At 44.6% G+C, this 62,194-nt stretch overlaps 1 protein-coding gene across 7 annotated transcripts; it reads right to left on the bottom strand.

Moving 5' to 3' along the window:
- Positions 1 to 9,378: 9,378 nt before the first annotated feature.
- Positions 9,379 to 19,037, bottom strand: LOC123157091 (probable LRR receptor-like serine/threonine-protein kinase At1g06840). 7 transcript variants are annotated; one of them, XM_044575333.1, is made up of 21 exons: positions 18,903 to 19,037; positions 17,730 to 17,917; positions 17,380 to 17,530; positions 16,862 to 16,933; positions 16,683 to 16,754; positions 16,328 to 16,471; positions 16,177 to 16,248; positions 16,030 to 16,101; positions 15,334 to 15,408; positions 15,050 to 15,118; positions 14,665 to 14,733; positions 14,469 to 14,540; positions 14,079 to 14,165; positions 13,893 to 13,961; positions 13,303 to 13,793; positions 12,373 to 12,522; positions 11,786 to 12,069; positions 11,316 to 11,367; positions 10,463 to 10,713; positions 10,053 to 10,187; positions 9,379 to 9,933 (listed from the first exon to the last, which is right to left on the bottom strand). In XM_044575333.1, the coding sequence occupies exons 2-21, from the start codon at positions 17,827 to 17,829 to the stop codon at positions 9,565 to 9,567; spliced, it is 2,856 nt and encodes a 951-aa protein (XP_044431268.1). In that variant the 5' UTR covers positions 17,830 to 17,917; positions 18,903 to 19,037; the 3' UTR covers positions 9,379 to 9,564. The 7 variants fall into 7 exon arrangements, with proteins under 7 accessions (XP_044431268.1, XP_044431267.1, XP_044431270.1 ...); XM_044575332.1 differs by lacking the exon at positions 18,903 to 19,037 and adding an exon at positions 18,400 to 18,811; XM_044575335.1 differs by lacking the exon at positions 17,380 to 17,530 and having other exon boundaries at positions 18,903 to 18,945.
- Positions 19,038 to 62,194: the final 43,157 nt, after the last annotated feature.

Here is a 62,194-nt window from a genome sequence, read left to right as displayed (position 1 = left end):
GGCGCGCCGCGATGAGAGCATGGACGGATTGCTGACGAGCCGCCTGCTCGGCGCGATGTTCTTCGAGGAGGAGGAAGGAGCGGGCCTCAAGGATCGTGGGCAGAAGGATACGCGAGGTGAGGTGGGGGATCGCGGTGTGGTACTCGCGCCCGAGCCCGCGCAACATGTTGAACAGTTGCTGCAGCTCGGAGACGGGCTGGCCGAGGTCGCGAAGCTGATCGGCGAAGGACTTGAGGTGAGTGCAGTACTGCATCACCGTGAGGTCGCCCTGCACCACAACATGGTACTCTGCGTCGAGACACCGCCCGGGAGAGGTTGTTGTCGCGGAAGATGCCCTCAATCGCAGCCCAGAGCACGTCGGCAGTGTCGTCGGGCTGCATCACGACGTCGAGCAGCTCGGGAGAGACGGTGAAGTAGAGCCAATGAACGACACAGTGGTCGACCATGACCCATTCGGGATCACGACAGCGAGGAGCGGCAGGAGCGACGAGGTGGTCGTGAATGCCGAACATGCCGACGATGGTGAGGAAGAAGCGTCTCCACTGAGCATAGTTGCCGGCATGAAGGTCGAGGGTGACCGGAACATGATGCCGGATGTCGATCGTCTGCAAGACCGTGGACGGAAAAGCGCCGGGCGCGAGCAGCGGCGCCGGGGGAGCGGTGGACAGAGGCGCGTTCGCGGGCGGGGCGCTCGCCAGAGCAGTAGGCGGAGGCACGCTCGTGGCCGGAGCGGACGCATCATCGTCAGAGGTGTCAGGAGTGGCTAGGGGATTGGTGTCCATGGCAGCGGAAGGAGAGGACATATCAGGCGCAAACGGGTTGGTTGAGGCAGCGTCTGATACCATGTTTCAGGGAAAGAAATCGAGCACATCGATTCCATTCATCTGAGGGGTTACATACACAGGGGAGCAGCGGGCACTTGAGCCACGATGGAGATCGTGGAGTGGCCATGCTCGAGAGGTGGAGGGACGTGTGTGCGTAAGGGAAAACTGCACACACGTACGCTATACTAGCCTGATGTAGAGACTACGTACAATACTCACACACATATACATGTAGCTTAACAGTCCCCATGGTGGTGACGTCCGGCAGCGCCGCCTGCTCGCCGGTGACCGGGTTGACGAGGTGCATGTGGGCTCGCTTGTCCGCGGTGACGAGCCAGCCGGCCAGGCGGCTCTTCTCCCTCGCCGACCGGGGCGTGACTACCGTGGCAGCCCCGGACCCCGCACACGTCATATTGGGCTCCTCGGCCGGCTGGCTCGTCACCGCGGACAAGCGAGCCCACATGCACCTCGTCAACCCGGTCACCGGCGAGCAGGCGGCGCTGCCGGACGTCACCACCATGGGGACGATCCACGCCGACTGTGCCGGATTCCATTACGCTCTCGAGATCGAACGCTTCATGCGGGTCTGTCTGATCATGCGGGTCCATTACGCTCCCAAGAGAGGAGTTTCAGGACCATGGTTCACCCGAACCTATACTCGGCACCGTCTGATCTAGTACAATTTTCATGTGGATCCGGGCCCTGTCAACATTAAAAAATTCTTGATCTTGTATTGTTTTCTTTAATCCATGTCTCCAACAGGTTGCCCATAGTCCTGCATAGGCTCTTTTTTTTAAACGTGGTGGACCTGCACACTTACCAATCCAATGTAGCACATGAGCCCAAATTCTAGAGTTCAAAAACTATTATTCTGTTCATGCATGTTGGCAGCCATTTGGCTCTCGGTCATCAGTTGCTCCCGATGTGTTAAAATAATTTTCAAAATCTGTAGCAACACAAAAATCATCCAAAAATTTATGCATGCAGATTTGGATGTAAGTCACTCAAATGTGTAGAAACACAGCCAAACTTCATTTTCTTGCACAGATCACATTCATTTGAGTTTTTTTTATCAAAATTTGTCAGTTCTGTTCTGAACGTTCAGATTACTGTTAAACGTATACTGTACAGGTTGATTGGCGTGACCTTGTGGTCCACGGCATAGTTAGTTAGGAGGTTTAAGTTTTCATGTTTATCTCTCTCTCTTATCTCCTAAACCCTCCTGTAATATCTCTGATGGTTAGCCTCGACGCTGCCTCCTCCTGTACCGAACCCCCTCGATCAATATATACTCTGCGGGTCTCCATGTATGGAGATTGAGACGCTTCCATAATCTTCAACATGGTATACAGAGCAGGCCTCTTCCACGACATCTAGCTCATCCTCTTCCATCTGTTTCTTCCCCAGAACCACCACGCCGCACCCATGTCCACCTCCTCCGCTGTTCCCTCCTCTGGCCTCAACTACAACACCTCAGAACCTCTCAGCCGGACGAACTATGTCCTCTGGCGAGCCCAAGCACGATCCCAGATACTGGGCGCCGGCTTATTTGGCTACATAGATCGGACTATCGAGGAGCCTCCAAAAACAATCATCAGCAAAGATAAAGATGGCAAAGATCAGGTAGTTTCCAACCCTGCTCACAACCCTTGGCTCGTCCAAGATCAGCAAATCATAGCATACCTTCTCCGCAACCTGTCCAAAGAGGTGCTTGTTCAAGTAGCCTCGCTTGAATCATCGCATGCGATTTGGACCGCGCTAGCAAACATGTTTTCTGTGGTCTCTCTGTCTCGTGTCAATAACATCAGATCGGCCCTCATGAACGCCCAGAAAGGGTCACAGTCGGCCTCCACCTTCTTCAGGCAGATGCGTGCCCTCTCCGACGAGCTTGCGGCGGCAGGCAAACCGATCGGGGAGGACAAGCTCATCTCCTTCATCATCGCCGGGCTTGATATGGAGTATCAGCCCATCATCTCTGCACTCGACGTCCGCACCGAGCCCATCACCATCGACGCACTCTTCTTGATGGTGGCCAACTTCGATCAACGTGCTGAGATGTTCAGCAGCGCTGGTGGCTTCAAGTCATCCGCGAACGCCGCTTCCAGGGGCCGAGGCGGCTACCGCAACCAGAAGCAAGGTGGTCGCGGCGGCTACGCTGGTGGTGGCGGCCAAAACCCTAGCAGCGGCTATCCTGGCACGGGTAGCAGCGGCTACCACCAAGGCGGCGGTGGCTACAACAACCACGGCGGCGGCGGCTACAGCACCCATGGCAACGGCGGCGGCCAAAGCAGCCGCCACGGCGGCGGCGGGGGGTACTACAACAATAATGGCCCTCCGCGCCACTACTACAACAACAACCAAGGGGGCCGTTTCGTCGGGTATGAGGAGTATAAAAACAAATGTCAGATCTACAAGAAAACTAACCACATTACCAAAGAATGTAAGTGGCGTTATGCAGAGGATAATTCCAGGAAAAGGCGTGTTGCAGCTGTGGTAGATGCCTCATACGGAGTTGACTCCAACTGGTATCTTGACTCCGGTTCAAATGAGAACATCACCTCTGAACTAGAGAAGATGACCATGCACGAGAAGTATCACGGCCAAGATCAAGTTCACACCGCTGAAGACGGTCCAGGTATGATGATCAGTCATGTTGGAGAGTCTATTATTCAAACCCCACACCGTGATATTCTTGTAGATGATGTACTTCACATTCCTAATGCATCCAAAAATCTTTTGTTCGTACATCGCATTACTCTTGATAATGGTGTTTTCATTGAATTTCATCCCTTGTTATTTTTGATCAAGGATCAGGTCACGAGGAGGGTGCTTTATCGCGGTAGATGTGTGCAAGGCCTCTACCCACTGATCCCCAAAATTTCCAAGTCCAATAAGCAAGCCTATGGAGTCTTCAAAGTGTCTTCAGAACGATGGCATAATCGTTTAGGCCACCCATCTTTTTCAATTGTTTATCAGATTCTTAGCAAAAATAAGCTCGCTTTTGTTGATGAGCATGATCATGAAACGACTTGTGACTCTTGCCAGAGAGCAAAGAGTCATCAGTTACCATACCCTATATCCACAAGTGTGTCCACAAAACCTTTGCAACTTGTGTTTTCCGATGTTTGGGGACCGGCTCCCTCCTCTGTTGGTCGCCATACCTATTACGTGAGCTTCATTGATGATTTCAGCAAGTATACCTGGATATACCTTCTTAAAAAACGCTCCAATGTTTTTCAAGTTTTCCTTAACTTTCAAGCATTGGTAGAACGACAGTTTGACTGCAAAATACTTGCTATGCTGTCAGACGGGGAGGTGAGTACGAAAAACTCAACTCTTTCTTCCAACGAATAGGAATCTCACATCATGTCTCTTGCCCTCATGCTCACCAACAAAACGGTTCAGCAGAACGTAAGCACAGGCACATTGTTGATGTTGACCTCTCCCTTCTTGCTGCTGCGTCTATGCCACTAAAGTTTTGGGATGAGGCTTTTCTCACAGCAGTACACCTCATAAATATTTTGCCTAGCCATGTCATCAATCACGAAACACCCATCGAACGCCTCCTTCACACCAAACCCGACTATTCACATCTTCGAGTGTTTGGCTGCGCATGCTGGCCAAACCTCCGTCCCTATCACAACAAAAAGCTCATGTTTCGGTCCACACAATGTGTGTTTATAGGCTACAATGCACAACACAAAGGTGTCAAGTGTCTTGACGTAGCCACGGGACGTGTGTATATCTCTAGAGATGTAGTCTTTGATGAAACGGTTTTTCCCTTTGCAAAACTCCACCCAAATGCTGGTGCATTGCTCCGCAAAGAGATCCTTCTCTTGCCCTCTTCCTTATCCGGCGTTGATCATGGGGGAGAGAATAATAGTACTAATCAACTTGCCTCTAATCATCATATTTTTCCTGAGATTATTGCTGCAGAAACTAGCTCAAATGGTGAAAATCCAAGGCAAAACGGGCAATATTTTATGTGCCCCCCAGCTGGAGACATGGACGCGCACCGAGGAGGATCTGCCTCGGGATCCTCGCGGCAGGAAGCACCATCCTCTCCGGGATCCGGGCGGACAGGGCGGCCAGCACCTGGGCGCGCCTCGGGCCTCGAACGCACGCGCGGTCGCGAAAGCGACGTCGCTGCCCCGCACCAATCGGCTGGTGACACGTGGCGGGAGGACACTCGCGCGGCCGGGCCTCGCTCGCCTGATTGGCCCGCACCGGATTCGTCGGGGCCCGCCACCTCCGACCGGCCGCATGCGCCAGAGTCACCCGGCCCGCTGCAGACTCGCCCGGGGCCGCCACCTCGCCTCGATCGCTGCCGCCAGCAGGCGCGACAGGATCCCCCTCGGGATTGCTGCGGTTGCGGTCGCCAACAGCAGCGACAGAATCCTCCTCGGGATCCAGTTCGCCAACGCCTGATGCAGATGGATCCCCTGCGGCTTCGCCTCCTGTGGCTTCTCCTGTGGCGCCACGCACAAGGCTACAGAAGGGAGTAACTACTCGTTTAAATTACAAAAACTTCTCTAAGATTGGTATGTCTTGCACAACTGATGAGCCTAACAGTTTAATGTCAGCACTTGATGATCCAAGATGGAAGGCAGCCATGGAAGATGAGATCATGGCATTGCGAAAAAATAAAACATGGCACCTAGTGCCCCCACGACCAGGCAGAAATTTGATTGATTGTAAGTGGGTCTACAGAATCAAAAAAAATCTGACGGCACCATAGACAGATACAAGGCAAGACTTGTAGCAAAGGGATTCAAGCAAAGGTATGGCATAGATTATGAGGATACGTTTAGTCCCATAGTTAAAGCTGCAACAATCCGCCTTGTATTGTCAATAGCTGTGTCCAGAGGATGGAGTCTGAGACAGCTAGATGTCCAGAACGCGTTCCTTCATTGTGTTCTGGAAGAGGAAGTGTACATGAAGCAACCTCCTGGGTTTGAGGATAAAAGTGCACCATCATATGTCTGCAAGCTTGATAAAGCCTTGTATGGTTTGAAACAGGCACCCAGAGCATGGTACTCGCGATTAAGTATGAAAATCCAGTCGCTTGGTTTTGTTCCATCAAAATCTGACACCTCTCTGTTCATTTATAATAAGCATAGAACATCCATATTTGTTTTGATATACGTTGATGATATCATTGTCACTAGTTCTTCTGATGGAGCTGTGACAGCACTGCTTAAGGATTTAGGCTCTGAGTTTGCTCTGAAGGATTTGGGAGATCTGCATTTCTTCTTGGGTATTGAAGTCAAGAAACATAGCAATGGTATTCATCTGTCTCAAGCAAAGTATGCCACTGAACTGCTAAGTAGAATTGGTATGCAGAATTGTAAATCCTCACCAACACCCTTGTCTAGTTTGGAACCCTTGTCCTTGACAGAAGGAGAAGCGTTGCACCAAGAGGACATCACTGGTTACAGAAGTCTAGTTGGTGGACTTCAGTACTTGACTTTGACTCGACCTGACATCTCTTTTGCAGTTAATAACGTGTGTCAGTATCTTCATGCACCTACCACAGCACACTGGACAGCTGCAAAACGAATTCTCAGGTATATAAGCAACACTATACACTTGGGTCTCACACTCAGCAAGTCATCTTCCACACTTGTCAGTGCATTCTCAGATGCAGACTGGGCTGGTTGTTTGGATGATAGAAGGTCAACAGGTGGTTTTGCCATTTTCTATGGATCCAACTTAATATCATGGTGTGCAAGAAAGCAAGCCACTGTTTCTAGATCAAGTACAGAAGTAGAATATAAAGCACTAGCAAATGCAATAGCAGAAGTCATTTGGGTTCAATCCATGCTCAGAGAACTTGGGATAATTCAGACTCAGCCACCGTGCTTATGGTGTGATAACCTTGGTGCCACATACTTGTCTGCAAATCCAGTTTTCCATGCCAGAACAAAGCACATTGAAATAGATTTTCATTTTGTGAGAGAACGTGTTGCCAACAAACAACTTGAGATCAGATTTATACCATCCAAATATCAGCTTGCAGATGGATTCACTAAAGCTTTGCCAGTGAGAAGTTTTGAAGAGTTTAAACGTAATCTCAACTTGTCATAGTTGTGATTATGGGGGAGTGTTAAACGTATAATGTACAGGTTGATTGGCGTGACCTTGTGGTCCATGGCATAGTTAGTTAGGAGGTTTAAGTTTTCATGTTTATCTCTCTCTCTCTCTTATCTCCTAAACCCTCTTGTAATATCTCTGATGGTTAGCCTCGACGCTGCCTCCTCCTGTACCGAACCCCCTTGATCAATATATATTCTGCGGGTCTCCATGTATGGAGATTGAGACGCTTCCATAATCTTCCACAATTACTACATGTGTGAATTGTTTCGTGAATTTTTGCAAAACGAAGAAAACCTGAATTTTATGTTGGCATGCATGTCCTGGAGGCAGAATGCACTAAATAATTGTGAACAGTGCAGCTGCATGGGGACAACTTTCCTCACTTCCGAGGCAGGTCCAGTATTGCAGAAAACGAATTCAACTAATTGCGATGAATGTGAAGTATGCTCCCAGTTGGCTGAAGTCTGTTCTTGGTTCAAAAAAGAGAGAATCAAAATTACTTTACATTAGTAGGTCAAAACACAATAAAATCTTTTTCACGTCGTTTACTCCTTTGTATCCGGAGTCAACCTTTGTTGTAGTTCTTTAACATAGTTTTCTAGGTTTAGAATTTTCTGAAAATGCTACTTTTTTGTAAAGTTTCGTGATGAAATAGATTTCTATGTGGACTACATAAAAAACCAAAATATTGTATTTCTAGCAAATGTACCATTCACTACAAAGTACATTGATGAATGCCTTCTAGGAGAAAATTTTATCAGCCAAAAAATCTTGAAGGACAAATATGGGATCCCTGCCAGGGCCCCAACAATTGTCACATGCTCAGACCAACATACAGACTTTATTTTCAGACCGCCTCAACACTTAGATGCTAAATCATCAGAATTTTTGGGAGGCAGAAATTCGTCTTGGTGCTACACGTATCGAGGCTATAAACAATGTGTACAGTGTTATGTTCGGTCATGGAGACAGGCTTCACGCCATCCGAGAAGACTATATTTTATACCCCTACTGTGGGCTTTTATTAAGAACTGTAGGTTTGATAATCGCTGTTTGATGCTTCGCGTCATGCTTTACAATTCCCGCCATGCACAGATCTCCGTGAGAGCTACCAGTAGATATGTGGTGCTGAGCGTAGGTTCGACGGCACCATGGTTCCGTTCAATATTTTCGTTCGGCGGCCTGCACCCTCCTAGTCGCAGGGGCCCGGTATGGGAGGCGGTCGGGCCGCGCTCGTCGCTCACGCTCGCCGGCACCCAGATGCTCCAGTACTTCTACCGCAAGGTCGTCCTCTCGGCCTCCCCGCGCCCGGGCTGCTACGCCGCGATGCTCGTCCTGCACAGGGACTTCGGCGCCCCGGCGTTCGCGTCGGCGGAGGACCCCGTGTGGCGCCTGGCGCCCTCGCCCGACGCCGTCGACGACGCCATCCACCACGACGGCCGGTTCTACTCCGTCACGTGCTCGGGCGTCGTGCAGGCGTGGGAGCGCGACCCTCGCGGTGCCGACGGCAAGATGACCGGCACGGCGATCGCGCCGAGGCTGGCGCTGGCGGATCAGGACAAGGCGGCGGAGTCGGCAACCCCGAGGCTGACGGACAACTACTCGCTGTGCCGCCCCCGCAAGTACCTGGTGGCGGCGCGGGACGGACGGCTGATGATCGTCGTCAAGCGCTAGGAGGAGCTCTGGCTGAAGTGGACGTGCTCCTTCAAGGTGTACGTCCTCCACGACGCCGCCGGGCAGTGGGAGGAGACGGACGACATCGGCGAGGCGGCCCTGTTCGTCGGGCTGAACAACTCGCTGTGCGTGTCGACGAGGGAGCACGCCGGGCTCAAGGCCGGCCGCGTCTACTTCACCGACGACGAGCTGGAGCACGCGGCGTGGCGCACGGACGAGCGCAATCGCTATCTCTACCGCAGACGTGGCTTCCAGAAGCGGTGCATCGGGGTTTACGACCTCAAGAGCGGCAGGCTGAAGAAGGTCAGGTCGCCCGTGGAGCGGCCCAGCTTCTGGCCGCCGGCAGCCTGGTTCACGCCTTCGACGACAGTCTCAACGTAGCCACCAGCTTTTCGCAATCATCTCAATATTATTTGTTTCCATTCGTGGTTGCATATTCGTCCATAGGGCAAATCCGGTATGTGATTATTGGAACGTAGGCTCCTCTATCCGCAACCACGATGAACTCACTCCGGTGAAGACCGCCCGTTCGACGAAATGCGTTGACAAAACCATTGGTTACCACGGTATTTTGGTCCACTCCAACTGTCAAAATGGATGACTGAGGGATCACCCTTGGAGATGCCCTTAGTCGATTTCAAAGGAGAAAGTTTTTTCGCTGGCCATAAAAGCCATTAACCGGTTTTTCGTCATCACCAAAATGCCTTAAAAAATTGCCGGAAAAAATGCCTTACAATTTAATCAACTTTTGATCCAGGACCAACTCACATCAGCCAACCACAGATAATTAATACTCATACTATACAGCAAGCAAATTCCACGCAGATATGCAAATATCTTCATTTATTTACAAACAGGCTGTAGAAACGAATTTCAAACAACTACCAGCACAAATGAAACTCACACATTTTTAATACTCCTGCCTACCAGCACAAACATCATCACCAACTAATTAGGCTCTCACATTTTCTCAGCGAGGGTTGGTGCTGCGCACCACGCCGCTGAGAAGGTTGCTGCCGGAGGCGTCCGAGGACGACATGTACTGGTAGGCCATCATCAACCCCCCGGCGGACGACGACGACAGCTGCGTGCCTGTGCGGCCCGGGGTCCATGGACACCGAGACTCCGACTCCAACGGCACGCTATCCGTCTCTGGCGTCATCTGCCATATCGTCTCCAGCTCCCGCACCACCTCCACCATGGACGGCCTCGCGTCCGTCTCGTCCCGGCAGCACCGCAGCCCCAGCGCCGCGAACCTCTCCACGCACTCCCACGGGCACGGACCCATCCGTGTGTCCACCACCGACAATATCATCCCTGACTGGTTCGCCGCCACAACCTGCATATGCGTGTATGTAATGCATTATTGTCACAATTCGGTTTCAGTTTGCTAGCATCACAAAAATCACTACGGTGCAATATATTCTCTGCTCCATCGATTTGAATTTTGATGGTTACCTCTCTGACCAGGTTTTTCCCATGAGAAATGGGCTGCATCCCTGTCAGCAGTTCCAGAAAAACGACACCGAGGCTGTACACGTCGCTCTTGTCCGTCAGATTATGCGTGAGGAAATACTCCGGGTCAAGATAACCCTGCATGGTGTAAACAACGGCAACTAAATCAGCAATGCAGTGTCACCAACATGACGCCAAGAACTAGATGTTAGAAGATACTCCCTCCATATCAAATTGAACTGCAAAAACGTCTTATATTTTGGTACAGACAGACCTTCAAAAAAATATTTTGGTACAGACTAGTACGTGACACTCAAAACTGATACAGATCCTCACCTCAAGTGCAACATGCTTATTTATGCACAACTAGTTGATGCCAAGATATGCGATACCATTTGGTACAACCTACTCACCGGGGTACCCTTCACAACAGTGGACACATGACCAGGGGCGACCCCCTCCATTGCCGGCAGTGGGGCAAGCCTCGAGAGACCAAAATCAGAAACCTTTGCTACAAACTTCGAGTCCAATAAAATATTGCTAGACTTGATGTCACGATGATATATCGGAGGGTCTGCTTCCGTGTGCAAGTAGAGGATCCCTCGTGATGATCCCAGTGCAATTCGTAACCTCATGGGAAAACTTAGAGCCTCTTTAGCTTTAGCTGTTACGTAAATAAAGCACTAGTTAGAGGAACTTTACAGGACAGGCAGCACACCAAAAGCAAGGTAGAGGCATATTCTTAGCACACGTACAATAAAGCAAGAATAATTTGCAAGCAAGCAAAAAAGCATGGAGATTTCATTGGCTTGAGCCTGACTACCAAAATCCAAAACATAGATATCAAAAATTAGGTTCCTTCACACCTCACGAGTGATTGAATTTCCCTGCTGTGGTCAGTTGTGAGTTCTAGCTGAGGAAACTATTGATGGAACAGAGGCATTTATCGCCAAGATGGCATGCACTAGACTATTATGTGTGCACAATGATCACGACGGGGAAATTTCATACGTTTGTCTCGATATCATTTCTCAGCTGGATCTAACATCTAATTGTATGACTGTAAGTCTGTCACTATGTTATCTGTGGCAAGAGAAAAGGCCAAAGATTGCATATCTGTGCATGGTAGATAAATAGAAAAACACCATTGCCTGACAGGATAAACATGGAACAAAGTAATTCAATAAGATAAGCACATTTCAGAAATTATGACCAAGTGTACAATTCTGAGGTGCAGTTTAGTGGCTACAGAAATGAAGTCCTAACCTGAAAGATGATCACGTAGATTACCATTTGGCATATACTCATACACCAGCATCTGCGATACATGGTTCACAGTATGAGTTTAATCATCATAACATTGGACCAAAAATTAAGTAACATTCGGCATAAACAGCAACAGGCCAGCTTCTGCCATTAAGAGTGCCCTGAAGATGAGCTCTCGATACCAAAGTGCCAATCAACAGAAAATGAGCTTACAATGTCTATGGACAAGGAATCACTTCTGCACTAAACAATAAACAATGTGTTGAATTGATCTAGCAGAAATAGCCTAAACATGTGTTGATGTATAGAAATGGGTTGATAATGTGTGTTGATGTATATGTACTTCACCAGATACATGGGTCGCAATTGATATGGATATCAAATTTTCCACAGCCCATTCTAGAAAAAGAAAGCAGCTGAACAATAAAGCAGCATTTGATGAAATTGGTATTTCTGGTTGGAGGGACAACCTGCTCATTATCTTCATCGCAATATCCAACCAAAGAAACCAGGTTTCGGTGATGCAGCCTGGACAACAATTCTATCTCTGTGAAGAACTCCTCTGAACCCTGAAGAGATCCCTGTTGTGTACGTTTTACTGCAGCTCCTGTTCCATCAGCCAGAACCCCCCTGTATACTTTTCCATACCCTCCTTGACCAATTAGTGCCGAGTCACTAAAATTGCTTGTACAATTTGATAATTCTTCAAAAGTGAGGTCTCTTACGCCATCAATTTTCATCTGAATTCTTTTCGCTGCAAAGTCAGTAGAATTTTGTCATCGAATGACCATAACAATTTCGTCACAACAAGCTCAGATGAATATCAACTCATATAAAGAAGTCATGACGATACATACAATGCTGCAACTCTGTACTAACAAAATCAGAGACAAAAGAAGTGACAACTGTTTTAAATAAAAAAGGTGGATACCTGAAATATTACAATGTATTTGAAAAAGAGATGAATAATCTAACAACTTTAGACAATTTTAGACAAAGGAAAAACATTTGAAAAAGAGATGAAATATTACAATGTATTTTACAATGTATGGTTTACCAGTGCGTCTCTTTGAAATTTGACTTGAACGCCTTCTCAATATAATTAGAGTAACGAGGGATGAAAGAATTGCCGCTGCAGCAAATGCTGCGATGACAATACCAACAGTGGCACCTGTACTGAGACTGGACTCTGTACGACGCGGTAGTACTGAAAAGAAAGCATGGGAACATGTGAGTTCTCTCTTCAGTAGTTGCTACAACTGCTGGATACCAAGCTGGCAACACTTTTGTAGTGGTTACATTTGATAAATAGCACCGTATATGATGGATACTTCCACAACAGTGCTATCAACATCCTCTTAGATATCAAACTATTCCTTTAAGATACCAAACTATTCTTTTCTGTAGACCTAACTACATTGTACTCAATCCAATGTTTTTCCTTTGTCGTGAGCCAAACCGTTAGATGTTGTGTTACTCTCTTCTTTGCTTATTTCTACATGCATGTACATATACATATATTGGCCTTTGGCCCAGGGAATACAGCAAGGTTCCAGCACAAGGGTAAACTTGACCAATTAATTAAAAAGACATTGAGAATCAAGGCGTTGAAGCCCTATGACAAGGAGTGAACAAGAGCACACTTACGACCTCAACAAGGAAAAACTTGATAACAGGAAAAAGTTTAGGGACATGTTAAGTTGAGGGTGTTGTGTGAAAATTCGTTGCAGGTTCAGAGACATACAATGAAGCTTACTAAGTTAGGACAAGTGGGCAACGGTAATATGCTTATTTGATTGATGTGGGGTTTGGAGATCTGCATTGGGGAAGATGAAGAGAGGAGGCCTCGGCAGCTCCACTGTGCGCACGTAACTGCACGTATGATCACTAATACAAACATCTATATACGACAAGATAAACATGGTGACAAAATTGCAACGAAACGAAATATGGAGTGGAGTGAAGATAAAGTAACATATATACATACCATTTTCATACCACCCTGGGATGAAGTCGATAAGCTCATAGGGCCCAAATATATCCGAGTCTGTGATGAGCCACCCTGTGAACATGTCCCTCAGTCTCAGCACTTCACCAGAGTTAAACAACGGAGTGTTGTTAGGGAAAAGCTTAAGGTTCATCTTCAGTCTTGGGCCTTCTTCCCACATAAAAGTAGAGACTTCCAATTGATACGAAGACAATGAAAGACCAGATGATAAGTAGTGTTGAAATTCAGCTTCGTACGGAACAAAATCCCAGAATCCTGGACTCTTCAACCGGTAATCGACGTGAAGTGGAATAGCACATAAGCATGGGATTGGTGACCTTAGTATGTTTTCGTGAGGAAGGTCGGTTGAGCATGGCGGACAAAGTGTATTGTTATTTGTGGAACCTCCAGGAACAACAACTGAAATTGATTGGCAATACTGAGATATATTCAGTTGATTTTGCGATGTGCATATGGGGTTTCCAGATAACCTAAAAACATGGATGGTAAAGGAAAGAAAATATAAGGTACTGGAAATGATGAATGGATCTGAAAAATGGAAAAGATAAGTGTTCAATAGAAATGCATACAGGATGGTAACATTCGCAGGGGGTGTAAGAGGATTTGATAGATTCGTGAGAGCGTTGTTATGGAAATCCCTGCAAAATAGTTGAGGGGGGATATTAGATTACCAGTCCTGAAGAAATATGTCAATTATATACCATTCTATAAAATCAAAAAGGTGAAGCAGAAGGTTCAATTTATGATGATCTTACAATATCAGGCTTCTATTTCCACTGAAATCAATATTTCGCCAGACATCAGATGGAACAGAACCATCCAAGTTATTATTCTCCATTGACCTGAATGAAGACCAAAAAAAAAATCAGCTCAGCCTGATTCAAATGATCATTCATGGACAGTACTGTGATGCAAAACTGTTTAAACTTATGTTTGTTCAAAATTAAAGTTGTTGTCATGGCATGGACCCGGAGAAGGTACTCTGCAATCAATCATTGTCCATGCGAGACTACCCTAAGGGACAAAGGGAGTAATTCGCTACTATTCAGCAATAATGAAGTAAGAGCATCCCCCCTTTCTAGAGATCTATCCCCTATCAAATATTAAAGGCCGTAATAGCATGGAGAACGTAATATCAGACTTACAATCTTTGGAGATTAGGAAGGCCGGAGAAACTTCCAGGAATAGAACCGTTAAGACGATTGTGGGAAAGATCTCTGCACAACTTGCAAAAGTGAGTGTAAACTGAAAATAGAAGTTTCATTGGGGAAAAAGGGATCAATAAATAATACTTAAAAAACAAAATGGCATGAAATCTTTGAGAGGGCCTTATTTTTATACATTGTAGTTATGTTGCTCGCTAGTTTGCCAGATGGTATGGGACCCGTCAACTGATTCCAACTAATATCCCTGAAACAACATAACAAAGATCAGAGCAAGTGATAGCTGCCAAATTCACCTAAGGCCTTGCACAATGCTAGATGTTTAGGGAGGTGCTTAGAAAAATAAACCAGATTTTTCTGAAGCACCGGTGCCTATTTCTACAGGAGAGACACCTAATTAAGCGTCTACTCTGTACAAATAAGCACTAATGCTTAAGAAAAGCCTGGTTTATTTCTCTAAGCACCTCCCCTAAGTACCTTGCATTGTACAAGGCCTAAGCATCACGGTTGAGATTTTTTTTTCCTAAACAAATAGGTAGTGCGTAGTTCAGAATGCTACGTACAAGTAGCCAAGTTGCGGTATTCCACTGGCATCAAGAGCGGGACCTTCCAAGCTGCAGTTTCTCAAACTCCTGATATAGACCATATCAATTAGATTAATCTGAGACTGTCATACATACTGTAAAAGAAAAGCAAGTTAAGATTCTTTATTTCTTTTGCAGAACTCAACCAAATTAAGGGCCATCCTCATTGCAATAATGACGACCAATGTGAAATCATCATTATTAATATTATAATTCATTTGAGCACATAGCTAAAAAAGCAGAGAGATGGAGAACATACTTACAACTTCAGAAGTGTGGTGATATTGCCATAAGATGAAGGAATTGAACTCCCCGAGAAGTTGTTATTGTCTAGCTGGCTGGGATCATTTTGAAAAGACGCAATTAGACGTGCAGTGAATGTTTATATATATCTTTACAAGTGATATCTCAAAGACATGTAAAAAGACTAAGAAAATGAACTGGAAGTTACTCGAGTTGCTATGGGTCTTCTTTCCAGTTACTTTGAATTACTCATGGTATATAAATAACAGAAAAATGCAAAATCGACTAGCAGTTATATTGTTTCAGCAGCATACAAGCTTTCAGTGATTTACTGCTGGCAAGAAATAATGCCCTAAAGATCAGGGTAAAATCAGAAGTAATCCTAAACAACTAACAGAGCTAATGCCAGTTAAAGCAACTTCCCAGTATTACGAGAATAAGCTATCACAAGGAACAGGCCAGCAGCTACTTTTCAGTAGAAGAGAACAGTGGAGCAGACATTCTTTGTTTGTGTTGCTCCCAAAGTTGTAAGTAAACCGTAAACTATTCATTTAAGCTACAAAACAACAAATACAGGAGAACTACTGCTTATGATCTTCATTTAGGGCCGACAGATCAGTCCAATTCATAATCAAAGATTGATATCCAGCCCACCCAACCAAAATAATCAAAAACTGTATATTATTCAAACTACTGCACAATAGTGGGCTTCATACACGATGAGCAGTTTTGGTAGCTGCAATAATTCTGGAGGAAGATAGCCAGATAAGTTATTGTTATCCAACAATCTGCAAACCAATTATACTGTCAGTGGGGTATAAATGAAAACCAATATTATGGTACAGCAGAGGTCAGGTACTTACAGATGAACAAGGGAAGGTAATCTGGACAGTTCAGGTGGAATTTGACCACTCAATGAATTATTGTTCATGTGACTGGATAGTAAATGGAAATCCATTAGGATAAGGATAACTATCACTCGTTAACAGAGAGGCTAAAACATATCCTACTTACAAGTGCTCGGTTTTGTTCAGGTTAGCGAATGATTTAGGTATGGATCCGGATATATGGTTCTGATCAATCTGAATCCTATTCAAATTAGGAACGAAGCCAATTTCCTCTGGTAAAGAACCAGTCAACTGGTTCCCATTTAAGAGCCTGCAAATATAAACAATGCACACCTTGTTACAGGAGCAAAACGAACTGTGAAATCATCTCAGAGAAACAACTATTTATTGAAACACCTGCAAGCAATAACTAAGTTAACATATACAGAAAAATGATAACCTCCATGTCTAACTAGAAATATATTAAGGAAATTGATTCAGGTAGACCATGTTTCTAATCCGTGGTGTAGATTTCGACTTACAATAGTTCCAGGGAAGTAATGTTGCCAACCTCCTTAGGAATGCTCCCACCAATTGAGTTCCACATAAAATCCCTTGAAAGGAAATTAAAAGTACTCAGTCGCCCCTTGTGCATGTAGGACTGGATTAAATGAACAGGCAATCCACACGATAATTACCGAGCTCAGCTCACTGCACTTACAATATTTTCATGCGAGACAGCTGGCCAAGCTCAGGAGCTAGAGTCCCAGATAAATTTAACCGTAGAAGCTCCCTATAATCACATAATACGAGGATATCATCAAGCGAAACATATTATAATAAAATGTCACAGGAATTAGATTCATCTGGAATTAAAATAAGCATGAGACTTTTCACTTTTCAGAGGGAAAATGCTCCTCTACTCCATCTATACACATTTTGCATCTTTTTTTACTCCACTTTCAGCTCCATCAAATATGCTGATACATAATTAACATGGTTTGCAAGAAGGTAATGAACGCTGCAATATTTTTCTGGTTTATTTAAATGAAGCTGTCAACAGACCAAAACAGAATCCAGGATGGCAAAATGATCTATTAAGAAAGTCAACAAAACTATATATATGACCAAGCCCAAGTTCTCAATTCATGACAAAAAGCAAGCCAGAATAGAAGCAAAGAAGAAGGGTTGTATAAATGATATGGGCATGATTGACAAGGAGAACACTTATGCACATACAGTTGCCGCACATGAAAGTATCCATCGCTTGCTGTTACATTGTAACAGATAACACGGGACCAATTTCCGACGCACGGATCTCCACGGTTCCAGTTATCGAGACGTCCCAGTGGATCACTCAAGCTGCCTCTGATAGCTCTCAAAGCATCGACTGCAGACCAGTTGAACCAAATGTACAGCAAGTTGGTCTCATAATGCAAGAAGGATGCAGAAAAAAAAATGTAGCACCCTGGACTCGTGTGCTCCTTTGCATCTCTCCTCAAGTGGGTCATGGTTATGAGGAAAATGTAAAATGAACAAGAACACCTACCAAATTAAACAAGAGGTATGGTGGTTAAGATGGATTTTACCTTCCCATGGTGCTGTGATCTGTGCACTCGTCTGTTGCACATGGGCAAAATAGAATGCGAAGATAATGGAGCAAATATAGAACAGTCGGGACCGTAGCATGACGCCGTTGTGGAGAAAAAATCCCCGATTTGGCGGTAATATTCAGAGTTCAGGGATGCAGGCTCCTTGTGATGGCAGAGCCAATCCCCTGAAAAGAAGCAGAGGAGAACGGTTACTTGTCCAGATCCAGGAACACGAAAATAATCTTGTCAGCAAAGCCGTGACGATGTGCCCTTATAGTACTTGGGACTTTGTTGACATGTGTATCCGGGAATTCTCAAAAGTCTGAGGAACACTCTGTGAAAAGCATACAGTCATGAAGCGCTTGGTGACCGGTAACAGCAATAAACACCGAAGATAGATTCAAGTGGTTATGTGATTGGGAGCATAAACTTGATATGGCATGGGAGATTTGGTGGAAGAAAAAAGTGTCAAAATCCTGCCTCCGCCGCGTGCATATCCACTGAAGGAGGCTAACAATCATGGTCATAGCATCATAACATGAATGAAGCTAACAAATAACAATCATGGTCATGGAGGAAGCTAACAATCATGGTCATGGCACCACACCATAGCATGAAGGAAGCTACAATGACTGCGCTTTTACGGAAGAATGAACGGATTCAATACCGCGCAAGGAAGACACCGGTGGTGAGTAATCGATCTGACACAAACAATGAAGTGGCAATGACAAGCATAGAAGGAGGAGACAAAGAATGGTGTCGATGGGTCAGTTAAAAGGTGTGACCGTGTGAGCAGTAAGCAGCACGGAGTCCTCTAGACAGTAGAGAATTGGAGTACGTGTTGTACTGTTGTGCTGGAGGTTGGAGAGGGGATTGACTAATGGGGAGGAAAGGGACGGCAAGCGGAAACTTTTCCTTCCTTTCCATGTTCTTCCATTATTGAATCCAATCCAAGACCTGTTCTTCCATATCTCGATCGTGGACTGTTCCTTCTGTCGCTCGCCATTGAAAGGGAAACGAGAAAAAGAATTGAGAGATCGGGGATGTGTCTCCCCTGACCTCAGCAACGCATACAATTCGCCGTTGAATCTGGTGTCAGCGGAACTAGATTGGGCCAGCAAAACCTAGGCGAGTAAGAAGAGGAACGAGTCAGGGTGAAAGATGCCGTACTTGAACGCCACGCCCACCCTGACGGCGCCTCATCCTCGCCGGCGCCGCTGGCCATGCTTGCTGCGCCACAGCGATGTGTTCCCACGGATCCACCGGACACCAGGGCAGTCAAGGGGACTAAGGGGTGGAAAGATGCCGTCACTGACGTTTGGGTCCACCATTATGAAGAGCGATAAAATGTTGAAGCCCTCTATTTTGGTCAAATTTCGACCGTAAGTTTGTCTAACAAAGAGTTAAATACACCACAGGTGCCCTAACTTGTCCGGCGCAGTCAGTTTGATGCCTAAACTTGAAAAATACACAAAAGTGATGTCATAACTTGTTTGGACTTTCAAATACGGTACCTCTGGACGTATGCCGCCGTATCGAGTGCCCGCGTGGCATGCCAACATGTCGCTGGGCCACATGTCAGTGGTTGCAGGCGCTGTGAGCTACGCGTGTTTTTTATAGGAATGCCCCTGGATTTTAATCAATCTTGCAAAAATACCCCTTGATTTTAAGTAATAATCGCAAAAAAATACAGGAAGCGAGCGTGCAGGGAATTCGAACATGTGACATCCTCGTCTTCTGACAATCGAGCGGACCAGGTGGCCATAGTCTGGTTTGCGCTTAATTATCAGCAAGCAGTTTATATAGATGATTGCATGTATCGCTCTGCGTATGCTTTTACCGGAGTAATTTTATTTATATTTATTTCCAAGTTACCATCTTGTTTTTCTTCGAGTGAAGTTTCTGTTTAGTTCTCATGATACATAAATTTTTTCCATGTGAAAAAATAAAATAATTATCAATATGAAATTTTGTCTATTTTCATTATTGTGTACTTTGAAGAGATAAACATGAACTTTTTCTAAAATTGATGTGGAATTAAAAAGTTGAACTTATCTTGAAAACAAAGTGAGCAGTTTTTGAAATACACGTTCACGTTCATGTTCATTTTTTTATTTTCCTATTATTTTAGAAAATGTTCACCATATTTTTTGATAATGTTGAATGCCTATTAAAATAATATTATGTAATATTATTCTTAAATTTCTACAAACACGCTTAACATGCTAGTACATTTCTAGAAGTTATTATTGTCACACAATAATATTTAATACACGTTGAACAGTTTTTAAATACAATATTGTCAATTTTAAATAATTGTGCATTTTAAAAATATAATGAAGATACACAATAATTGTTCTTGCTTATGGTGCTCAATGAGGATACATAAATTTACAGAATAATTTTTAATATACATTCATCTTTTTATGTCCACATAAATTTTAGAGAAAATTCATGTTTATCTCTTCAAGGTACACAATAATGAAAATAGAATAAAGATATAAAATCAACAATAATTGCATATTGATAATTATTTTATTTTTCATATGGGAAAATTTATCTATCATGAAAATTAAACAGGAACTCAGAAAAAAGTGAAGCAGTACTTCAAAAAAGCTGTAGAAAACATGTGCAAAGCGATACGTTTTTTTTCCGACAAAAGGTGAATTTTATTGGCTCAGAATGAAGCATCAAGAGAATACAAACATAATGAGCACACACCCGGCCTCTGCATAACTAAGATGCATACAGCCAACATCAACGCACACACACGCACACAAAAAAACACGCCGATAAATAGCAAAGTCAAATAAGACCAAAGCTATACACAGACGATAAAAAAACACAAAAACGATCAGATCGGTGATCAGCAAACTAAATCGGTGACCGTATCCGCACCAACCATCCCATGACATCCCACGATCGACGAGATTCTTCAATAGCAACGCCTTCAGGAAGGGATTGGCGCTCAAGCGCCGTCGTCACCGGATCCAACCATCCAAGGTCAGAATCTAGGTTTTCACCCTGAAGAACCTGAACAAGCATATCCGAGCAATGCCTTCAAGAAGGTAACGATGTAAAAGCATCGCCATTGCTAGGTATAACCAACTCGGGTCAGGCCTAGGCTTTCACCCCGGAGCTCGAACCAGGTGCTCAAGCAGCACCACCATCGACATCATATGTGTTGTCACCACCACTTTTCCACGATCCCAGCAGCTGCATGCGATGTGCTCAGGTGCTGCACAACCATCCCTTTGCGTCAAGGCGCCGTCCATAGTTTTTATCTCCCCGCCGAAGTAAACCACCGGATCTTGAGAGAGCACCATCAGAAAGACCTTTCGGTGATCACCACGCTTCACAACAAGTCTGCCGCCGCATGTCGGGGTGGTCGCCACAATGATCGACACCACCACCGTCCCACCTAGCTGAAGAGAGCCCTGCCCATGCCCGTCAGGGTGTCATGGCCTGAACTGAAGCCTGAAAGGCATATCACCGTCTGCCGCAGGCCTGCGAAAAACCTATGATGGTCACCAAAATCCACAGTTCGACGACGGATCGGCCGACGCCGGCACGGTCAGGCCGGATCCAAGCGAAGGGCTGGCACGTCCTGGTGCTCGACTCTGCGGCTCTGTGCGTCCTTGTGCGAGGCGCCGGCAGACGTAATAGCCGAGAGCAGGCTGCTGGATCACATCCACGTACAGCACAAGGAAGCGGTGACCAGTAACCTGGTTTGCATCCATCTGAGCACGTTTTGGACATGCAAACATCACGGCTTGGATCCATCCATCTGAGCACGTTTTGGACATGCAAACCGCCCAGGTTCATCTGCTATGGCTGCTGTCACCGGGTCTTTTGACCGAGCAAGAGCATGCCGCAACCGCCGTCATCCGCAGATCCAACAGCCGCTGCCGAGGCTCCACTCCCGCCGCTGCACGCGCCGCCATCCACGGATCCGACGGCCTGCCGCCGGGGCTCCGCCTCTGGCCGATCCAATCTGCACACGGATCCACCAACCGCCGTCTTGTCGCCAGAACAGAGAGAGGCCCCGCCGCCGCCGCCATTGCGCAGACTTTGCCTGGCGCTAGCCTCCGGCGGCGGCGAGGGGGGAGGAACCGGTGACGGGGTCGAAGGTGTGGTGGATCGATCGCCGGGCCCGTTCGGAAGAGACGTAGGTTACCTAAAATGGGAGAGATTTTCACTTCCCGGCCTCTGCACCAACCAGGGATGCATACGGCCCATTTTAGTATGAGTATCAAGATAAACATGGTCCTCAAATTTTTTTAAATGAGTATCAAGACATTTATTGATGAGAGGTTCCACCACACACCAAACTTGATCCTTAATAAATGGGGGAAACCCCTGTGCATCACCTGTCAATTCTAGAAATTGAATCGTGCATATAAGTTGCTAGCTAGCAGTTAAATGTAAACCAAAATGTTGTCTCTTAATCCGCTTGTTTGTTAGGCAACCCGCAGGTCCGTGGTTCGAATTCCCTTCATGCCAACTTGTGTTTTCTTTTGTGTGTGAATTAATTAAAGTACATGCATGTTCCCGTAAAAAACAGTGTGTGTGTGTAGCGCTCGTAACGATTTTTTGCAAGAATTAACCAAAGTCCAAGGTCATTTAAAAAAACTACCATCCGCAGCACTGGCATGTGGCCCATGCCTCACGGGCAGTTGATACGGCGGCATACGTCTAGGGGCACCATATTTGAACACCTAGAAAAGTTACGACACCAGTTTTGTGTATTTTTCAAGTTTAGGCACCAAACTGATCGTGCCGGACAAGTTAGGGCACCTGTAGTGTATCTAACTCTCTAACAAAATATATAAGCTACTCCCTCGGTCTCATAATATAAGAGCTAGTGTAGCTCTCTTATATTATGGGACATAGGGAGTATATGTTACAGTAATTATCTTGTTGTATTCATATTTGAAGTAAGTTTCCAATAATACTATTTTTCCCACATATAATTTATATTTTATTAGTTAAATTTATGATCAAAATTACCCTGTAAAAATTATGGTCAAAATTGGACCAAAAATATGAGGGAGACTTTGTTTTGAGCAACCACGAGGAGCTCCGCCTTTCGTAGGAGAAGAGAATTGTCGAGTTAATAATGAGAAATGGCTAAAAATCAATACAACTGCCCCATAACCCCCCCCCCCCAACACACACCAGCCCCGGGCCTCTTGACAAACGAGCCGATGACTCTGCCTCCCAAGAGACCCAAATCGAAACCTTGCAATAGAAGACATCCTCCGGAGTCATCGCTCTGGCTTCCACACATGCATGAGGACGTGTCGCGCACGAGCTGATAACTCCACCATCCAAGTGATAAAATTTGATGCTCTACAACACAACTTCGCTCTCCAGAGCCGTCGTCCGGGTTCCACACCGATCGAGACCACGCATCCATCTAACCGATGAAGAAAACTATAGGATGCACAAAACATGGACGTTTGATAGAAGACCATCTCCAAGGTGACGCCACCAAGGAGGAGTGATGAGCACGACGATGTACGCTCCATCCATAGTCGAAGCTTGGTTTTTCACTCCAAGTTTAAAACTTTGATTTCTCGCTAATGTGGGTTGTTTTCGAGCGGGAAGGACATCCCTGCTAGTGATGAGGCTCTTATGAGACTAAAATGTCATCAATGGAACAATAGAACTGGAGGCTCAAAAGTATGAAATAGATCTGAGATTAAGGCCCTGTTCGGCCATCCTCCGCGGAGCGGAGCGCGCGGAGCAGCGTTTAATCAACTCCGCAGATTATAACTGGATTGCCGCTCCGCTCCGGCGCGGAGCCGCGGAGCGGAGGGAATCCGAACGCGGCTTAAAAGTCTCTATGAGCGAGTGCGAGTGAAGTACCATTCTTTTTCGAGTTTTCTTGTGTGGTACAATGGTAGTATATGAGCTCATGCACAAACTCACTCCGCACACACACCATTCACACCAAACACACATGCTAGACCCTAACTATACACACAAAATCGCTCTGAAGGATTTTGTTGTTGTGGCACATCCGCATGGGAGGGGTGGGGACGCTGATGAAAACGACATGAAGTTGACGACAATGCCATGCCGTCACATGTGGAGGGAAGTCTGATGGAGCTAGGGTTGCCCATTCGGGATTTGGGAGGGGGGTTGCCGGTGCGAGAGGTCAGGGGTAGAGGGGCGACCGAGGTTGCGACAACACAACAGTGGCCGAAGTGGAGGGAAGGGTGATGAAGTGCAGGGAAGCATCACCCGGCATGGGGGGTGGGAGTGGGTGGTTCGACCGAAGTAGACAAGGGCGGGAACTAGAGGAAGAAGAAATTGTGTGGGTGTGGAGAGAAAGATGAACTAGGTTATTTAGACGATGAAGAAGGCAGGGCGGACAATCCAATTGCCCGCGCCAATTGACAGATTCGGTCACATGATGAATGGGTGCTCCCACACACAAATTATTTTTCTTAAAATTTTGCTACCTCTTGAGCATGCATTGGTTTTCCCTTGAAGAGGAAAGGGTGACGCAGCAAAGTAGCGTAAGTATTTCCCTCAGTTTTGAGAACCCACGTATCAATCCAGTAGGAGGCTACGCACAAGTCACCTAGTACCTGCACAAACAATCAAGAACATTACAACCAACGCGATAAAGGGGTTGTCAATCCCTTCACGGTCACTCGCAAAAGTGAGATTTAATAGAGATAGTAAAGTAAATATTTTTTTGTATTTTTGTTGTATAGATTGGATAGTAAAGATTGAAAAATAGTAAACGACATTTAAAGAGATGCAAATATAATGGAAAAGAGACCCGGGGCCATAGGTTTCACTAGTGGCTTCTGAAGGAAATATGCCCTAGAGGCAATAATAAAGTTGTTATTTATATTTCCTTATATCATGGTAAATTTTTATTCATGCTAGAATTGTATTAACCGGAAACTTAATACATGTGTGAATATATAGACAAACAGAGTGTCACTAGTATGCCTCTACTAGACTAGCTCATTGAATCAAAAATGGTTAAGTTTCCTAGCCATAGACATGAGTTGTCATTTGATTAACGGGATCACATTATTAGAGAATGATGTGATTGACTTGACCCATTCTGTTAGCTTAGCACTTGATCATTTAGTATGTTGTTATTGCTTTCTTCATGACTTATACATGTTCCTATGACTATGAGATTATGCAACTCCCGAATACCGGAGGAATACTTTGTGTGCTACCAAACGTCAAAACGTAACTGGGTGATTATAAATGTGATCTACAGGTGTCTCTGATGGTACTTGTTGGGTTGGCATAGATCAAGATTAGGATTTGTCACTCCGATTGTCGGAGAGGTATCTCTGGGTCCTCTCAGTAATGCACATCACTATAAGCCTTGCAAGCAATGTGACTAATGAGTTAGTTGTGGGATGATGCATTACGGAACGAGTAAAGAGACTTGCCGGTAACGAGATTGAACTAGGTATTGAGATACCGATGATCGAATCCCGGGCAAGTAACATACCGATGACAAAGGGAACAACGTATGTTGTTATGCGGTTTGACCGATAAAGATCTTCGTAGAATATGTGGGAGCCAATATGAGCATCCAGGTTCCGCTATTGGTTATTGGCCAGAGACATGTCTCGGTCATGTCTACATAGTTCTCGAACCCGTAGGGTCCGCATGCTTAACGTTCGGTGACGATTGGTATTATGAGTTTTTGTGTTTTGATGTACCGAAGGTAGTTTGGAGTCCTGGATATGATCACGGACATGACGAGGAGTCCCGAAATGGTCGAGACATAAAGATCGATATATTGGATGACTATGTTTGGACTTCGGAAGGGTTCCGGGCAAGTTCGGACAAATATTGGAGTACCGGGGGGTTACCGGAACCCCCCAGGGAGTGTAATGGGCCTATTGGGCCTTAGTGGAGAAGAGGAGGGGTGGCCAGGGCAGCCGCGCGCCCCTCCCTCTCTAGTCCGAATTGGACAAGGAGGGGGGCGGTGCCCCCCTTTCCTTCCCCCTCTCTCCTCCTTCCCTCTCTCCTACTCCTACTCTTGGAAGGGTTGGAGTCCTACTCCCGCCGGGAGTAGGACTCTCCTTGGGGCGCGCCTAGGAGGGCCGGCCTCTCCCCCTCCTCCACTCCTTTATATAGGAGGAGGGGGCACCCCATAGACACAAAAAGTTGATCATTGATCTCTCTTAGTCGTGTGCGGTGCCCCCCCACCATAATCCACCTCGGTTATATCATTGCGGTGCTTAGGCGAAGCCCTGCATCGGTAGCATCATCATCACTGTCATCACGCCATCATGCTGACGAAACTCTCCCTCGACACTTTGCTGGATCGGAGTTCGTGGGACGTCACCGAGCTGAACGTGTGCAGATCGCGGAGGTGCCGTACGTTCGGTACTAGGATCGGTTGATCGTGAAGACGTACGACTACATCAACCGCATTGTCATAACGCTTCCGCTTTCGGTCTACGAGGGTACGTGGACAACACTCTTCCCTCTCGTTGCTATGCATCACCATGATCTTGTGTGTTCGTAGGAATTTTTTTGAAATTACTATGTTCCCCAACAGTGGCATCAGAGCCAGGTTTATGCGTAGATGTTATATGCACGAGTAGAACACAAGTGAGTTGTGGACGATACTAGTCATACTGCTTAGCAGCATGTCATACTTTGATTCGGCGATATTGTTGGATGAAGCGGCTCGGACCGACATTACGTGTACGCTTACGCGAGACTGGTTCTACCGACGTGCTTCGCACACAGGTGGCTGCCGGGTGTCAGTTTCTCCAACTTTAGTTGAATCGAGTGTGGCTACGCCCGGTCCTTGTGAAGGTTAAAACATCACATACTTGACGAAATATCGTTGTGGTTTTGATGGGTAGGTAAGAACGGTTCTTGCTCAGCCCGTAGCAGCCACATAAAACTTGCAACAACAAAGTAGAGGACGTCTAACTTGTTTTTGTAGGGCATGTTGTGATGTGATATGGTAAAGACATGATGCTAAATTTTATTGTATGAGATGATCATGTTTTGTAACAAAGTTATCAACAACTGGCAGGAGCCATACGGTTGTCACTTTATTGTATGAAATGCAATCGCCATATAATTGCTTTACTTTATCTCTAAGCGGTAGCGATAGTCGTAGAAGCAATAGTTGTTGAGATGACAACGACGCTACAATGGAGATCAAGGTGTTGCGTTGGTGACGATGGTGATCATGATGGTGCTTTGAGATGGAGATCAAAGGCACAAAATGATGATGGCCATATCATATCACTTATATTGATTGCATGTGATGTTTATCCTTTATGCATCTTAGTTTGCTTAGAGCGACGGTAGCATTATAAGATGATCTCTTACTAAATTTCAAGGTATAAGTGTTCTACCTAAGTATGCACCATTGCGAAAGTTTGTCGTGCCGAGACACCACGTGATGATCGGGTGTGATAAGCTCCACGTTCACATACAACGGGTGCAAGCCAGTTTTGCACACGCAAAATACTCGGGTTAAACTTGACGAGCCTAGCATATGCAGATATGGCCTCGGAACACTGAGACCGAAAGGTCGAGCGTGAATCGTATAGTAGATATGATCAACATAGTGATGTTCACCGTTGAAAACTACTCCATCTCATGTGATGATCGGACATGGTTTAGTTGATATGGATCACGTGATCACTTAGATGATTAGAGGGATGTCTATCTAAGTGGGAGTTCTTAAGTAATTTGATTAATTGAACTTTAATTCATCATGAACTTAGTACCTGATAGTATTTTGCATGTCTATATTGTTGTAGATAGATGGCCCGTGTTGTTGTTCCGTTGAATTTTAATGTGTTCCTTGAGAAAGCTAAGTTGAAAGATGATGGTAGCAATTACACGGAATGGGTCCCTAACTTGAAGATTATCCTCATTGTTGCACAGAAGAATTACGTCCTGGAAGCACCGCTAGATGCAAGGTCCGCTGCAGGAGCAACGCCGGAAGTTGTGAATGTCTGGCAGAGCAAAGCTGATGACTGCTTGATAGTTCAGTGTGATTTACGGCTTAGAACCGGGACTTCAATGACGTTTTAAACGTCATGGAGCATATGAGATGTTCCAGGAGTTGAAGTTAATATTTCAAGCAAATGCCCAGATTGAGAGACATGAAGTCTCCAATAAGTTCTACAGCTGCAAGATGGAGGAGAATAGTTCTGTCAGTGAGCATATACTCAAAATGTCTAGGTATAACAATCACTTGATTCAACTGGGAGTTAATCTTCTGGATGATAGTGTCATTGACAGAATTCTTCAATCACTGCCACCAAGCTACAAGAGCTTCGTGATGAACTATAATATGCAAGGGATGAACAAGACAGTTCCCGAGCTCTTCACTATGCTAAAGGCTGCGGAGGTAGAAATCAAGAAGGACCATCAAGTGTTGATGGTCAACAAGACCACCAATTTCAAGAAAAAGGGTAAAGGGAAGAAGGGGAACTTCAAGAAGAACGGCAAGCAAGTTGCTGCTCAAATGAAGAAACCCAAGTGTGGACCTAAGCCTGAGACTGAGTGCTTCTACTGCAAAGGGACTGGTCACTAGACGCGGAACTGCCCCAAGTATTTGGCGGATAAGAAGGATGGCAAGGTGAACAAAGGTATATGTGATATACATGTTATTGATGTGTACCAGTACTGTCTGGGTATTTGATACTGGTTCTGTTGCTAATATTTGCAACTCGAAACAGGGACTACGTATTAAGCGAAGATTGGCTAAGGACGAGGTGACGATGCACGTGGGAAATGGTTCCAAAGTCGATGTGATCGCGGTCGGCATGCTACCTCTACATCTACCTTTGAGATTAGTTTTAGACCTGAATAATTGTTATTTGGTGCCAGCGTTGAGCATGAACATTATATCTGGATCTTGTTTGATGCGAGACAGTTATTCATTTAAATCTGAGAATAATGGTTGTTCTATTTATATGAGTAATATCTTTTATGGTCATGCACCCTTGAAGAGTGGTCTATTTTTATTGAATCTCGATAGTAGTGATACACATATTCATAATATTGAAGCCAAAAGATGCAGAGTTGATAATGATAGTGCAACTTATTTGTGGCACTGCCATTTAGGTCATATTGGTGTAAAGCGCATGAAGAAACTCCATACTGATGGTCTTTTGGAATCACTTGATTATGAATCACGTGGTACTTGCGAACCATGCCTCATGGGCAAGATGACTAAAACGCCATTCTCCGGAACAATGGAGCGAGCAACAGATTTGTTGGAGATCATACATACTGATGTATGTGGTCCGATGAATGTTGAGGCTCGCGGTGGGTATCGTTATTTTCTCACCTCCACAGATGATTTAAGAAGATATGGGTATATCTACTTCATGAAACATAAGTCTGAAACATTTGAAAAGTTCAAAGAATTTCAGAGTGAAGTAGAAAATCATCGTAACAAGAAAATAAAGTTTCTACAATCTCATCGTGGAGGAGAATATTTGAGTTACGAGTTTGGTCTTCATTTTAAACAATGCGAAATAGTTTCGCAACTCATGCCACCCGGAACACCACAACGTAATGGTGTGTCCGAACGTCGTAACCGCACTTTATTAGATATGGTGCGGTCTATGATGTCTCTTACTGATTTACCGCTATCGTTTTGGGGTTATGCTTTAGAGACGGCTGCATTCACGTTAAATAGGGCACCATCTAAATCCGTTGAGACGACGCCTTATGAACTGTGGTTTGGCAAGAAACCAAAGTTGTCGTTTCTTAAAATTTGGGGGTGCGATGCTTATGTGAAAAAGCTTCAACCTGATAAGCTCAAACCCAAATCGGAGAAATGTGTCTTCATAGGATACCCAAAGGAGACTGTTGGGTACACCTTCTATCACAAATCCGAAGGCAAGACATTCGTTGCTAAGAATGGATCCTTTCTAGATAAGGAGTTTCTCTCGAAAAAAGTGAGTGGGAGGAAAGTAGAACTTGATGAGGTAACTGTACCTGCTCCCTTATTGGAAAGTAGTTCATCACAGAAACCTGTTCCTGTGACTCCTACACCAATTAGTGAGGAAGCTAATGATGATGATCATGTAATTTTAGATCAAGTTACTACCGAACCTCGTAGGACAACTAGAGTAAGATCCGCAGGAGAGTGGTACGGTAATCCTATTCTGGAGGTTATGTTACTTGACCATGACGAACCTACGAACTATGAGGAAGCGATGATGAGCCAGATTCCGCAAATGGCTTAAGGCCATGAAATCTGAGATACGATCCATGTATGAGAACAAAGTATGGACTTTGGTTGACTTGCCTGATGATCGGCAAGCCATAGATAATAAATGGATCTTCAAGAAGAAGACTGATGCTGACGGTAATGTTACTATCTAGAAAGCTCGACTTGTTGCGAAAGGTTTTTACAAGTTCAAGGAGTTGACTACGATGAGAGTTTCTCACCCATAGCGATGCTTAAGTCCGTCCAAATCATGTTAACAATTGCTGCATTTTATGATTATGAAATTTGGCAAATGGATGTAAAGACTGCATTCCTGAATGGATTTCTTGAAGAAGAGTTGTATATGATGCAACCTGAAGGTTTTATCGATCCAAAGGATGCTAACTGAAAGTGCTAGTATTCGACTAGAGGGGGGGTGAATAGGCGATTTTTATGAAAGTCTTCAAAGCAGGGGTGTTTTGAAGACAAACAATAGAATTGAACCTATTGATATGCAGCGGAAGGTAGATTACATTAGACAAGCCATAGTCAAGTAACCAATGTAATGAAAGCACGAAGACTATGAGCAGCTAGGTAGTAAGGATCGGGATGGAAGATAGTATGAAGCCAAACACACAATTGTCTTCACATAGTGAAGCCAAACAGACCAGGCAAGTAGGCAAAGACTTCACGAAGAAAAACTGTAAGTAAAGAGAGAGGAAAGGTAGAACCAGTTGCTCGGAGAGGACAAGGGATTTGTTGGACCAGTTCCAGTTGTTGTGACAACTGCACATCTGGTTAGGGAGGCTGAGATTCAACTCAGAAGACCGCGTCCTCACCTTATTCCCCTTGAGCTAAGAACACTTAGTCCTCGCCCAATCACTTTGGTAAGTCTTCAAGGGAGACTTCCAAATCTTCACAGACTTCATTCACTGGCAATCCACAATGACTCTTGGATGCTTGGAACGCGACGCCTAACCAGCTGGAGGATTCATAGTCCTCAAGTGTAATAAGTCTTCAGATCATGCGGACAGAAAGACTTCAGTGATGCCTAACACTCTTTGACTCTGGGTGTTTTGGGCTTTGTCCTCGCAAGGATTCTCTCTCAAAAGCTTCGGAGGTGGGACTCTCAAACGACAAAAGCCGTGCACTAACTCTGAGCAGCCACCAATTTAGGGTGTAGGGGGTGGGCTATTTATAGCCAGGAGGCAACCCGACCTGATTTTTCTGAAATGACCCTAGGTCACTAAGGAACTGACACGTGTCCAATGGTCAGATTTCAAACACACGCGGCAGCATAGCTTGGGCTACGAGCCACGCTGACTCATCCAGCTCTGGATAAGATTTGCTCTCATTGTCTTCGCTCGAAGACATAGGATTTGGTTGAGCATCACTTCAGTCACTCTGACTTTGTTCACTTGGACCCCACTTAACAGTGCGGTGGTTCCTATGACTCAACAAAGAAGAAAAGGAAACTATGAAACAACTATGACTTCGTACTCCATAGTCTTCACACGATGTCTTCTCGTGTCATAGTCTTCAATGTGAATGTCTTCACAGACCACCATTGTCTTCAGTGTCTTCACACATTTTAGGGGTCATCTCTGGTAGATAAACCGAATCAATATGGGACTACTACCTGTGTTATCCTGCAATTCTCACAAACACATTAGTCCCTCAACCAGGTTTGTCGTCAATACTCGAAAACCAACTAGGGGTGGCACTAGATGCACTTACAATCTCCCCCTTTTTGGTGATTGATGACAAACTGGTTGAAGTTTTTAACGGGGATAAAAGTATGTGAAAGTTTTAATGTTGTGAGTATTGTCTTCATACATAAGACGAGGCTCCCCCTGAAGATGTGCATATAGATGACTTGCGTTTGAATGCAAATGCACATGGCAGGTTTTGCTTTGTGGAGGTCATCATCAAGGTGTGAAGACAATGCATTATGCATATAAGTAAGTAGCGAAGATAATGATATGCATAATGGAAAATGGATGTCTGCAAAATGACTTCGTGCGGGATTTATCATCGCATCACAGAATGGCAGATAAAGTCGCAGACGACCATCAAGTTTAAGCGTTACAACTCAGAGAACCAAAAGTATCAAAAGACGAGAGTTGTAAAACTTGGCAAAAAATAATGCAACCACCCATAAGGACCCGCTTGAACACTATCAACTCATATGCTTCTTCCCCTTTTGTCAGTAAGGACCAAAAAGGTTTGAAGACATAGAGCATCTACTCGTTCCCAGAAGGAGCAGATGGTGGAGCAGGGTCGTTGTTGGAGTTTGGTGGTGCAGAGGGGCCTGGTGCAGTGTCGATACGTGCTGAGGTGGTAGTTGGTGAAGTAGCATCATCTTCGTCATCAATGAGTTTGGCATGAACAGTTGCCGCTAAGGAGGAGTACTCATAGTCTTCGAGTGAAGGATTCTGATACGTCCATTTTGCATCATGCTTTTATATCAATATTTATTGCATTATGGGCTGTTACTACACATTATATCTCAATACTTATGGCTATTCTCTCTTATTTTACAAGGTTTACCATGAAGATGGCGGATGCCGGCAGCTGGAATTCTGGCTGGAAAAGGAGCAAACGTTGGAAACCTATTCTGCACAGCTCCAAAAGTCCTGAAACTCCATGAAACAACTTTTTGGAATTAATAAGAATTTCTAAGCGAAAGAAATAGGCCAGGGGGCCCACACCCTGTCCAGGAGACAGGGGGGCGCCCCCTAAGGGAGTCCTGGATAAGGGGGTATTCGGACAGCCGGACTATGTACATCGTCCGAACTATAGAAGCATCAAGATACAAGACTCAAGACTTCGGCTCGTGTCCAGATGGGACTCTCCTTTGCGTGGAAGACAAGCTTGGCAATCCTGATATTATGTTTCCTTCCTTATAACCGACTCCATGTAAACCCTAGCTCTCCAGTGTCTATATAAACCGGAGAGCATGGTCCTTAGAAGGTCAATCACAATTACAATCAAACCATCATAGGCTAGCTCTTAGGGTTTAGCCTCTACGATATTGTGGTAGATCTACTCTTGTATTCCACATATCTTCAATATTAATCAAGCAGAAAGTAGGGTTTTACCTCCATCGAGAGGGCTCGAACCTGGGTAAACATTGTGTCTCTTGCTTCCTGTTACCATCAGCCTAAGACGCACAGATCAGGACCCCCTACCCGAGATCCGTCGGTTTTGACACCTACATTGGTGCTTTCATTGAGAGTTCCTCTGTGTTGCCGCTGCAAGGGCTCGATGGCTTGTCTCGTTGTCAAGGACGATATCACTTCTGGGGGAGCGCTGGCTGTAGGCCAGACTCTCCGGCTTGGCGGCTTCATTATGACCGCCCCATCGGCTGTCGCGCCGACGATGGCCTCTCGGGTCATCACGCATAACCTTCGCATTGGTTCAGAGCTTTCCGAACAGATGGATCCGATGGAGCTCTCCTCTCTTAACGAGCTCTTGGATCGCATCACCGCCTTGGGAGTTGCTACGTCTTGAGCTAGTGTTGGTTTTCCCCGAAGAGGAGAGGGTGATGCAGCAAAGTGTAGCGTAAGTATTTCCCTCAGTTTTGAGAACCAAGGTATCAATCCAGTAGGAGGCTTCTCAAAATTCCCACGCACCTACACAAACAAACTGAGAACTCGCAACCAACACAATAAAGGGGTTGTCAATCCCTTCACGGCCACTTGCAAAAGTGAGATCTAATAGAGATAGTACTATAAGATAAATATATTTTTGGTATTTTATGATATAGATGCAAGAAAAGTAAAGATGTAAATAAAAGTAGATTGAAAGCAAATATGATAAGAGATAGACCCGGGGGCCATAGGTTTCACTAGAGGCTTCTCTCGAGAGCATAAGTATTACGGTGGGTGAACAAATTACTGTCAAGCAATTGATAGAAAAGCGAATAATTATGACTTTATCTAGGCATGATCATGTATATAGGCATCACATCCAAAACAAGTAGACCGACTCCTGCCTGCATCTACTACTATTACTCCACACATCGACCGCTATCCAGCATGCATCTAGAGTATTAAGTTCATAAGAACGGAGTAACGCATTAAGCAAGATGATATGATGTAGAGGGATAAACTCATGCAATATGATATAAACCCCATCTTGTTATCCTCGATGGCAACAATACAATACGTGTCTTGCAACCCTTTCTGTCACTGGGTAAGAACACCGCAAGATTGAACCCAAAGCTAAGCACTTCTCCCATGGCAAGAAAGATCAATCTAGTAGGCCAAACCAAACCGATAATTCGAAGAGACTTGCAAAGATAACTCAATCATACATAAAAGAATCCAGAGAAGATTCAATTAATAACCATAGATAAATCTGAACATAAACTCACAATTCATCGGATCTTGACAAACACACCGCAAAAAGAGATTACATCGAATAGATCTCCACAAGAGAGGGGGAGATCATTGTATTGAGATCCAAAAAGAGAGAAGAAGTCATCTAGCTAATAACTATGGACCCGTAGGTCTGAGGTAAACTACTCACAACTCATAGGAGGGGCAAGGATGTTGATGTAGAGGCCCTCCATGGTTGATTCCCCCTCCGGCAGAGTGCCGGCGAAGGCTCCAAGATGGGATCTCGCGGATACAGAAGGTTACGGTGGTGGAAATTGTGTTTCATGGTGCCCCTAGATGTTTTCGGGGTCCGTAGGTATGTATAGGAGGAAGAAGTACGTCGGTGGACGCCCGAGGGGCCCACGAGACAGGGGGCGCGCCCTACAAGGGGGGGGGGCTCCTATCTCGTGGGGGCCTCGGAGCTTTCTTGACTTGCACCCCAAGCTCTCCGGATCAGATTTGTTCCAAAAATAACGCTCCCGAAGGTTTCATTCCGTTTGGACTCCGTTTGATATTCCTTTTCTTTGAAATACTGAAATAGGCAAAAAAATAGCAATACGGGCTAGGCCTCCGGTTAGTAGGTTAGTCCCAAAAATGATAAAAATATGTAGAATAAAGCCCATAAGCATCCAAAACAGGTAATATAATAGCATGGAACAATCAAAAATTATAGATACGTTGGAGACGTATAAGGAGTCGCTATGGACTATGACTGGATTGGGCTTAAACCCGACCAGAGGGACATTAGATCCCCGCCGGCCACCCATGAGATAGCGGTAGTGGAGGAATCACACGTGGGTCGCCCCTCAACTTTGAGGACAAATCATGTTCGGATCACCGAATTCAGTGAGCCGAACACCCACCCAAAGGACTACATCACCCAGGTCCCGGACTTAGAATCAGGCGCTGGGCCAAAGGGATTAGGTAATACTCTAGATCCCGAACTGTCAAGCTCGGTATTTCCCGTGCCCCCGGGCGTCAGATCGGATCAAAATCCGGCTTCAGCCAATGACGCCCGCTCGGACTTAATCCATCTCTCTCGTGTCCGGCAGGAGCCCCAGGAGACGGTACATCGTTACTGGGCCAGATTTCTCCTCGCTCTTAATAAGGTCAAGGACTGCCACGAGGAGGACGTAGTCTCTCTTTTCTGCAGAAACTGCACGAACAAAGGACTCCTTAATGCTATAAGTCGCCGTGACATAGAGCACCTTACATACTTGGCAACCATAGTACAAAAGTACTGTGTGATGGAAAGTGCCTGGAAAACCCAGATAGAATTTTGGGATAGTATGGCCCTCACCGGAACCTTTGTCCGAACTAAATGGCCGAACTCTCGTAAGTCGACCAACTCAATTCCCAAGAAACCAAAGCCCGCCCCAGGGCGTGGAACCGTATTGGAAGGATGGCTCAACTGGCCGTGTAAGCTTCACAGCACACCGGACGCTACACCGACCCATAGCCTTAGAGCATGTTGGATACTCCGGCAGGTAGCTAAGAGTGGCGAGGATCTCCTCGAGAGCCATAAAGGAGAACCACATCCCGCCAAAGAACACAATACGATGCTGACAGTCTTCGAGACCTTCGCCTCAAACAATAGGCGCAGTTGAGCACATCGAAGCTCCATTGAAATTTGCCATGTGGCAAAAGTAAATCCGTGGAACGACACTGCTATAACCTTCAATGCCAGTGACGAACCCCAAGTCCAGTCCGTCCGGGCGCCGGCCGCTCTGGTCCTCAGCCCAATAGTGGATGGCTTTCGGCTCACTAAAGTACTCATGGACGGCGGAAGCGGATTGAACCTAATCTATGAAGAAACCCTCAAAAAGATGGAGATTGACAAAAGCCGCATTGAACAAAGTGGCACGACCTTCAGGGGAATTATCCCTAGGTGGGAGGCTCGGTGTGAGGAAAAAATCACACTCGACGTGGTATTCGGCACCCTAGAGAATTACAGGTCCGAAGAAATCACATTCCAAGTGGCTCCTTTCAACAGCGGATACCACACCCTTCTAGGGCGGGACGCGTTTGCGAGCTTTCAAGCCATACCCCATTACGGGTACATGAAACTTAAAATGCCCGGACCCAATGGAATCATCACTCTAGCTAGTGATCCGGATGTTGCACTCCGTGCCAAAAACAAAACCGCAGCGCTAACCTTGGAAGCATTATCCGAAGCCCTAGCGGCAGAAGAATTAACCATGCTATGCGCCACCGTGGACAGGGACAACGTGATACTCGACAAGCGACCCAAGTCCACCTCATTCAAACCCGCAGATGAGATAGTCAAATTCCAAGTCCACCCAACGGACCCCATGAAGACAGCTTCCATTGGGACACAGTTGAACCCCGCTATGGACGCCGCACTACGCGACTTCTTACGCGAGAATTGGGATATCTTCGCCTGGCACCCATTGGACATGCCGGGCATCCCACGTGGATTGGCCGAACACAGCCTTAACATACTAAAGGGATACAAACCTGTTAAACAGACCCTAAGGTGATTTTCGGATCCCAAACGGCAAGCCATGGGGGAGGAGCCAGCCAAGTTACTTGAGGCCGGATTCATCAGAGATATCAAACATCCGGATTGGCTGGCGAACCTGGTAATGGTACCAAAGAAGGACAAATCCTAGCACCTGTGCATCGACTTCAAAGACCTTAACAAGGCTTGACCCAAGGATCCCTTTCCCCTCCCTCGCATCGATCAAATCATTGATGCCACAGCCGGACACGACTCACTGTGTTTCCTCGACGCATACTCTGGATACCATCAAATAAAGATGGCAGAGTCCGACCAAGCTGCAACAGCTTTCATAATGCCATACGGCCCTTCTGCTTCAACACTATGCCTTTCGGGCTTAAGAATGCCGGAGCAACCTATCAATGCATGATTCAAACATGCCTGGAAAAGAAAATTGGCAAAATAGTGGAGGCATACGTGTACGACGTAGTCGTTAAAACAAGACACGTCGAAACCCTAATTGATGACTTGAGGCTTACGTTCGACAACTTATGAACATACGACCTCAAGCTGAATTCGGAGAAATGCGTTTTCGACGTCCCCTATGGAAAACTGCTGGGCTTCATCGTTTCCAATAGAGGAATTGAAGCTAATCTGGCAAAAATCCAAGCTTTGTCAAAGTTGGCTATACCAACAGACCTCAAACAAATCCAGAAATTAGCTGGATGTGTGGCTGCTTTGAGCCGCTTTATCTCCAGGTTAGGAGAAAAGGCATTGCCTCTTTATCGCCTCCTTCGGCGTACCGAACACTTCGTGTGGACGGATGCAACCGCATCCGGACTAGATGAAATAAATACCTTATTGGCCAGTAATCCAGTCCTAACAGCGCCAACTATCGGTGAACCTATGCTGCTGTACATAACTGCAACACATCAAGTTGTAAGCGCAGCACTCGTCGTCGAATGAGAGGTTGACAGATACAAATTCCTACTACAGAAGCCGGTTTATTACGTATCCACGGTCCTCACCCCATGCAAATCCCGCTACCCACACTATCAAAAAATTGCATACACAGTCTTCATGGCATCCCGAAAGCTACAACACTACTTTCAAGAGTGTTCGATTACGGTGGCCTCCGAAGTACCACTCAACGATATAATAAATAACCGCGATGCCATGGGCCGGATTGCTAAATGGGCCATCGAACTCCTTCCGTTTGACATAACGTACAAGCCCCGGCGGGCTATCAAGTTGCAAGTATTAGCTGACTTCGTCGCCGAATGGACGGAAGCCGAACTCCCTAAAGAGTACGGCACGTACTCTAACTGGATCATGCACTTTGACGGCTCTAAAATGCTTGCCGAATTGGGAGCAGGTGTAGTCCCGACTTCTCCCACCGGGGACACGGTCCAGTACGTCCTCCAAATATTATACACAAAATCCAACAATGCAGCCGAATACGAGGCTCTGTTGCACGGTCTTCGGATGGCAGTCTCTATGGGCATTCAACGCCTAGAGGTGCGCGGGATTCAAACCTCGCAATATCACAAATAAATGGAGACTTTGATGCCAAGGATCCAAAAATGGTGGCCTATCGCAATGCTGTCCTTAAAATGTCAGCTCGGTTCGAGGGGCTCGAATTCCACCATGTGGCTCAAGAAAACAATCAAGCGGCAGATGTCCTTGCACGCATCGGCGCTAAACGCGACCCCGTCCCACCTAACATATTCCTGGAAAGGCTATTCAAGCCATCCGTGGTATGGGAAGGGGAGTCCGGCAATACCAGCACGGATCCGAATACATCCCCAGATTCCGAACTATCAGACATAGTCGGAGGTTCTACCACCGAAATAACACCGTCAGCCCATGAAATAATGGCTGTTATCGCCTCGTGGACTGAGCCTTTCTTGGCCTACCTAAATAGGCAGGCTCCCTGAAGACCGAAATGAAGCACACTGCATTGTCCGGCGCTCTAAAGCTTACAAAGTCCATGAAGGAGAACTCTATAAGAAAAGTACTACTAGAGTGCTCCAAAGGTGCATCTCCGAAGAGGAAGGGCGGTAGCTCTTGGCTGAAATCCACACCAGACTGGGCGGGCACCACGCTGCGGCTCGAGCACTAGTCAGCAAGGCCTTCCGTACAAGTTTCTATTGGCTGACGGCCCGAGCAGACGCACATGACCTCGTCCAACACTGCGTCGGTTGCCAGCTCTTCGCCAATCAGAGCCATATGCCCCCTACCGCTCTCCAAACAATCCCCATAACTTGGCCCTTCGCGGTCTAGGGGTTGGATATGGTTGGACCCCTTAAAGGGGGAAGCCATAAGAAAAAAAAATACTTATTGGTCATGGTTGACAAGTTCACCAAATGGATAGAAGCCAAACCAGTGAAAACGGCCGAATCCGGACCAGTTATAGACTTTATATCCGGGGTCGTACACCGATACGGTGTCCCCCACAGCATCATCACGATAATGGCTCGAATTTCACGGCTGATGAGGTGAATTCTTGGTGCGGCAAAATGGGCATTAAGCTCGATTATGCTTCTGTCTACCATCCTCAAACAAATGGCTAGGTCGAACGGGCAAACAGTCTTATTATGAGCGGCATCAAACCCAGACTAGTGCGATCCTTGACAGAGTCGGATACTCAATGGGTCGAGGAGCTCGACTCCGTACTCTAGGGGCTGCGGACCACCGGATACACACCTTTTTATGGTGCACAGCGCGGAAGTAGTACTACCATGCGGCATAATACATGATTCGCCACGCGTACACATGTACGAAGAGAAACAAGCCGAGTTAGATCGGCAGGATAATTTGGATGCCCTGGAGGAGGAGCGCGATGTCGCTAAGGCCCGTTCCGCATTCTATCAGCAACAGGCTCGACGATACCAAAGCAGAGAAGTGCGGGCCAAAACTTATAATATCGGCAAACTCGTTCTACGCTTACCAGAGAAGAAGAAGGACAAGCTCAAACCCAAGTGGGAAGGCTCCTTCATCATCGACAAAGTTATCACTGGAGGAGCGTACCGCTTACGTAATGCATCCGATAACAGACTCGAGCCGAACCCTTGGAATCCGGCCAGACTCCGGAGATTCTACGCCTAGCGCAGAACTCAGTGTTCGTCTCCTTAACCCTCCTTTTTCAATTATGCTCCCTCCCTTTTTCCTTTCTCGATCTCCTTCTTTTCTCACAAGTATTTCATACAGTGCGGATTCCTGGATTACTCCGGCCGCACTATGTGTGTAAACTTCACCTGGGGGCTTCCTATACAGAAGCTTAATATAAATTACTTTAAGGGTTTCTTGCCCATCACACATGCGTTTCTTCTTCCATGTGTGCCTTTTCTTCACCATTATATGCATCGATATGACTTAAGACGTGGCCAAGCTGGGTTGCCTAGCTCCTGTGTTTATGCCCTATGTTCCCTTTAATTCGGCTAGGGCATAAGGGGAGCACCTCTGCGATTGTTACTGCCGGTTGAGCCGGATGTGTACCTCAGACTGGGTGAAGCCGAAAGCTAGTTTCCTTAAGAGAATATTCGGTCGGTGAACAAAAGATGTCTTCATTTATTATAACATTAATCCCCAGAAGTTTCGTATCCTGCGCTTTGGTTCGCAGTCCGGACATGTGCCTTGACACATGCTTACGCAGGGAAAGGAACCCTTAATGGAACTATTCTCCCTGGAAGATGTTTCTTGCTAACCATGCAATATAACATAACTAGTTGGGTACTTGTCTGTTCAAGCACTTATGACCCCTACGCCCGGTCTCCACGCATACTCCGGTTTTATATAACCGAGCGGGTATTCGGACACACCCCGGACTTTAGGATCCGGGGGCTGAAGCGAAAAGGTCCGCCACGACAAATGATTTTAAATCCGGCTAGGGGCTATTTATGTCCATCTAATTACACAGTCATTTGGACTGATTATATTCATCCTCTATACCATCCAACATGCTATCTAACTTACAATCCTGTGGAGAATACTTTGCGGCTAACGCCACCTGGTCATATACCAGACTCACGGGAATTTCTTGCCCATCTGGCCCGACCGGTCCAACTTCGGCCATATGGTTCGGGTCCAGCTTGGTGTAGTGCGTCTTCACCATCGCCCATGCTTCTCTTGCACCTTACCGGCAGGCGGATATCTTCCACAATCGGAAGCGCTGCGGTGCTCCCTGAAGCATGTCCACAAGCCCCCCCCCCATGCCCTTTGGCAGGGAGCTTGATGGCCACAAAGACCGTGCAATACCCTGCATCACCTGCCGAGCTCGCTCGTGCAGTTGTGAGAGGTCCTGCAGTAAATCACCTGCAGATGCATCTCCTCCTCAGGGCAACCCGTCAACATTCCTGCAACCATAACTTTTTCAATATGCTTCCTCACCGAACTATACTATAGTTCGTTTAGGCACTTACGATAAATGCCACGGCGAAGCCTTTTGTTCTCCTTCATGGAGTCCGCCAGCTGTGCGCGGACGTCTTTCAATTCCACGTCCAGCCGAACATTGGCATCTTGGAGCATATTCTTATCATGCTTCACTTGCGTCAGGATGCGCTCACCGGCCTTTAGTTGCCTTTGGAGATGCGACTCGTCCTCCCTGCCGCCCTCCGGATTTACTCCGGGGTTGTCTACAGAACTCTCTGTTAAAATTTGTCATACTAGCCGGTTGCCAACTGGTGCATTTTCATATAATTCAGATAAATATTACCACATGAGGCCTTCTGGGATTCCTCTAGCTTGGCAACTATGGCCCTCAGTTGATTCTTGCACTCCTCTAGCTCCGGAGCCAATTGCTCATTCTTATCAATAAGAACCTGCGCATGAATTGATACTTAAAACTGTTGTTTCAACCGTTTCAAGTCTCAGGGGCTACTACTATATATATGCTCACCAAGATTTCTTACTCGTATATCTTTGGTATACTGGACTGTCGCCCGGGCGAGTCCGCTTTGAGCAGCTTGGATGTACGCGTCTCCCGAATTGAAGGCATTAAACGCCTCTTCAGAGAAGATGTTGTTGCGAAGCACGGCCCGTCGATGCCGACGATCCATGGCGCTCTCTACCTCCGAATTGGTGGCGGAGAGCATATCTGCGTCCTCTGTCGGAGGACTATGCGGCGTCGGCCCTACGTCCGCCTCCTCTCTCGAAGTTGGTCTTGGAGCCCAACTGGCGGAGGCGTGGTTGGCAAGATCTCCGGATACAGTCCGGATACTCCTCTTCCTGCCAAAATGTACGAAGGGCACTGTTATACTTCAAACGACAACAAAATTGCATGACAGTTTGTTTTCTTACCTCTGTAGAGGCGTGTCGGCTCTAATCGCTTTCCTCTTGAGCCTGCCCAATCCGGACGGCTGTGGCTGACGGGTCCCTAGGAGCTCGGCCCTGCGCTCCGAACGTCGCTTCTGTAAAAGCATGACATATCAGGGATAAGGTGTGACATTAGGAAAGAATTCTCTTCGGAGGATCGAGTTTTCGGCTTGGCTTACACGCGATGAAGGTAACAGTCCGAGATAATCGGCGGTAATAGCCACTGGGGCGCCATCACGGCTCGTCCGATAAAATATCCCGTCGACAAGCTCCACGGCCGCATCTGGGTCTGCTTCGAGTCCTGGATCCAAGGCCCTTTCGTGGTCCTCTGGCTGCGGAGAAGGGTTGGTGATTCCTTCCACGTCCCTCCTCAGTTCCTGCTTGGAAATATCGACGCAGGTAACTTTAGCAAAGAATGCCACAATAAGTGAAGTGATAAAATAAATGACGACGTACCCAGTTTGGGGGATTGTACATGGAGAATCCGTCCCGCGGTTTGATATGGAGGAATTCTTCCTCTTCTCCTTTGTACAGGTCGGACAATATCCTTGCCAAAGTGGTGGGGGAGTCCGGACCCTTACGGCCGCAGCGGGTGGCGTCGTCTGTCTCGTTGTAGTGCCACATGGGATTGCTCTGATACTGAAGCGGTTGCACTCCCCGCATTATGCATACTGCCATCACCTCGACTATCGTCAGTCCGGATTTGGCCAGTAACTTTATCCTGTTCATAAGGAAATGTACTTCCCTGGAATCCTCTTTTTGGGGGCCTCGGGGGCGCCAGCTTAAGTGTTCCCTTGGCGGGGAGTTACTAAACTTGGGGAGTCCTATCCGGACTGGATCCGGAAGGGGAGCGTCGTCAATATAAAACTACTCTGAAGCCCAGTTGTCTGGAGCCTTCTTGGGAGTACCGGACATGTATCCGGTCTCAGCAATATGCCATACTTCGGCCCCGCCCACTTGACATAGGGATTCTCCCTGGTTGCGGGGGACAAGGCAGAACAACTTCTTCCACAATCCGAAATGAGCCTCACAGCCTAGAAATAGCTCAGAAAGGGCAACATACCCTGCTATATACAGTATGGAGGCTGGGGTAAGATTGTGCAGCTGGAGGCCGTAGAACTCCAGAAGCCCACGAAGGAATGGATGAATAGGAAACCAGACGCCCCTTAACAGATGCGAAATTAAGCATATTCGCTCCTCTGGAGACAGATTGGGGGATCTCTCCGCTTGTTCTCCGCCGTTATAGGTGGCAACTCCGGCTCGAACAGGGACCATGAATGCCGGCGGGAGGAGCCCTTGAGTTTGTAACTTTATCAAACAGCTATGGGAAACTGAACACTCTCCCTAGTCTCCCGGCTTGGGACAGGGGGAGCGAGCAGAAGAGCTGCGACGACTGGCCATGCTAGAATGGTTTTTTCTGGGTGCTCTGCTGGATGCTTGCTCAAGGAGGGAGAGTGAGGTTTGGATCTAGGAATCCCCGTCTCTTCAAATAGACGGCTAGCCCGAAGGGCCGAGGATGGCAAATGCAAAAATGCCTCGACTCCTCACATTCGCTCGACACGTGGAAATGATCATTATTGATACACTGAAGCTGAGGAGTACAACATTGATGAAGATGTCGAACATTGTTCGTCACGATGGGAACCTTGGGGTATTCGGAGGAGGAACCCGCCTTGCAATGCCGAAGACAAGACTGCGCGCCAGACTCATCATCATTAAAGCCTGGTTTAGGGGCTACTGAGGGAGTCCTGGATAAGGGGGTATCCGGACAACCGGACTTTGTACATTGTCCGGACTATAGAAGCATCAAGATACAAGACTCAAGACTTCGCTCGTGTCCGGATGGGACTCTCCTTTGCATGGAAGACAAGCTTGGCAATTCTGATATTATGTTTCCTTCCTTGTAACTGACTCCATGTAAACCCTAGCTCTCCGGTGTCTATATAAACCGGAGAGCATGGTCCTTAGAAGGCCGATCACAATCACAATCATACCATCATAGGCTAGCTCATAGGGTTTAGTCTCTACGATCTCGTGGTAGATCTACTCTTGTATTCCACATATCTTCAATATCAATCAAGCATGAAGTAGGGTTTTACCTCCATCGAGAGGGCCCGAACCTGGGTAAACATTGTGTCTCTTGCTTCCTGTTACCATCAGCCTAAGACGCACAGATCGGGACCCCCTACCCGAGATCCGCCGGTTTTGACACCGACACCCCCCCTATAGGGCGCCCCCTATCTCCTGGGCCCCTTGGTGGGCCTCAAGCGTCCATCTTCTACTATATCATCACATTTACCCTGGAAAAAATCATGGGCAAGCTTACGGGACGAAACTCCACCGCCACGAGGCGGAACCTTGGCGGAATCAATCTAGGGCTCTGGCGGAGCTGTTCTGCCGGGGACACTTCCCTCCGGGAGGGGGAAATCATCACCAACATATCACCAACAATCCTCTCATCGGGAGGGGGTCAATCTCCATCAACATCTTCACCAGCACCATCTCCTCTCAAAACCCTAGTTCATCTCTTGTATCCAATCTTGTATCAAAACCACAAATTGGTACCTGTGGGTTGCTAGTAGTGTTGATTACTCCTTGTAGTTGATGCTAATTGGTTTACTTGGTGGAAGATCATATGTTCTATTCCTTTATGCATATTATTACTCCTCTGATTATGAACATGAATATGCTTTGTGAGTAGTTACATTTGTTCCTGAGGACATGGGTGAAGTCTTGCTATTAGTAGTCATGTGAATTTGGTATTCGTTCGATATTTTGATGAGATGTATGTTGTCTTTCCTCTAGTGGTGTTATGTGAACGTCGACTCAATGACACTTCACCATTATTTGGGCCTAGAGGAAGGCATAGGGAAGTAATAAGTAGATGATGGGTTGCTAGAGTGACAGAAGCTTAGACCCTAGTTTATGCGTTGCTTCGTTAGGGGCTGTTATGGATCCATATGTCTAATGTTGTGGTTAGGTTTACCTTAATACTTCTTTTGTAGTTGTGGATGCTTGCAATAGGGGTTAATCATAAGTGGGATGCTTGTCCAAGTTAGGGCAGTACCCAAGTTCCGGTCCACCCACATATCAAATTATCAAAGTACCGAACGCGAATCATATAATCGTGATGAAAACTAGCTTGACGATAATTCCCAATGTGTCCTCAGGAGCTCCTTCATTATTATTAGAAATTGTCCAGGCTTATCCTTTGCTACATAAAGGATTGGGCCACCTTGCTGCACTTTATTTACCTTATTTACTTTTTGCTCGTTACTATTTATCTTATCACAAAACTATGTATTACCTACAATTTCAGTGCTTACAGAGAAAACCTTACTGAAAACCGCTTATCATTTCCTTCTGCTCCTCGTTGGGTTCGACACTCTTACTTATCGGAAGTACTAAGATAGATCCCCTACACTTGTGGGTCATCAAGACTCTTTTCTGGCGCCGTTGCCGGGGAGTGTAGCGCTTTTGGTGAGTGGAACTTGGTAAGGAAACATTTATATAGTGTGCTGAAATTTTCTGTTACTTGTCACTATGGAAACTAATCCTTTGAGGGGCTTGTTTGGGGTATCTTCACCCCGACCATAAGAGCAAAGAGTTGCTCCTCAACCTACCGAACCTTATGAAAATATTCACTTTGAGATTCCTTCGGGTATGATAGAAAGACTGCTAGCTAATCCTTTTGCAGGAGACGGAACATTGCATCCCGACTTACACCTTATCTTTGTGGATGAAGTTTGTGGATTATTTAAGCTTGCAGGTATCCCCGATGATGTTGTCAAAAGGAAGGTCTTCCCTTTATCTTTGAAGGGAGATGCATTGACATGGTATAGGCTATGTGATAATATGAGATCTTGGAATTATAAGCGATTGAAGTTGGAATTTCACCAGAAGTTCTATCCTATGCATCTTGTTCATCGTGATCGTAATTACATATATAATTTCTGGCCCCGCGAAGGAGAAAGCATAGCCCAAGCTTGGGGGGGGGCTTAAGTCAATGTTATATTCATGCCCCAATCATGAGCTCTGTTGGGAAATGATTATTCAGAATTTTTATGCTCGGCTTTCTCTTGATAATCGCAACCTGCTCGATACTTCCTGTGCTGGTTCTTATATCCTAAAGAATGTTGATTTCAAATGGGACTTATTGTAAAGAATTACACAAAAATCTGAAGATTGGGGTTCCGACGATGGTAAGGAGTCAAGTATGACACCTAAGTTCGATTGTGTTAAATATTTTATGGATACCGATGATTTTCGTGGATTTAGTGCTAAGTATGGACTTGACTCTGAGATAGTAGCTACTTTTTGTGAATCTTTTGCACTCATGTTGATCTTCCTAAAGAGGAGTGGTTTAAATATAATCTTCCTGTTGAAGTGAAAGCAGTTGCACCTATTACAGTCGAAGAAAATACTATTACCTATAGTGATCCTATTGTTCCTACTGCTTATGTTGAAAAACCTCCTTTTCCTGTTAGGATAAAGGATCGTGCTAAAGCTTCGACTGTTGTTCGTAAGAGTAATACTAGGACTTATACACCTCCTGAGAAAATTAATGTTGAACCTAGTATTGCTATGGTTAAAGATCTCTTGGATGAGGACTTAGATGGGCATGCTATTTCTTTCTTGGGCGAGACTGCTAATATTGCTAGACCTGATACTAAGACACGTAGACCTGTCGTAGGCATGCCTGTTATTTATGTTAAAATAGGAGATCATTGTTATCATGGCTTATGTGATATGGGTGCTAGTGCTAGTGAGATACCTTATTATCTTTATAAAGAAATTATGCATGACATTGCACCCGCTGAATTAGAAGACACTGATGTTACTATTAAGCTTGCTAATAGGGATACCATTAAACCTATTGGGATTGTTAGAGATGTTGAAGTTTTGTGTGGGAAGGTTAAATACCCTGCTGATTTCCTTGTTTTTGGTTCCCCACAAGATGATTTTTGTCCCATTATTTTTGGTAGACCCTTCTTGAATAATGCTAGTGCTAAGATTAATTGTGAAAAGAATATTGTCACTGTTGGCATAGATGGTATGTCTCATGAGTTTAATTTCGCTAAGTTTAGTAGACAACCTCGTGAAAGGGAACCACCTAGCAAGGATGAGATTATTGGTCTTGCTTCCATTGCTGTTCCTCCAACTGATCCGTTAGAACAATATTTGCTAGACCATGAAAATGATATGTTTATGAACGAAAGGGAAGAAATAGATGAAGTGTTCCTTAAATAGGAACCTATGCTGAAACATAACCTTCCCGTTGAAATTCTTGGGGATCCCCCTCCACCCAAGGGTGATCCCATGTTTGAACTCAAACCATTACCTGATAATCTTAAGTATGCTTATCTTGATGAAAAGAAATATATCATGTTATTATTAGTGCTAACCTTTCAGAGAAAGAAGAAGAAAGATTATTGAAAACTCTGAAGAAGCACCAAGTAGCTATTGGATATACTCTGGATGATCATAAGGGCATTAGTCCCACATTATGTGAACACAAGATTTCAGTGGAGAAAGATGCCAAACCAGTTAGAGATCCTCAAAGACGATTAAATCCCAAGATGAAGGAATAGGTAAGAAAGGAGATACTAAAGCTCCTTGAGACAGGTATTATTTATCCCATTGCTGATAGTGAATGGGTAAGCCCTGTCCATTGTATCCCTAAAAAGGGAGGTATTACCGTCGTTCCTAATGATAAAGATGAATTGATCCAGCAAAGAATTATTACAGGTTATAGGATGGTAATTGATTTCCGTAAGTTAAATAAAGCTACCAAGAAAGATCATTACCCTTTACCTTTTATTGATTAAATGCTAGAAAGGCTATCCAAACACACACATTTTTGCTTTCTAGATGGTTATTCCGGTTTCTCTCAGATACCTGTGTCAGCGAAGGATCAATCTAAAACTTCTTTTACTTGCCCTTTTGGTACTTTTGCTTATAGACGTATGCCTTTTGGTTTATGTAATGCACCCGCTACCTTTCAAAGATGCATGATGGCTATATTCTCTGATTTTTGTGAAAAGATTTTTGAGGTATTCATGGATGACTTCTCCGTCTATGGATCCTCTTTTGATGATTGTTTGAGCAACCTTGATCGAGTTTTGCAGAGATGCGAAGACACTAGTCTCGTCCTGAATTGGGAAAAGTGTCACTTTATAGTTAATGAAGGCATTGTCTTGGGGCACAAGATCTCCGAGAGAGGTATTGAACTTGATAAAGCCAAAGTTGATGCTATTGAAAAGATGCCATGTCCCAAGGACATAAAAGGTATAAGAAGTTTCCTTGGTCATGCCGGTTTTTATAGGAGGTTCATTAAGGACTTTTCTAAAATCTCTAGGCCTCTGACTAATTTATTGCAAAAAGATATTCCTTTTGTCTTTGATGATGATTGTGTAGAAGCGTTTGAAGTGCTTAAGAAAGCTTTGATCACTGCACCTATTGTCCAGCCACCTGATAGGAATTTACCTTTTGAAATTATGTGCGATGCTAGTGATTATGCTGTAGGTGTTGTTTTAGGGCAAAGAGTTGATAAGAAATTGAATGTTACCTAGTATGCTAGTAAGACTCTTGATACTGCCAGAGAAATTATGCTACTACTGAAAAAGAGTTCTTAGCAGTTGTGTTTGCATGTGATAAGTTCAGACTTTATATTGTTGATTCCAAAGTTACTATTCACACTGATCATGCTGCTATTAAATATCTTATGGAAAAGAAAGATGCTAAGCCTAGACTCATTAGATGGGTTCTCTTGCTCCCAGAATTTGACTTGCATATTATTGATAGAAAGGGAGCTGAGAACCCCGTTGCAGATAACTTGTCTAGGTTAGAGAATGTTCTTGATGACCCACTGCCTATTAATGATAGCTTTCCTGATGAACAATTAGCGGCCATCAATGCTTCTCGTACTGCTCCTTGGTATGCTGATTATGCTAATTACGCTGTTGCTAAATATTTACCGCCTAGTTTCACATACCAGCAAAAGAAAAAGTTCTTTTATGATTTAAGACATTACTTCTGGGATGATCCACACCTTTATAAAGAAGGAGTAGATGGTGTTATTAGACGTTGTGTGCCTGAGCATGAACAGGAACAGATTCTACGTAAGTGTCACTCTGAATCTTATGGAGGACACCACGCTGGAGATAGAACTGCACACAAGGTAATACAATCTGGTTTTTATTGGCCTACTCTCTTTAAAGATGCTCGTAAGTTTGTCTTATCTTGTGGTGAATGTCAAAGAATAGGTAACATTAGTAGACGTCAAGAAATGCCTATGAATTATTCTCTTGTTATTGAACCGTTTGATGTTTGGGGCTTTGATTATATGGGACCTTTTCCTGCCTCTAATGGTTATACACATATTTTAGTTGCTGTTGATTACGTTACTGAGTGGGTAGAAGCTATTCCAACTAGTAGTGCTGATCATAACACTTCTATTAAAATGCTTAAAGAAGTTATTTTTCCGAGGTTTGGAGTCCCTAGATATCTTATGACTGATGGTGGTTCACATTTCATTCATGGTGCTTTCCGTAAGATGCTTGCTAAGTATGATGTCAATCATAGAATAGCATCTCCTTATCATCCGTAGTCTAGTGGTCAAGTAGAGTTGAGCAATAGAGAGCTCAAATTAAATTTGCAAAAGACTGTGAATAGATCTAGAAATAATTGGTCCAAAAAACTTGCTGATGCATTCTGGGCCTATAGAACTGCATACAAAAATCCTATGGGTATGTCTCCATATAAGATGGTTTATGGAAAAGCGTGTCATTTACCCCTTGAACTTGAACATAAAGCATATTGGGCTATTAAAGAGCTCAATTATGACTTCAAGCTTGCCGGTGAGAAGAGGTTATTTGATATTAGCTCACTTGATGAATGGAGAACCCAAGCCTATGAGAATGCCAAGCTTTTCAAATAAAAATTCAAACGCTGGCATGATAAGAGGATACAAAAGCGTGAGTTTAACGTAGGAGATTATGTGTCATTATTCAACTCTCATTTAAGATTTTTTGCAGGAAAACTTCTCTCAAAATGGGAAGGTCCCTACGTTATCGAGGAGGTCTATCGTTCTGGTGCCATAAAAATCAACAACTTCAAAGGCACAAATCCGAGGGTGGTAAACGGTCAAAGAATTAAACACTATATTTCAGGTAATCCTATCAATGTTGAAACTAATATTATTGAAACCGTAACCCCTGAGGAATACATAAGGGACACTTTCCAGAATGTTCCAGACCCGAAAAGGCATAGGTATGTGGTACGGTAAGTAAACCGACTCCAAAACGACTCCAATGGCAATTTTTATCAGTTTTGGAATATTTAAGAATTTTAGGAAGAAAGAAGTAGTCCGAAAGGGACACGAGTCTCCCATGAGAGTGGAGGCCCCCCCCTGTAGGGCGCGCCCCCTGTCTCGTGGGCACCTCGTGTGCCTCCCGGACTCTGTTTTCTTGTATGTTACGTATTTTGGTCGGTAAAAATTCATTATATATACTCCCGAAGGTTTTGACCACCATATCACGCAAATATCCTTTGTTTTCGTTTTGAGCTGTTTCTGTTTCAGATATAAGAGCATCATGTCGTCTCCAAGCGCTCCCAAGGACAAGTTTTTCGAGAGGGTTATCAACCCCTATCTTGCGGAGGTGCTGCAACACCCTCAAACCATTGAGATGTGTGAGGGGGTGCTGCACATCCGCGATGTGGAGGGACCAAGGCGTACCGGGAGCGTGGAGACAAAGATCGAAGCCGTGGAGCAGCAAGTTTTCAAGTACCAAGGGATGGTGGAGCGTGGACTCAACGCCAACCAGATGATGATCACGGAGTTCACCAATAACCACAAGCTGGATGCCAAAGTCATCGGGGAGACCATCTTCAAGCTTCAAGAGAAAATCGAGCACCTCCAAGCCCAGATCTATGACCTCCAAAACTAGAACTGTGGGTATGAATACAGATTCAAGAGGATGAGTTTGGCTGCAGATTTAAGGATCCCGGAGACTCGATCATCCTTCTATGATGGAGAGCCTATGCCTTGGAAGACGGACAACAAGCCTACATCATCAACAACTCCTACTTCACCACCTCCGAGGGCATAATCACATGGGTATGGGCACTCCCCTTGGCAATTGCCAAGCTTGGGGGAGGTGCCCCGGTATCGTATCACCATCACACTCCTATCTTTACCGCTTTATTTAGTTCGATCCGTAGTATCTTGATCTAGAAGTTTTGATATCAAGTAGTTTGAGTTTTGCTTTGTGATCTCTTTATGTAATCGAGTCCGTTAGCTATTTATAATAAAGATTAGTGTTGAGTAAAGGGCTTTGCTATGTGCTATGATCTTGAGAAAGTAGAAAGAATAAAAGAGTTCATATTGATCTTATGGATAGTGATAACTTCACACATAGAAAGTATGAGGCATAAAAATTGTTGGGAGGTGATGAACGTAGCCTTGGTCATCATTGCAATTAATAGGAAATGATAAGGAAAGAGGGGTTCACATATAAATATACTATCTTGGACATGTTTTATGATTGTGAAGCACTCATTAAGTATGACATGCTAAAATAGTTGATGTTGGACAAGGAAGACAACGTAATGGTTTATGTTTTCCGACATCTCAGTTAAAGTATATTGTCATTGACCTTCCAAACATGTTGAGCTTGCCTTTCCCCCTCATGCTAGCCAAATTCCTTGCACCAAGTAGAGATACTACTTGTGCCTCCAATTACCCTTAAACCTAGTTTTGCCATGAGAGTCCACCATACCTACCTATGGATTGAGTAAGGTCCTTCAAGTAAGTTGTCATCGGTGCAAGCAATAAAAATTGCTCTCTAATTATGTATGACTTATTAGTGCGGAGAAAATAAGCTTTGTACGAACTTGTTGTGGAAGTAATAAAAGCGACGGACTGCATAATAAAGGTCCACATACAAGGGGCAATATAAAGTGACGTTCTTTTGGATTAAGATTTTATGCATCAACCCTAAATGTGCATGACAACCTCTGCGTCGCTCTGCGAAGGGCCTGTCTTTTACTTTATGTTTTTACTTTATGTTTGAGTCAAGGTGATCCTCACCTTTCCCTTTTTCATTTCATCCTTTGGCAAGCTCCTCGTGTTTGAAAGATCATGATATATATATCCAATTGGATATAAGTTAGCATGGGCTATTATTCTTGACATTACCTAAAGGTGAATACGTTGGGAGGCAACACAATAAGCCCCTATCTTTCTCAGTGTCCGGCTGAAATTCTATAACCACAAGTATTGCGTGAGTATTAGCAATTGTAGGAGACTACAAGATAGTTGAGTATGTGAGCTTGCTGAAAAGCTCTTTTATTGATTCTTTCTGATGTTACGATAAATTGCAATTGCTTCAATGACTGAGATTATAGTTTGTTAGTTCCCAATGAAGTTTTTGAACCATACTTGACATTGTGAATTGCTTGTTAATTGAGCATAGGAAATCATATGACAGAATCTATAATATGTTGCTATTATTAGAATGATCATGATGCCCTCGTGTCCGTATTTTATTTTTATCGACACCTCTATCTCTAACATGTGGACATATTTTTCGATTTCGGCTTCCGCTTGAGGACAAGCGAGGTCTAAGCTTGCGGGAGTTGATACGTCCATTTTGCATCATGCTTTTATATCAATATTTATTGCATTATGGGCTGTCATTACACATTATATCTCAATACTTATGGCTATTCTCTCTTACTTTACAAGGTTTACCATGAAGAGGGGGGATGCCGGCAGCTGGAATTCTGGCTGGAAAAGGAGCAAACGTTGGAAACCTATTATACACAGCTCCAAAAGTCCTGAAACTCCATGAAACAACTTTTTGGAATTAATAAGAATTTCTGAGGGAAAGAAATAGGCCAGGGGGCCCACACCCTGTCAAGGAGACAACCCCCCCCCCCTATAGGGCGCGCCCCTATCTCCTAGGCCCCCTGTTGGGCCTCCGGCGTCCATCTTCTACTATATCATCACTTTTACCCTGGAAAAAATCATGGGCAAGCTTACGGGATGAAACTCCACCGCCATGAGGCGGAACCTTGGCGGAATCAATCTAGGGCTCTGGCGGAGCTGTTCTGCTAGGGGCACTTCCCTCCGGGAGGGGGAAATCATCACCAACGTCATCACCAACGATCCTCTCATCGGGAGGGGGTCAATCTCCATCAACATCTTCACCAGCACCATCTCCTCTCAAAACCCTAGTTCATCTCTTGTATCCAATCTTGTATCAAAACCACAAATTGGTACCTGTGGGTTGCTAGTAGTGTTAATTACTCCTTGTAGTTGATGCTAATTGGTTTACTTGGTGGAAGATCATATGTTCAGATCCTTTATGCATATTATTACTCCTCTGATTATGAACATGAATATGCTTTGTGAGTAGTTACGTTTGTTCCTGAGGACATGGGTGAACTCTTGCTATTAGTCATGTGAATTTGGTATTCGTTCGATATTTTGATGAGATGTATGTTGTCTTTTCCTCTAGTGGTGTTATGTGAACGTCGACTACATGACACTTCACCATTATTTGGGCCTAGAGGAAGGCATGGGGAAGTAATAAGTAGATGATGGGTTGCTAGAGTGACAGAAGCTTAAACCCTAGTTTATGCGTTGCTTCGTTAGGGGCTGTTATGGATCCATATGTCTAATGTTGTGGTTAGGTTTACCTTAATACTTCTTTTGTAGTTGCGGATGCTTGCAATAGGGGTTAATCATAAGTGGGATGCTTGTACAAGTTAGGGCAGTACCCAAGTTCCGGTCCACCCACATATCAAATTATCAAAGTACTGAACGCGAATCATATGAACGTGATGAAAACTAGCTTGACGATAATTCCCAATGTGTCCTCGGGAGCTCCTTCATTATTATTAGAAATTGTCCAGGCTTATCCTTTGCTACATAAAGGATTGGGCCACCTTGCTGCACTTTATTTACTTTATTTACTTGTTGCTCGTTACTATTTATCTTATCACAAAACTATCTATTACCTACAATTTCAGTGCTTGCACAGAAAACCTTACTGAAAACAGCTTATCATTTCCTTCTGCTCCTTGTTGGGTTCGACACTCTTACTTATCGAAAGGACTACGATAGATCCCCTACACTTGTGGGTCATCAGATTCCGGCGCAAGACAACGTTCCTGGGAGGAGCGGAATCAAATTTGAATCTCTCTGTGAAGCCATCTTGCTGAAGATCATCTTCAGAACTGAGTAAAGTCAGACTCTTCCACGACCGCAAACAGGTTTCATGAGTGACAAATGCATTCTTGGTGGCTAGATTACGAATGCGATTAACATCCACCAAGAGACTCTGCATCTGACGCTTGAGCCAGAACTGATGCTTATCTTGTTTCTGATGCAAGGCCACGAGAAGCTCTCGGTCATTGAGTACACGAGATCTCTTCCGAGGCCTTTGAGCAATTGTGCTTTTAGTGGCTTCATTATGGGCACGACGAGGTGCACGTGTATTTCCAGCCAAAGGATAAACACGAGTTGCAGCATGAACTCCTTTGAGAAGTTGAGTGAAACTTTGACGATCGGCGTTGTGAAGATAAATTGGTTCCTTGGAAGGCTCTGGGTATATGGATTCGATAGACATATCCACCTCTGGCAGGAATATGAGATGGTTGCGCGCAGAGGGTTGATAGTTGATAGCAGAGTGAAGCTTGATAAGGCGCATTACCCATGGAGCATAAAACTTCGGACCAAATAGATCAGAGCCAGATGAAGCGAGTTGTCGGATGAAGAGATCCTGAGCATTGAAGTTGATGCCATTGAGAATATAGAAGACCAATGTCTTCATTGAGCCTTCAAGCTTTGCTGCAGATGAATGTCCTTTGATGGCTCAATGAAGAATGTCCAGCTCGATGAATGTCCAGCTGTATGATTCTTTCCCTAATAATATGATAGATGGTGCATGGCAGATACTCTAGGTCTTCAACAAAGAATTCCTTAGGATAGTCAGCATCTTGTGGCAGTGGCTTCATCATGCTCAACATTTGGCTCATATTGAGCTCAGGCTTCTGGAATATGCTCTCTAAAGCATTGCGATGAAGCTGACAACCGGGTTCATAAAGTTCACCTGGAGTGGGCAGGGCAGTAAGTGATATGTCCATTTTGCATCATGCTTTTATATCAATATTTATTGCATTATGGGCTGTCATTACACATTATATCTCAATACTTATGGCTATTCTCTCTTATTTTACAAGGTTTACCATGAAGAGGGGGAATGCTGACAGCTGGAATTCTGGCTGGAAAAGGAGCAAATGTTGGAAACCTATTCTGCACAACTCCAAAAGTCCTGAAACCCCATGAAACAACTTTTTGGATTTATTAAGAATTTATGAGCGAAAGAAATAGGCCAGGGGGCCCACACCCTGTCCAGGAGACAGGGGGGCGCGCCCCCCCCTATAGGGTGCGGCCCCCTATCTCCTGGGCCCCCTGGTGGGCCTCCGGCGTCCATCTTCTGCTATATCATCACTTTTACCCTGCAAAAAAATCGTGGGTGAGCTTACGGGATGAAACTCCGCCGCCACGAGGCGGAACCTTGGCGGAATCAATCTAGGGCTCTGGCGGAGCTGTTCTGCCGGGGACACTTCCCTCCGGGAGGGGGAAATCATCACCAACGTATCACCAACGATCCTCTCATCGGGAGGGGGTCAATCTCCATCAACATCTTCACCAGCACCATCTCCTCTCAAAACCCTAGTTCATCTCTTGTATCCAATCTTGTATCAAAACCACAAATTGGTACCTGTGGGTTGCTAGTAGTGTTGATTACTCCTTGTAGTTGATGCTAATTGGTTTACTTGGTGGAAGATCATATGTTCTATTCCTTTATGCATATTATTACTCCTCTGATTATGAACATGAATATGCTTTGTGAGTAGTTACGTTTGTTCCTGAGGACATGGGTGAAGTCTTGCTATTAGTAGTCATGTGAATTTGGTATTCGTTCGATATTTTGATGAGATGTATGTTGTCTTTCCTCTAGTGGTGTTATGTGAACGTCGACTCAATGACACTTCACCATTATTTGGGCCTAGAGGAAGGCATAGGGAAGTAATAAGTAGATGATGGGTTGCTAGAGTGACAGAAGCTTAAACCCTAGTTTATGCGTTGCTTCGTTAGGGGTTGATATGGACCCATATGTTTAATGTTGTGGTTAGGTTTACCTTAATACTCCTTTTTGTAGTTTCGGATGCTTGCAATAGGGGATAATCATAAGTGGGATGCTTGTCCAAGTTAGGGCAGTACCCAAGTGCCAGTCTACCCACATATCAAATTATCAAAGTACCGAACGCGAATCTTACGAACGTGATGAAAACTAGCTTGATGATAATTCCCAATATGTCCTCGGGAGCTCCTTCTTCATTATTAGAATTTGTCCAGGCTTATCCTTTGCTACATAAAGGATTGGGCCACCTTTCTGCACTTTATTTACTTTATTTACTTTTTGCTTGTTACTATTTATCTTATCACAAAACTATCTATCACCTACTATTTCAGTGCTTGCAGAGAAAACCTTACTGAAAACCGCTTATCATTTCCTTCTGCTCCTCGTTGGGTTCGACACTCTTACTTATCGAAAGGATTACGAAAGATCCCCTACACTTGTGGGTCATCAAGACTCTTTTCTGGCGCCGTTGCCGGGGAGTGTAGCGCTTTTGGTTAGTGGAACTTGGTAAGGAAACATTTATATAGTGTGCTGAAATTTTCTGTTACTTGTCACTATGGAAACTAATCCTTTGAGGGGATTGTTTGGGGTATCTGCACCCCAACCAGAAGAGTAAAGAGATGCTCCTCAACCTACTGAACCTTATAAAAATATTCACTTTGAGATTCCTTCAGGTATGATAGAAAGACTGCTAGCTAATCCTTTTGCAGGAGACGGAACATTGCATCCCGACTTACACCTTATCTTTGTGGATGAAGTTTGTGGATTATTTAAGTTTGCAGGTAACCCCGATGATGTTGTCAAAAGGAAGGTCTTCCCTTTATCTTTGAAGGGAGATGCAATGACATGGTATATGCTATGTGATGATACAAGATTTTGGAATTATAAGCGACTGAAGTTCGAATTTCACCAGAAGTTCTATCCTATGTATCTTGTTCATCGTGATCGTAATTACATACATAATTTCTGGCCCCGCAAAGGAGAAAGCATCACTCAAGCTTGGGGGAGGCTTAAGTCAATCTTATATTCATGCCCCAATCATGGGCTCTCTCGGGAAATGATTATTCAGAATTGTTATGCTTGGCTTTCTCTTGATAATCGCAACCTGCTCGATACTTCCTATGCTGGTTCCTATATGCTGAAGACTATTGATTTCAAATGGGACTTATTGGAAAGAGTGAAACGCAACTCTGAAGATTGGGGTTCCGACGATGATAAGGAGTCAGGTATGACACCTAAGTTCGATTGTGTTAAATCTTTTATGGATACCGATGCTTTCCGTGGATTTAGCTCTAAGTATGGACTTGACTCTGAGATAGTAACTACTTTTTGTGAAACTTTTGCTACTCTCGTTGATCTCCCTAAAGAGAAGTGGTTTAAATATAATCCTCCTGTTGAAGTGAAAGTAGTTGCACCTATTACGGTCGAAGAAAAGACTATTACATATAGTGATCCTATTGTTCCTACTACTTATGTCGAAAAACCTCCTTTTCCTGTTAGGATAAAAGATCATGTTAAAGCTTCGACTGTTGTTCGTAAGAGTAATACTAGGACCTATACACCTCCTGAGCAAATTAAGGTTGAACCTGGTATTGCTATGATTAAAGATCTCTTGGATGAGGACTTAGATGGGCATGTTATCTCTTTCTTGGGTGAAACTTCTAATATTGCTAGACCCGATACGAAGACACGTAGATCTGTTGTAGGCACGCCTGTTATTTGTGTTAAAACTAGCAGTGTGACCCGCGCATTTGCGCGGCTAGATTTGGCACATTTTTTACATTTCTTTGTATTTCTCTATAGTAGCTGTAGTCAAGTATGACACAAAATATGTGTAAGATATATGCTTTGAGGAAACATAACTGCACTTTGGCAAGCATGAGTTTGTACTGATTCTACCGTGTTGTTATTATAAAATCGTCAATAAAAGACCGACAGAATTTGAGCCTTTGGTGCACGGAGTGATTCATGGAGTTTTGGACTAATTTATGGCTTTTTATGTCTGTATTTCCTCTAATAAATATTAGATGGATCATTTAGTGAGGATCAAACTAAAAAGTGAAAGCTCATACTCGAGGTTAGTTGATGGATTCATCCAGGTGTCTTCTCATTGACTATATATTGATGGTGTTCTTGGTCGTTCCAGAAAAGTTTATCTTATTCTAACTGGTTTTGGGAAAATATAAATATTATCTCTCCCTTCTAACCATCTTTTTGTCTCCACATATTACTTTTCCTAATCGTATTGCTACATTTTTTGTTGGCTTCTATTTCTTAACATGCTTTGCTGATTACAACTTTGGTGGTAAAACCTTAATTACTCCCATCGTAGCTTCTGATGAGGGTTATGATGGCATTTATTCCTATTCACTTACCCATGCATAGAAGTTGCTCCTGGCATCCCCCTCTTTGCCTTCACTCATAAGTCCTCTGCTTTTATGACCTTCGCCACAACAGTGCTATTCCATTCCATGGATCAACTTATTTCATGGATAGGATTTGACCTGAATGTGCAGTTTTCCTTGCATATTACTTATCAGCACATACATAATACTAGTTTATTTGGGGGTTATTTGGGTGGAGCGGATGCCAAATCTAACTGCCTCATTGTACATAAAATATATATTGAATTGTAGCTCCTTATGTATTTGTTTGTGAAGAGAATGGAAACCAAATTGCTAAATTTCCTTTTTCTATTTTATTTTATTTCATGTAAAATATAGTTTATATTTTTTTTCCTGCCCAATGAGAGTTTTGCCATGTCAATGGGAAGCTCTATGAATCCAGTAATTAGAATGCTATGTGTGATTTTGCGCATCTGGTGTCATCCATATTCTATGTGTCTATGTTGAATTTGGTGTTTCTCAAAAGATAATTATATCTACTATAAATTTGAAATAGATATGTTATCTTAATCTACCAGTGTTGAAGTTTTTAGTTGTTGACTGTCTCACCAATTCTTTTTTCATTCTACTTTGCCCACTTCAATTGCGCGATCTTAGTTAGCTTTGTCCCATTTTTATTGCGTGTTTTCTCTTAGCACCTATAGTGGTCGATCATTTCTTTTGCATTATTATATATGCTGATATGCATCTATGTACTTGCACAACTATACACACTATAAATTATTATTTATATATAGTCAATATGCATAGAGAACATAGATAATCAGTAGTATTTTGAAAGTCCGTCACCATATACTGTGGGTCATCATGCGAAATTAGTATATTTGAAGAAACATATATGTTAGTGAATCAAATCCTTTTGGAACGATGGCGTTCAGACCTGATAGGGTCTTCTATGCCTATACATCAATCAGCAACTGTTTGTTATTTGGTTTTTATAACTTACCAAGCTTACCGCCTGGTGTGACTCGAATAATTTTATATTAAGCCCAAAAAGATTTTACATTAAATTCTTAACATCTAAAAGATTTCACAAAAGAAATATGTATATCTTTTGGGCTTGAAGGAAAATAGGTCATTGCCTGACTCAGTTTCCAATCTCCACTGATTGCACGTGCAGCTGCTATATCTCAAATAATGCACATACAAAAAAAGACAGATGTTTCATGTCTCACGCATTTGATCTCTACTCCTAATGGAGCAGTTGGTAGTCTCGCTTCCAGGTTTTTTTTCGTCCCACCACTTTCGTCCGGATTTTTTCGTAGGTTAACCGTCGTAGATTTTTTTCGATGCTGGTTTCTTATTCACCGGTTTATTTACCCCTCAGCTCTTTCCTTACAAATCAGCACTTTCCAAACGTGCACGCAATCACGGATCTAAATTTACTAACTTATCCAAATCAACCGATACCTTCCATTATTGCAAATTTCTTTAGGAAACAAATAATAGATTTTAAGAAAACAAATAAAAGATTTTAAAGACGCATCATACTTTACTAACAATCACTAAAAATCAAATCTAAATTAATTAACCTTACCTTAAATCACTCAATCACTTTAATTAGAAAATATTTTCTTTCCTAACTGCACCCCGCTTAATGTGCACATAACAATTCGAAGTAATTAGAGTCACATGATTGAATCCATTTATTTAGAGCGACATGATTGCGTTCCGGGATGGAGGCCATGATTTCGTCGAGGTCGTTGCTGCCTCCTACACTCAGGGTGTGTCGTCGAGATCGAGACGAGCATGAGGAGCTGTGGCCACCGCCATGGTCACCCCATCGCAGGGGATGGAGCACGCCGCCGGCCTACAGCTTGTGGAGATCACTATTGCTCTTTAGGTCGCGTGGTGACCGGATCTTGCCGATGTGTCCCTCCCCGACGACCTCCTCTTCGCCCGGTTGGCCGACATGGATCTCGCCACTACTGCCCTCAACTTCTCTGCCTCGAGCTCGACGGTCAGCCACCATGGATCCCCAGCTGGAGGGTCACGTGAACCAGCCGTCCTCCCATGCTGCAGCGGCGAGAAGGTGACATGGCTCTCCGTACACGAAGAGTGGAGTTCGGTCAAGTACTTATATACTTGGCCTCTACTGCTAATCCATGTACATGGAGAAGAACAGACAACCGCTCATTCATGCTTTGTTCTACTCCTTTGCGCTACATTACTGGAGGTGACATTTTCCTATCTCTCTATGTTGTAACAAGCCTGCTGCCTGCATAGTTAATGGATTTTTTATTTAAATTTATCGTTGCTTAATGCTTTGTTGCAATTGTTCACCCAAGATTCTTATATATAATCTGAGCGTATGTAGGCATACTTAGCTTTGCTATTCCATTTTTTCTGGCGCATAGAAATAAGAGTATTATCCAGGTTAGGTATTCAATTGAGTATGGTATTTGGATTGCTATCAGAATGTCTTTTCTATGCATGTGATTTCTCACATCTGGTTATAATATTTGTGAAGACGTGCATTGTACGTGCACTTGGAAGCGGGCCCGTGGCCCGCGCTGGACGGCGCCGACGCCGACCCGAGCCACTTCGTCCGCGTATTCTTGGAGCTGTGGCTGGTCGATTTACATGAAATTAATTCCCTCAATTCTGATGGCAAATATAATACACATAATCCATACTATTATGCACTAGCGTGTATGTGTGAAATAGATGGATTATGGTCCCGTACCCAATAAGATGGATATGTGTGTGTGTGTGTGTTAGAGAGAGAGGGAGAGGGGGATAGAGAGTGAGAAAGAGGGAGGGAGAGTGTGTGTGTGTGTGAGGATTTGATGGTAAAAAAGGTCGTCAATGTCGTAATATTGAACTCTTAAAGTTAATGTGGCCCCGTTGCAACGCACGGGCGTTCTTCTAGTCTCTATAAAAAAGGAGTCTCACGAATCCTTTTTAGAGGAAAGATGTCTCACGCGTTACTAATGGCCTACTACTGCTCCTTTTTTTCTCTTTTGCTTTCCCATCAGGACATGCATGCAGTATGTATATTGCAATCCCTGGTATCTCTACTCCTAATGAAGCAGTTGGTAGTCTCGCTTCCAGGTTTTTTTTCGTCCCACCACTTTCGTCCGGTTTTTTTTCGTAGGTTAACCGTCGTAGATTTTTTTCGATGCTGGTTTCTTATTCACCGGTTTATTTACCCCTCAGCTCTTTCCTTGCAAATCAGCACTTTCCAAACGTGCACGCAATCACGGATCTAAATTTACTAACTTATCCAAATCAACCGATACCTTCCATTATTGCAAATTTCTTTAGGAAACAAATAATAGATTTTAAGGAAACAAATAAAAGATTTTAAAGACGCATCATACTTTACTAACAATCACTAAAAATCAAATCTAAATTAATTAACCTTACCTTAAATCACTCAATCACTTTAATTAGAAAACATTTTCTTTCCTAACTGCACCCCGCTTAGTATGCACATAACAATCCGAAGTAATTAGAGTCACAAGATTGATTCCATTTATTTAGAGT

Source organism: Triticum aestivum, chromosome 7B, assembly GCF_018294505.1.
Source record: "Triticum aestivum cultivar Chinese Spring chromosome 7B, IWGSC CS RefSeq v2.1, whole genome shotgun sequence".
NCBI classification, from domain to species: domain Eukaryota; kingdom Viridiplantae; phylum Streptophyta; class Magnoliopsida; order Poales; family Poaceae; genus Triticum; species Triticum aestivum.
The sequence above is the reverse complement of the archived record's forward strand: the minus strand, read 5'-3'. Positions and strand labels throughout refer to the sequence as shown.

Excerpts from the sequence above, each read along its gene's own strand:
- LOC123157091 (XM_044575331.1), bottom strand. The coding sequence starts at position 17,651 with ATGACCCACTTGAGGAGAGATGCAAAGGAGCACACGAGTCCAGGGTGC. Across the intron at positions 16,102-16,176 it reads TTACCTTCCCTTGTTCATCT|ATTGTTGGATAACAATAACT; the intron begins GTAAGTACCTGA and ends ATTGGTTTGCAG. Across the intron at positions 13,794-13,892 it reads CCTGCGAATGTTACCATCCT|GTTATCTGGAAACCCCATAT; the intron begins GTATGCATTTCT and ends CCATGTTTTTAG.